The sequence below is a fragment of the Cyprinus carpio genome, unplaced genomic scaffold (genome assembly GCF_018340385.1).
Source record: "Cyprinus carpio isolate SPL01 unplaced genomic scaffold, ASM1834038v1 S000006759, whole genome shotgun sequence".
In the NCBI taxonomy this organism is placed as follows: Eukaryota; Metazoa; Chordata; class Actinopteri; order Cypriniformes; family Cyprinidae; genus Cyprinus; species Cyprinus carpio.
The window spans coordinates 1,533,468-1,605,556 of record NW_024879356.1 but is presented as its reverse complement, the minus strand read 5'-3'; the positions used below and the strand labels follow the sequence as shown (position 1 = coordinate 1,605,556).

General features: G+C 36.1%; 2 protein-coding genes, 1 non-coding gene and 3 pseudogenes across 3 annotated transcripts; 3 read left to right on the top strand and 3 right to left on the bottom strand.

Moving 5' to 3' along the window:
• The first annotated feature begins 11,050 nt into the window (after positions 1 to 11,050).
• Positions 11,051 to 12,031, top strand: LOC122144789 (annotated as a pseudogene).
• A 2,981-nt stretch (positions 12,032 to 15,012) lies between these two features.
• Positions 15,013 to 22,357, top strand: LOC122144770 (annotated as a pseudogene).
• Positions 22,358 to 23,743: 1,386 nt separating this feature from the next.
• LOC109113652 (solute carrier family 22 member 2-like) lies at positions 23,744 to 30,121 on the bottom strand. The gene is made up of 11 exons (XM_019126469.2): positions 29,599 to 30,121; positions 29,395 to 29,498; positions 28,620 to 28,774; positions 28,299 to 28,467; positions 27,265 to 27,379; positions 27,086 to 27,189; positions 26,800 to 27,014; positions 26,604 to 26,712; positions 26,393 to 26,505; positions 24,092 to 24,191; positions 23,744 to 24,006 (listed from the first exon to the last, which is right to left on the bottom strand). The coding sequence occupies exons 1-11, from the start codon at positions 30,013 to 30,015 to the stop codon at positions 23,919 to 23,921; spliced, it is 1,689 nt and encodes a 562-aa protein (XP_018982014.1). The 5' UTR covers positions 30,016 to 30,121; the 3' UTR covers positions 23,744 to 23,918.
• Positions 30,122 to 33,874: 3,753 nt separating this feature from the next.
• Positions 33,875 to 64,396, bottom strand: LOC109082287 (annotated as a pseudogene).
• Positions 64,397 to 66,824: 2,428 nt separating this feature from the next.
• trnal-cag lies at positions 66,825 to 66,909 on the top strand. Its single transcript has one exon. It is a non-coding gene; the product is annotated as a tRNA-Leu (tRNA).
• Positions 66,910 to 69,168: 2,259 nt separating this feature from the next.
• On the bottom strand, positions 69,169 to 70,131 carry LOC122144788 (tudor domain-containing protein 15-like). The gene has a single exon (XM_042755944.1). It carries the CDS (start codon positions 70,060 to 70,062, stop codon positions 69,169 to 69,171), a length of 894 nt encoding a protein of 297 aa, XP_042611878.1. The 5' UTR covers positions 70,063 to 70,131.
• Positions 70,132 to 72,089: the final 1,958 nt, after the last annotated feature.

Genomic DNA, 72,089 nt, shown 5'->3' with positions numbered 1-72,089 from the left:
GGCTGCTCTGCATTTAACCCATCCAATTGCAAGCAGTGAGAAGTGAACACACCGTGAACACACCACCCGGAGCAACTGGGCGTTCAGTGCCTTGCTCAAGGGAACTTCAGCCATGGGTATTGAGAGTGGAAGAGTGCGCTGTTCATTCACTCCCCACCCACCCACAACTCCTGTCAGCACCGAGACTCGAACATGCGACCTTGGGGTTACAAGTCCAAATCTCCAACCATTAGGCCACAGCTGCCCCCAAAATAAACTTATGGTATACATAACATATAAGTTATATCCTGGGCACTCATAATATTACCTCTTTATTGCTTTGCGTTGTGACCAGTAGATGGCAGCATCCTCACTAAATAGCAAACTGGTCCCTGCCAGTCTTACCTTTTTTGTTGTGTATGTATGTTTTGTAGTGTTTGTTGTGTATTTTGATATCCGTAGGTGGCAGTGTTTTCAGCTTGTTCTCTATATTCGAGTCTGAACGTGCGCGATCCTGTGTGGGACAGAGTACAAAAATAATAACATTTCCAGAGAAAATCATTTGATATAAATTGGAATGCAGTTAGGCCTATATGTGACATGAGGTCTACATGATACAATATATATATATATATATATATTATATATATATATATATATATATATATATATATATATATATATACATACACACATATATGTATATATTATATTATATATATATATTTCAATATTTTGTGTGATTGGCAAACCGTTTTGGTTTTGATTAACGTTAAACACTAATTCACACTTAGTTACGTCTCCTGCTCCGACCTTGCAAGGTAACACTTGTAACAAAGACTATAGGACTACTCTGGAAGATCCTGTAACATGCGGAAATGCCCCTTTTAGACATTGCTGGTAAAGGCTATAAAGATTATAATCTGTGCAGAATCTTTTTTTTATTACTTCTATTATTTTCATCTTGTAACAAATATTTTGTAAAAACATTCTGTCTGGAATGATTATTAAATATTATTACAGAAAGATTAGGACTTTGACTGTAGTCAGCAGCTCACATGGCACACTTTTATTCAAACGTTTCCTAGCAAGGAAAGATGACCAGAGTACGGTGTACATTTTAGGACATCCTCAGACCTCAGTCATTAAATGAAAAGGCGACATGCCTCAGACTAAAAGGCTTTCAATCATTGGACAAAACGGCATCACGCCTCAGACTGAAAAGCTTCAGGTCTCAGACAAAAGGCATCAGACGAAACGGACTCAGACAAAAAGGCATCAGATGAAACGTACTCAGACAAAAAGACATCAGACAAAACGGACTCAGGAAAAAAGGGACATCAGATGAAACGGACTCGCAGGAAAAAAGGCATCAGACGAAAAACGGACTCAGACAAAAAGGCATCAGACGAAACGGACTCAGGAAACTCAGGAAAAAAGGCATCAGACGAAACGGACTCAGGAAAAACAGGCATCAGACGAAACGGACTCAGACAAAAAGGCATCAGACGATCGGACTCAGACAAAAAGGCATCAGACGAAACGGACCAGGAAAAAAAGGCATCAGATGAAAAGGGACTCAGACAAAAAGGCATCAGACGAAACGGACTCAGGAAAAAAGGCATCAGACGGAAAACGGACTCAGACAAAAAGGCATCAGACAAAACAGACTCAGGAAAAAAGGCATCAGACGAAACGGACTCAGACAAAAAGGCATCAGACGATCGGACTCAGACAAAAAGGCATCAGACGAAACGGACTCAGACAAAAAGGCATCAGACGAAACGGACTAAGGAACAAAGGCATCAGACGAAACGGACTCAGACAAAAAGGCATCAGACGAAACGGACTCAGACAAAAAAGCATCAGACGAAACGGGACTCAGACAAAAAGGCATCAGACGAAAAAGCGGACTCAGACAAAAAGGCATCAGACGATCGGACTCAGACAAAAAGGCATCAGACTAAACGGACTCAGAAAAAAAGGCCAGGATCAGACGAAACGGACTCAGGAAAAAAAGGCATCAGACGGAACGGACTCAGGAAAAAAGTCATCAGACGAAACGGACTTCAGAAAAAAAGGCATCAGACAAAACGGGACTCAGGTGGAGTATCGCGTTGCCCCGCCCCAGGGGACTCACACGCATGCGGTTCAGAGGAATTGGTATATAACGGTTGATTGATGGCAAAAGGAGGTAAGCAGAAACGTCTGATATATTATATTTTAAAACAGTTTTATTCAAATGTTACACTAATTAAGTTATATACGGAAGAGAACATGCATTTCGAGAGTCTTGTGTGCACGTTTAAAATGTTAGTTAGCCATATTGTGCAACTAGCGAGCTTTTATTTTGGCAAAGTGCAGTAAAATTAACCCTTACGAAAAATAACCATGGTTTTACTACCAAAAAAAAAACAAAAAAAAAACATGGTTGCTATAGTTAAATCATGGTATCCACAGATTAACCATGGTTTTGCTATACTAACCATAGTTTAAACCATAGTGTTTTGTAGTAAAACTGTGGTTATACAAATGGTAATCATTACACTAAACATGTTTTATTACACTATGTTACTACACTTTTAGTGAAAGTGAAAAAAGTGAAAAGTCGTGACATTTGTCAAGTATGGCAACCCATACTCGAAATTGGTGCTCTGCATTTTTAACCCATCCAAGTGCACACACACACCAGTGAGAAGAGAACACACCGTGAACACACACCCGGAGCAGTGGGCATCTATATCCAGCGCCCGGGGAGCAACTGGGGTTCAGTGCCTTGCTCAAGGGCACTTCAGCCCCATGGTGTACTGAGAGTGGAAGAGAGCGCTGTTCATTCACTCCCTCCCACCTACAACTCCTGCCAGCACCGAAACTCGAACCTGCAACCTTCTGGTTACAAGTCCAATTGTCTAACCATTAGGGCCACACAGCTGCCCCCAGTGGGGCAGCTTTTTTACTGTAATAAAAAATCACAAATGCATTATATATATGTATAAACCCGTTATGTAGCATATTTTTGGGGGCAGCTGCAGCGCTCTCTCTCCACCCCATCAATACCCATGGCTGAAGTGCCCTTGAGCAAGGCACTGAACCCCCAAGTTGCTCCCCGGGCGCCTGGATATAGCTGCCCACTGCTCCGGGTGTGTGTTCACGGTGTGTTCACTTCTCACTGCTGTGTGTGTGCACTTGGATGGGTTAAATGCAGAGCACCAATTTCGAGTATGGGTTACCATACTTGACAAATGTCACGACTTTCACTTTCACTTACCCCAAAAAATGTCAGCGATAACTTGATTTACTGAAACAAACAAATAATATATTTAGTTATAAGACAGAACCATTGTTTTTGCAAAATCATTTAATTCAACAACTAGTGTTAGACACATACATGTATATTATAATTAGACTAAGATTTCAATCTAATAGCTCGAAAGAATTCGCGCTTTACCTTGACGTAAAGTAACCATGGCCATTTGTATAACCACAGTTGTAGTAACATGTTTTTTTAGTGTAATGATTACCATTTGTATAACCACAGTTTTACTACACAAACACCATGGGTTAAACTATGGTTAGTATAGCAAAACCATGGTTAATCTGTGGATACCATGATTTAACTATATCAACCATGTTTTTGTTTTTTTTCTGGTAGTAAAACCATGGTTATTTTTCGTAAGGGTAATTTTACTACACTTTGCCAAAATAAAAGCTCGCTAGTTGCAATATGGCTAACTAACATTTTAAACGTGCACACAAGACTCTCGAAATGCATGTTCTCTTCGTATATAACTTTAATTAGTGTAACATTTGGAATAAAACTGTTTTAAAATATAATATATCAGAAGCTGCTTACCTCCTTTTGCCATCAATCAACCGTTATATACCACTTCCTCTGAAACCGCGTGCGTGTGACGTCACCTGGGGCGGGGCAACGCGATACTCCACCTGAGTCCGTTTCGTCTGATGCCTTTTTGTCTGAGTCCCCGTTTCATCTGATGCCTTTTTTTCCTGAGTCCATTTCGTCTGATGCCTTTTGTCTGAGTCCGTTTCGTCTGATGTCTTTTTGGTCTGAGTCCCGTTTCGTCTGATGCCTTTTTTTTCCTGAGTCCCGTTTCGTCTGATGCTTTTTTGTCTGAGTCCCCGTTTCGTCTGATGCCTTTTTTTGTCTGAGTCCGTTTTGTCGTCTGATGCCTTTTTGTTTTTTCCTGAGTCCGTTTCGTCTGATGTCTTTTTTGTCTGAGTCCGTCGTTCGTCTGATGTCTTTTTGTCTGAGTCCGTTTCGTCTGATGCCTTTTTGTCTGAGTCCGTTTGCGTCTGATGTCCACTTTTTGTCTGAGTCCGTTTCGTCTGATGCCTTTTTGTCTGAGTCCGTTTCGTCTGATGCCTTTTTGTCTGAGTCCGTTTCGTCTGATGCCTTTTTGTCTGAGTCCGTTTCGTCTGATGCCTTTTTTTTTTCCTGAGTCCGTTTCGTCTGATGTCTTTTTGTCTGAGTCCGTTTTTCGTCTGATGTCTTTTTGCCTGAGTCCGTTTCGTCTGATGCCTTTTTTCCTGAGTCCGATCGTCTGACGCCTAATTGTATGAGACCTGACACCTGACATCCTTTTTCCTGAGACCTGAAGCTTTTCAGTCTGAGGCGCGATGCCGTTTTGTCCAATGACTGAAGCCTTTTAGTCTGAGGCATGACGCCTTTTTCATTTAATGACTGAGGTCTGAGGATGTCCTAAAATGTACCCCGTACCCAGGAAAAATGTTAAATTATCTTAAAATACACCCTTCAAAAACACAACAGTAAATGATCATCACAGAGTTATTCTCCCTATGTGCCAGTTTCTGTAGAACAGAAGTAACATTGTGACCAAATCAGAAAACAACAAGACTTCTGAGTGCTAACTGATCCAGATTATGTATTTGGAAATAATAATGTATGGCTACATGTAAATAAAGACTAAAAATTTATATTAAGAAAGAACTTTTAAACTGACTTTCCCTGAAATGTTCCCAACAACGTTACCAAGCGCTCTCCCCTTACTATTTCAGGAATGTTGCAAAATGTAGTACAATGTCAGCACTAGGTCCAGAGGGTAACAATTCTTCACCTGCATACTGTATCAGATGTGTTCACGCTGAGAGAAAACTCTTAGTAATATGAGCAAGACGCCTGCTGAGTGTACATGTAAAAATAAACAGGATTAGCTCATCCGATTGTCATAGTTTTTTTTCAATAATAAAAAACCTGCCTGGAAAAACAAAGCAAAACTGTTTTTTTTGTAATTTGTGTGGCTTTGCTATGGTATAACTGCTAACTGAAGAACTGAAAAAATAAAAATTATTTAGTCTGCACTTGAAACCATAATGAAACTAAATATAATAAATAATAAAAATAAAAACTGCAATAACCCTGATTTGAGGTCTTATTTTAAAAACACAAAAGAACGATCGAAAAAGTGTGACACATCTGTAGATCATGAGACAAAAACCAAAAGATTTGGGCCTGTAGAAAAACATGTTAGTGTTCTTCTGGTGGATGACCACAAAATAATTTGTGAATTTTGAATGTTGCAAATACACCAGTAACTGTGTGATACTTTCTTATTCACTCGTGATACACACCACAGTCCCTCAGCCAGTGTGCGTTTAATCATCCATTGAAGAAAGTAACAGTGACTGACTTATCAACACCGATCTCTTTTTTGTTTCCATTGGGGAATGTGATCACATGACATCTGCTCCAAAAAAGACACTCTATTAAAAGTAGAGCACTTTTAAATAATTGCAAGCTTTGTGTAAACTAAAATTTCTAATTGGCAAAACACTGTCATCACCCCATTCCATCCGGATAGCGTGTTTTCCTCTGTTATTGTTTTTTACTGTTTTTTTTTTCTGGCCTGGGATGCCATTTGTGTATCATTGCAGTCAGTATGATGATAAACCAAACTTCCCTGAGGAAGTGTCATTATGATACTAAAAATGACGCATTAAACATTTCATAATAGAAAACTGGGTAAGACTGTTCCATCATAATGAGTGATACATTGGGATAAAACACTGTACAAGTATGTTATTACTTCATTTTGCTCAAAGTCCTGAGTGTACCTGATGTTGGCTGACTGCATCAGGGGAACTATCCCTTTCAAGAGAAATGTAGATACCATTCCGACTTGTGTAATCATGGCATTGTTCTGCGGACTGTCAATGGAAAAATGCAGGATTCTTTCCATTTTAGAAAAACATAACACACAAGAAAATGGCAAGTTGTACACTCAGTACAACTTGTATATTGGTTTATAGGAGATGAAGCACGAGAGAACATGCTTACTCAAAGAGTTATCCATGGGCATTCCTGTATTATGTGTGTCACAGTCACAGTGATTAAATAAATATATTACATAAAAGTGATGCTATAACGACTAAATGTTCCATTTATATTGAATAGCTCTATGTGTTTATATAATTATAAACAGGGCAAACAATTACAATATAAAAATCAGGATTTAACATGTACACTTTATGAAATGGAGATGGGTAGATGCATTACACATGCATGAATTAGTTTTATAAAGAACTGAGTTCAATTATCTGACACTGGGCTTTGAGAGTCATCATGATCATTATTATTTTTCGGAGGAGTTTAAACGGCAATCGAGAACATATTACACACCTCAACGGGTTTTAACAGGAAATGAGTTTAGCTCAACTACTGTAGTTGTGACTAAATCTAGTTCTTATTAAAAATGACTAAAAATAAATAAGGATATATTTTTAGCTTAAAGCCATAAAAATGTTCTACAGATTGAAAAAACTGTTCTTGTTGTGTATCAATGCACATTTATGATGTTAGCATACTAACATTGTCCTGCCTCTGTGTCCCTATGGATGAAGGGTTTGTTAAAGGGCCGGAGCTGGGCTCCTTACATGACGGGGTCCGCTGTGGTTCTTCTCGTCTCTGCTCAAACTGAAGTACAACATATGTGTGTATGTTCCATATAGGTTTAGATATTTTTAGTTGAAAAATAGTGGTTTGAATTTGCTCTGACCATGTTGTATGATCCAGACTGAGGAGCAGAGGAGCCAGCACTCTGGTGTGATCTCTTGTTCACATTAAGCCTGCTGTGAAGCTCCTGTTTTTTATCAAGTGAAGGCTTCAACAGGGCTCTGGAGGAGACTGTGGGCCTGCGACCAGTGAGACTCCCACTCCATCAACTGCTGCTTCAGAGATGAGATCTGCAGTCTCAAATCCTACATGCACAAAGATTTAATCATAACATTTGTAAGGATAAGACACAGTATAAAAACAAATCAATGTCATCAGTGGTTCCATGAAGAAAATTAAACATCTATAAAAAATTTCCACTGCACAAAAAGTTCTTTAAAGTGGAAAAAGGTTCTTAAAATGTTCACATTAGACACTATTTAGTGAAAGGTTCTTTGAGGAACCCAATATGGTTTCGTCTATGGAATCATTGTGAAAACCCCCTTTTGGAAACCTTTATTTTTAGTAGTGTGAGAAATAAAGTGGATTCTTACACATTGAACATGATGTAAACTTGTCTAATATGTCTTGTTGATTCTACCTGAGGTTCATTCAGTTCTTTCTTAAACCTGAGCAAAGGTCTGCAGCCATCCTCACCAATAAAACCATGCTCTCCCATCTCCTCTGTAGTCAAATGCATGAATATGTGAATTCAGAGATAGAAACTTGAGATTGAGGTCCTGAGTAAAAATCATATTATCATTCTACAAAACCTGATTGGAGTATCTGGTTGCTCTTGTCCCATGCCATGAGTGGGTGTCTTCTGAAGTAACTTTGACTTTTGGGAACTCCATTGTTGGGAGCTCTCGAAGCAGAAGGTTGTCTAAAGTCACTGTCGGTCCCCCTCGATTTCTGGTTGTTTTTGGAGCAGGGGGGATGGTAGCCCATAGAGACCCTTCTAAGCTCGTTAATGTTCAGAATCGCTGCTGAAGCTTAAATAGAACTGGACTTATGGACAGTAGAAGTAGAAGTGTGATATTCTTCATTAAACTGAGTCTCACTCGGGGGCATCAGTCTAGCATAGTCCAAAACCATCTGACAAAATCCAGACTCTGATCTTTGTGATCCGTGAGCCTTGAGAGGTAATGAGAGAAACGGCCGGTGAGACTGAGATAATGAAATAATGAGGATATTGCTTAGAACACACTTAAACTGTATATAAGTTACTTTTTGAATACTGTGCTACATTACATACCTTGAATCTGATTGTTGGATAATAGCTGTGGTCTGTTTTGAGATGTTCTGCAAAAAAACTTCAACAAATTCTTCAAATGTTTTTTTTGCTCTTCTCTCAGTCCTGGTCGAAATAGATTAATTAATTTGTATTTATTTATTTTTTTTTACTGTAAAGCCTTTAAATGTGCAAATTTCTGCTCATGAAAGCATGCAACAGTAGCCTAATCTTATAAAATATCAATTTTTTAAAATGGGTCTTTTTTGTATATATTTTAAATGTAATTTATCCTGTGATTGCAATTTTTTTTTTTACCAGCCATTACTGCAGACAAAAATTTCAGTTACATTAAATCATAATAAATTTTTATCCATGTATATTGTTTATTGTATGGTTGAATACTTGATCATTTTGATATATTGGTAATAATGAGACCCAGGTGTTTGTTGTTGCATGACCAGCAATGTAGCTTATCTGTTTGATTAGATTTTAGATTTGTAATGAACTTTTGTTGTTCTTTTATTTATATGTAACCACAGCCTTCCATGGTTGAGGCAAAAAAAAATTGGGATAAAGTAATTAATGGAATTGTGTGCATTCTCATCTGAGATGCCCCACAGTGATTAAAATTTTAGAAAAAAGTTGTGTCTGCTCAATTGTGCTCCTTCTTGCAAAAAAATTAACTCTATGAAGAATTTCAGGCCCCACCATAGCACAGAAAACTGCACTTGTTAAATTTACAAATGACTTGCTTGTTTCTCGCGTCAGACCAAGGCCGCATCTCATTGCTAGTTTTAGTTTTTAACTTGATCTTAGTGCTATGCTGCGTCTACTATAGATCATGACATACTCATAGATTGATTGACAAAGCCAAACTATACATCGGGTATTCAAAGGCAGGCTTTAAGATTGTTTAGATCCTACCTTGTCCAATGGTTCGCTACCGCACTTTGTTTAATTAAACGTGGGAGTCATCTCAATTATCACCAGTAAAGTATGGAGTGCCACACAGGATGCTGTCCTAGGTCCTCTGTTATTTATTCAATATACACGTTACCCCTTTGTCCATATTATTAGAAAATACGGAATTAGTTTCCATTGTTATGCTGATTATATTCAACTATATATCTCAACAAGACCAGATGAAACTTCTTAATTGTCTAAGCTAACAGACTGTAAAAAGATTGGATGCACTCAATAATTTTCTGCTCTATTTGACTTCGGATAAGACAGAGATATTACTTATTGGACCAAAAAGCAGTACACAGAATCTCATTGGATTACAATTTGCAACTAGACAGATGTACTGCTACTAGGTGCTCCTCTACAGTCAAAACTCTGGGTGTTATATTAGATAGCAACTTGTCTTTTGAAAAATCATATTTCCCCATGTTATAAAAACAGCATTCTTTTCCATCTTAGAAACATTGCCAAGCTACGAAAAAAAAAACATTGACATCCCGTGGTAACTAGGAATTACACCAAGCTTCAGTCTGGATCCAACCCTTACACACACTGAGAGACACCTTAGATGACCGAACAGAGATGATGCAGATCCCTCAGAGGACCTCAGATGAATGACAACCCTGAAAACAACATAAATTGCAACATACAGTATAATCATTGCTGTTAATAGTGGTTCATCGTCTGTTTGATTAACTGAATTTTACCATACATTTCTGCCATATTGTACATCAATTTGACAGTCACCACTGACAAACTACTACTACTATATATTGTAGAAAACTTAATGTACAGCTGCTTTGCAACGATTTGTATTGTGTAAAGCAGTATACAAATAAACTTGACTTGGATTGAATTGAATTGAATTAAATTATAACTTTACTCAGCTTCCTTGAAACTTCAAAACAGTCTGTTTTATAAATATATATTTTAGCATCATAAATACCTTTCCTCTGGGTTTGGTGGGAGAGCCTCGATCGGAAAGGGCTAAGAGGACAGTCTCTTCTTGTGCAGGTTCATAAAGAGTAAAGACTATTCTTTAATAGGAGACAAGCGTCCTGAGCTCTGCTGATGATGCAACATCTGCAATGCAAATCGAAATCTTATGTAAAAATATATTACCCAACATAAACGAGGTAACCCGAACTTCAAGGAGCAAATGTAATGCAATTCATTTTTCCAACATTATGCAAGATATAGTCTTAAAAGTGAAGCGTCTGCATTGTTAAGTATACTGAAAGAGGGGATTGTTAAAAAATCAGCTTGTTATGGAAATGGGAGGCATGGCAAATCTTTAAAGAGGTCCTTTTTGCTAAAAAAGGCAATATATTATGCCCCTCAGCTAATTTTGTCTTCACAAAAATCCTTCAGTCTACTCGGGCCTGTCTGGACAAGCCACTAAAAAGTCTTAATATACAAACTAAGGTGTTTAAGACAGAAGATCTATAACCATCACATTTTTTTGTGTACATTTGTTATAACTGCACAGTAAAGTCAACACGCTTATATGCCCACTATTGTACTGCCAGAATATGCTCTGCTCTCATGAGGTATGATCTTTGCGAATTCATATGAATATATGTCTTTAGCTGCGTTTTTAAAGTGTGCATTATAGCTTTGTCCATTGTCCATTATCAGTGACGCTCACTGAGTGCTCTATAAAAGATTTAAACATTAGTTGTCTTTAAAGACACACTTTTTTGTCTTTTTCACAGCAGTTCGTGACATCAGGAATTTAGCTTCTCAACAGGTAGAGACTTGAATGCTCTAGCAGAGGAGGTTCTTTTGTCTTCAGGTCTGAGCAGCTTTAAAAATGCTCTGCTTTGGCAGAACAGACGTTCACAGTTGTGTCGTCTACTTGCATTAGAAATCGCTTTGGACCCGGAATCAAAATTCTGAGAATAATGAACAACTCCACACAGCCAACACCGGACACCATCGACACAAACTGTCAAGGAGAATGTCGACCAAAATCGAGCGCGCTGTATATTTTCTACTCTTCTGTGGTAGTGCTGGAGTTTATATTGGGTCTCCTGCTGAACATTACAGTTATCCATCTCTTCATCTTCAAGCTCAAGTTCTGGAAATCTAAGACCATTGACATTTTCCTGTTCAATCTGGTCCTGGCTGACATTTTGTTGCTGATTGGATTGCCTGTAAAGGCATATAACTTTCAGCAATGCAGTGAAGAGAAAGTAGTGTGCAAGTACAGCTCTTTTTGCCAGTTTATCAACCGAGGAGCCAGCATCGCCTTCCTGACAGTCATCTCCATTTATCGATATTTTAGCGTGGTTCTCCATCCTGGGAAGAGAAAAGTTCTGAGGATTTTGAAACTTTCGCCTCAGATTTCTGTATTCATCTGGGTGCTGCTGGGAATTTTGACCATTCCGGCCATGTTGCAAAGTTTTATCAGATGCAACAGCAGTGAAAAAGATGAACTCACCACCATTGTTTCTACTGAGGGGAAATTGTTTTTTTTACTCAGATTTTCATCCCCTTTTTTGTTCTTGTGTACTGCTCTATACGGATTATCAAAAGACTCAAACAGAAGTCGGTGGGCGACAAGACTAAACTCTGGAGAGCGATGTTCCTCGTCACTTCAGTGGTTCTCGTCTTTGCTGTCTGCTTCTTGCCATATGCCTTTACAAGAGTGGTGCAACTAAAGATCAGTGGGCTTGTGATGAAAGAGGAAAAAGTTACTGTGGTTAAACTGTTCGATGGGGCTTCTTTGTGTCTCTCTTATCTAAACTGTCTGCTGGATCCGATCCTGTACTGCCTGAGCAGCAGTAAATTTAAGAAGTTATACATATCAATGTATCTCCCCTTTCTACTGGAGAAGGTACAACCTGAAAGTCCAGAAGATACTGCAGATGACTGAACTAAGTTGGGCGAATTTCAGGCAGTTTCTTGCAATTGCATTTTTATAAAACATTTTGAATAGTAAATAGGTAGTTGACACATACAGTATCGTGTCTAAGATTGATTTATTTTTTCATTTTTAAAAAAAAATATAAGTCTGGATTTTAGGTTAACATTTTTAGGAATGTATAAATTGCAGAAATGTATGTTTTAAGCACTGTGACCATTTTAAATCACATTTGTTTTCTGCATTCTAGTTCATTTTAAATTGCCCTGCGTTGTGACAGATGTACAAAAAGATGTCAAAACAATTAGCTATATGCTTTTAAAAGTAGTTTTAGATGAAGTAGCATGTCAAACTGCAGCAAGTCCATTAATTTTTTAATTCGCCTCCTGTTTACGTGTCTTGCTTATATTGGACTTTCTGATGTGAGTGATTTAGATTTGTAAATGTGACTCATGATTTGTATTCTGGAAACTGGAAACGTATGATTTAAGAAACTTCTCTGTCAGGCACAGAGGATGAAATGTGTAAAATTTCATTGTTTTCATTTTTTTTTATTTTTTTGCATGTAGCATAATTATGATTTTTAATATTGATAAGTAAAGAACATTTTATCTCAAACTGAATTTTATTTCCACACTATTGCAAAAATAAATTTTTCTAATGAGCATAAAGATAAAGAGGTCTTCTTGATTCTTACCAGTGGTGTCATTTGTTGTTTGCCGGGAATCTCTGACTCATTCTCAGTTGCACCAGAATATGTGGCTTTGGATGGATCTTTAAGGCATCTAAATTCCCAGTAGAGTTGAAGGGACCTTTTTTCTGAAAAGCTCAGATATGTCTAGACTTGCCAGTGCGCTAAGAATGCGGGAGATAAAATATGTCCTGAAAGAGAAAGTTATGTATAATGGAGAAAAAAGAGTGGTGCGTTTTACCATACAGTGTAAAATACACTGCATTTGATGGTGGTGTAAAACTCCAAAAGAGTAATGCACATGCCACAGATTAAAACTGTCATTTGCATATCTTCTTGTAAATATAATTTGAGAACTACAACATTTCAGAATTGAAAAACTGAAATGATGCTTTTCTCAATTACATAACCATCATAACAACTTTACCTTTAATTAACCTTGTTCTGTAAGAGTTTCTCCTATAACGTACCTGGACTGATAAGAGAGAGCAATGCATTTTGTTCCGAACTATAAAACCCTCTGCAACTGCTTCAACTGAAGCTGAAGGATAATTTTGGTCATTTTGGCCTGGATTCTGTTCGGAAAGTGATATGATCAGATGTAAAATCAAAATTTGCATTGAGATTAAAAAAAGAAAACGAAAGGTAACATCTACATCTCTATATTAGCCAATAGCTAGGGCACATGTTTGATTTTGAGATTAGGTGCAGACATAACAGTAGATGACACTTCCTTCCCCCATACAACTACAAAACAAACAGTAAATAAATTGCTCTGGATTAATAGAGGTTGTGTGAGAAAAACAGAAATTTGGCAGATTAGGACGGGATTCAAATTGCAAATATGTCTGTGAAACAAATTTCTCTAATTACCCCCTGGATAACTAGTCACTGTACGATACTACTACCGGCATAGCTCGCTAGTTCTATGACATTAACTGAAATAAGCACAAAAAGTGTGATTTTTACAAATATCCATATTTCCATTCCGAAGATAACTACTTTCCACCTCAAAACATCCAACAAAAAACCATGAACATATTCAGGTGAGGTAACTTACTGGTAATTAGCGAAACACTCCATTAATATGAGTTGAACCTCAAAATACAAGTTATGGAAATATTGTGAAACAGAAAGGTTCTTCAGATGTTAAAGGTTCTTTATGGAACCACAAAAAAGGTTCTTCTATGGCATCGTAAAGCACCTTTATTTCTAAGAGTGTAACAGCAGACAACACCCCACTTTATAGGTTTTTCTTTTAACTATGTAATATACCAAAACTTATAATGATGTCAGCAAAACAGAAAATGTAGCTGACAATTTAACTACATACTGCAAGCTTAGATTTCAGGGGGTTTTTTTCCGGACAAAATCAGATTAAAGAAATTTCAATTCCAAATTTTTCAGAAGAGTAATTTGTATCTAAATTTGTCCAATAATAATAATAATAATAAATAATATTATAAATTAAATATCAAGGTATAACCAAATAATTAATTGAAAGATTTATACAAAATACAGTACCATTACCAAAACGCTAATAAACAACTAACAAACTAATAACAACACCATCTAAAGGTGGTATTGAGACAAGTGATTACTTGAAAACCTGTGATTGCTTTCTACTGTTTTCCTCAATGGGGGGTAGAGTGAGGGAAAAAAAAGCTTAACTAGTGTGTTGTCCTATTGCACTATTTGCTTATGTTGGTGTCAATTGCTCCATTTTCCCTTCAGCTCAAATCTTGATTGCACTAGTTTTTCTTTATAGTTGCTTGGCTCAGTGTTCACAATTGCAAAATTAGGCTGTTCTGTTTGTGTATTGAGTTAGCATAGGACGGCTCCTGTTTTCTCAGTTGATAATTAACTTGTTGATTTGTGACATTGAAGAGAATATACTTTTTAAAAGGATTAAATTGATACATAATTAATTGGATTATTTTAAATGCTGTACTGAGTTTTTGTCTGGGTCTCAAGAACGAGCCGTTTGTTTGTTTAATCAGTGGCCTAATAATTAAAGACTTTATCTGCCTGTCCTTTTTTCTCTATATCTAAATAAGAAAAACTAATTCAAAGCAACAGACTGTAATGTAGTTGCTAATGGGGATCCAAATAAACAAATATCTCATTGTTTTTTAATGCATTTTTAATCTTTTAAAATCTTAATGCCAAGTACAACCAATGATGTCGATCAAATAAAAAGTCCAGCTCTGATAAATCATGTGATCAGAAAGAGTAATGGTGGGTTCAAACAACACACTGAAAGACAAACACATCTTGACCTGGTCCATGTCCTTGTTAGGACAATGATTGACTGATGAGTGACGGCACTATGATGTTTGTTGTACTGACATGCTTAAAAGATTGAAAACCTCTCAAAGTCCCTGCGTGTCAATTCTCCGACATGGAGGTTCACAAAGCAGTTCTTTTAGTTTGTCTCTTCCTTTTTACAGGTAAGCCAGCAGATATTTATTCATAGTGCTTAATTATAAGACTATTTCTTCTATGCTATAGATAATAAAATGAACCAATTTAAACCTATAATTAATAGCATTTATTTGTGTATGACGGATATGATCATGTTTCCCTTCAGATTTCCTCAGGTGCCACAGCCAAAGCACAGGTAAGAAGATCTGCTCATCTGCAAATGTGTTCACGGTTTATGCTTTCATACATAGAGTTCTGTCGATCTAGTCTGAAATCTTTACCTTTGAGAAATATTGTGTAATACAGTTTGGTAGGGGCTCACATGGGCTCTAGTTTAAGAGGTTTTGGCCTTGTTGGTTTAGGAACATATAGTAGCACTAGTTCATCAATACTAATAAATCATGTGTTTGTGACTTGAAGCTCAGTTTATCCTTTTCCCCATCTTTTCTCATTCTGCAGATGTTTTGGAAGCATATATAAAAACAGATGGGGCCTGGATAGTGAAATTACCTAAAAGTCAATACACTGCAAAAACAGTGGAAGATTGTGCCGTCAAGTGTAACAAAGAGACTTCTTTTACATGCAGGTACATGTCAGACCATTACAAACTCTCAAAACATATTCTGCGGTACTAGACTGATCTAATATCAACAAGCGAGGTGTAAATTCCATTCTATAATGATAATGCATTTGTATATATGTGCTTTGCAGGTCTTTTTTATACATCGAAAAAGATCAGGATTGTGTAACATTACCTGCCAACTCGAAAACTGATCAAATACTGCGAAGAATGAGTGCTGCCCTCTATGAGAAAAGGGGTAAGATTTCATAGCCCAGTCTATTTTATTACTTTACAGATTTGAAGTTTTAATAACCAATGATGTTATGAAGGACCCCTTAAAATCATTTCGGCATACATTACTACTTACTTTTAAATCAGCTTTAAGTACATTACGAATTTTAAGAAACTTGCAATGCTTTTTCAAAAGTCAACCTGAGTTAATATATAATCCAGATTTATCAAAGTGTAGTTTTGGTCCATGTAAGTAAACAAAGTGAAGAGGATTATCTAAAAATCTATCGTCCAGTGGGGGGTTGCTTTTTTTTTAAAGTGCAAATTAATCAAGTACTGTCTAGGTTAAACAATGAAATGTTTCGATTTTGGGTTTCTTGAAATATGCCTGTTGGATATTGTCTTAAACATTCTGTAGATCAGTGGTTTTCAGCTGGTGCTACAGGACTCAGATTTTACATTTAAAATCCTTTAGTGATCCAACACACTACCAAAATTATGCTTAAAAACAGATTTATTGATATTGTCAAACTGCATAAGACCATCTAACTAGACTAACACAACAAAAATAAAAAATAGATAGAATTATAGTGGGATTTTATATGGAAGATGAAACATTGGGCCAAAATAGTGTGTTTCACATTTTTTTCACTCTGATATTGACATAAATAGATACAGGAAGATACAGGAGATCTGTTTTTGTGTCACAGACAATAAACCTTTTGAGAACCATTGCCCTAGCAGGCCATAAGAATGTAAAGAAGCTACCAATAAGAAAACTGCTACACTATCATACAAACATATATCTATAATGGCTAGCTTAAAACACAATGAAGTGTTTTTAATATGTTGTAATGAATGCATTGAATTCCTTCTTACAGAGTACTTACTGGAATGCGTGAATGGTATTGGCATGGACTACAGAGGTACAAAATCCAAGACAAAATCAGGAAAAGCATGTCAGCGATGGGAGGGAACTTTCCCCCCATGTGCCAAAGTATATCTCACAATTTGACTTTTTCATTCATAACGCAATAAAAGAGAAAACAGCTATACGAAATACAAAAACTACAGTGGTCAGCTAATTAATGTAACTTTCCATAGCATAACACCAAAGACACATCCAAAAGCTGACTTGGAGTCAAACTTTTGCCGAAACCCGGATGCAGATCAAGGGGGTCCCTGGTGCTATACAACAGATGCAGGGAAACGATGGGAGAACTGCGATATCCAAGATTGCGCAGGTAAATTTACCGAACAAACTGCTAAATAGTGGTGGGATATCATACTGATGGGAAAATCTCATGCAAAAGTTATTCTAACTAGCCTGCTCACTCTGAAGAGCATTGAAATTGAGCACTCTGAAGGAAGCACTCCCACTTTCTCTTTTCTCCTTTATGCAGTGCTTGGTTAAAAAACAACAACAACAAAAAAACAACAACAACAAACAAAAAAAACACTGAATTTAATTCCCTGGTAATCACAACCATAATAATCATCTCAGGTATTAAAATGAATCAAGAAGATGTGCTACCCAGAATAATGCAATCATAAACAAGAAAAAAATTATTTGAAATGTCCTTTCACTAACGACTTGGTGGATAAGGGATTTAGTTGTTCACTTTCATTCAGAGAAACACTTTTAAGGGAAGTACAAGTGTGCAAAAGCACAATTTGGGATTGACCCTTGAATCTGCTCTTAAATATTTGCAGAGGAATGCATGCAATGCAGTGGAGAAAACTACAGAGGCAAGATCTCCACCACTGCTAGTGGATTTACCTGCCAGCGCTGGGACTCTCAGAAACCCCAGAACCATGGTTACATCCCTTCAGCGTGAGACATTATCCTTTATAGCACAATTGGGAAGTGGTCTATTTTGTGCATACTTTGACTGTGGTCTGTCTTTTGTAGCCTTCCTGATAAGTACTTGGAAGAGAACTATTGCAGGAACCCCGATGGAGAGCCCAAGCCCTGGGTTTTTACCACTAGTCCGTCTAAACGCTGGGAATCTTGCAACATTCCTCGATGCAGTAAGCAATGTTCTTGTCAACCTGAAACACAAGTGATTAGTTCATCATTAACTGTGCATTGTTTTCTTGTAGCAACTGAACCACCCACAATTGTACCGGAGCTTACCTGTGCAAGTGGAGAAGGTAGCTCTTACAGGGGCACCATTGCGGTGACAGTCTCAGGAAAAACTTGCCAGGAATGGTCATCCCAAATTCCCCACAAGCATGCTAGAACTTCAGAGAACTACCCATGCAAGTAAGCATAAACATGATGGCCTTGATGTACACTGAGGTTTTGTTTAAGGTTTCAAACCCTACACGTGGAGGACCACCTTTGTGCCAAGTAACTAATCAAGGTGTTACTGGATTACAGGCAGGTGTTGGAGCAGGTTCAGAACTAAACTCTGCAGGACAAGGCCCACTTTAACTCGAACAGGAGTGTCCATTTCTGCTCCTGAAAGGCCACTGTCCTGCAGAGTTTAGCTCCCACCCCATTTTAGCCTGAACCAATTTATCAGTCTCAAGGATTACTAGAAACATCCAGGCAAGTGTCTTGGAGCTGAACTCTGGCAGGACAGGACACTTTAGGAGCAGGGTTTGACACAGCTGAAGAACCAAAGATACAGGCTCCTTCAGGGTAAAACGATTACATTGTCTTGCCCCCGAATGCAACTAAAATTTTTTTCCATCCTAGAGGCCTTGATAAGAACTACTGCAGAAACCCTGATAATGAAAGAAGTCCATGGTGTTACACCACAGATCCCGAGACCCGCTGGGAGTACTGCAATGTACCTAGTTGTGGAGATCAGCCTAGACCTGGTCTGTGTTGAAGGAGCCATTACAAAACCATATCTCATTAAATGTAGATTTTGGTGTTTTTTCTTAATTATTTTCCTAAGAACTGGAAAAAGAGCCATGTACTATAACCTAAATATGTGATTTGCAGAGGAGCCGGTGATCCCTGTGGGTGAGGAATGTTATGAAGGTGATGGAAGCTCCTACCGTGGTGCCATGTCAGAGACTGTCAGTGGAAAGAAATGCCAGTTCTGGACATCCATGGAACCTCATCGACATTCCAAATCACCTCAGAGTTTCCCGAAAGCGTAAGACACTATACTGAATTCCATCATCTTGAACAGTTGCAACCTTTAGCTCCACTCATTTCTCCTCTGGCTGCTGTCATGATTTCGCCCATCATGCAGAGATCTGAGGAGGAACCTGTGCAGAAACCCAGATGGTGACCGAGCCCCTTGGTGTTACACCACAGATCCCTCAGTTCGGTGGGAGTACTGCAACATTGAGCGGTGTGACAACAAGCACAGCACACAGGAACCCCCTATCAAGCCAACAAAAGTAGTCCCAACAGACACTTCTCAGGAAACAGGTTTATCCATCACAAGCTAACAGATTATATCAAAGGTCAACTGTGCCCTAGTACTGTCTAAGGGAGGGTGTGACTAACAATGTACTTTGATTCTTTTTTTGCAAGATTGCAAGGTTGGAAATGGAGCAAGTTACCGGGGTCCCACATCCACTACTTTAACGGGAGTGACCTGCCAAGCATGGAGTTCTATGACCCCCCATCAGCATGCCAGTTTTACCCCTGAAAGCCATCCAGACAAGGGTCTAGAGTCGAATGTAAGAGTATGCAGAATTTTAGACATTTTTGAGGGCGATGACTAAAATTTTAACACAGTTTTTACTTGGCTACTCTGTTAGCAATGCAGAAACCCAGACAGTGATGTGAATGGCCTGGGTGCCTATACAACAGATCGAAATAAGAAGTGGGATTACTGTCAGATCCCAGACTGCGGTAACCAATTCTTGATATTCCTTTTGGAAATGTTTGACTCCAAAGGCAAAGGAAATTCCTGGATGCAAATTGCTGATACCGGCGCTTAAATACAAAAATTCAGATACATGACATGCATATTACTTTTTAACCAGATGGCCTGAAATGCGGACAACCAGCAGTAAAACCCAAGCGGTGCTTTGGGAGGATTGTTGGGGGATGTATTTCCAAAGCACACTCGTGGCCTTGGCAGATCAGTCTTAGGACCAGGTACCAGATAACCTACCTCTTTCTACCCTTGTACTAGGCAGAAATTATATTGTAGTTATTAACAATCATTTTCTGTCATACCAGAAGCAGAATTCATTTCTGTGGTGGAACACTAATTGATGCCCAGTGGGTCCTAACTGCAGCTCACTGCCTAGAGAGGTAAATGACTTTTTTTTTTTTTGAAGGCACAAAAAGGCAAATAAAGGGTTAATATCAAGCAAAAAGTGAAGTACAAAGTGAAGTACAAAAAGTGCAGTGGTTCTTGCTCTGCTTCTGGGAATCCACAACCCTGTACATTTCATTTGTCTGTGGACTTCTAAACAGGAGTTGACAACCATGTACTGCACTAAAGTTAAATGTGGTCATACGATTATGCAGGTCTGAGAGTCCATCTGCCTACAAGATCGTGCTTGGAATCCACACAGAGCGTGCAACTGAAGCATCAAAACAGGATCGAGACGTTTTCTAAGATTATTAAGGGACAGCTGGAACTGACATCGCTCTTCTCAAGTTGGACAGGTTAGCTTCCTGTTGCATTGCCATTGCAAATCAAATAACACACTGTGAATCTAGTGAAGGCTGTAATATTTTAGAAGATTCCCCAGTACTAACTTTTGAAACTAGTCTAGTCTAATTTAGCAACCTAATTTGACTTATAATGACATTAAGACAGCAAACTCATGATTATATTTGATTTTAGGCCTGCATGCATTATTAAACGATAAGGTATTGCCTGCTTGCCTACCAGAAAGGGACTACATTGTGCCAAGCAATACTGAATGTTATGTAACAGGCTGGGGCGAGACACAGGGTAGGTTACTTTAAGTACATACAGCTAAATGGATTATTTATTATACTAAAATATTTCATATCTTCAAGCCTTTCTATTTCCTAGGAACTGGTGGAGAAGGTTTCCTGAAAGAAACCGGCTTCCCTGTAATTGAGAACAAAGTCTGCAACCGTGCATCATTTTTGAACGGCCGTGTGAAGGAGCATGAGATGTGTGCAGGAAACATAGAAGGTGGAACGGACAGTTGTCAGGTAAGGGACCTATTTAGGTTCTTCTAGATTCAGTGACTTAATTTGCTCAATTCCAAATCCTAGTGAGCTGCCTACCTGGACAGTGTTTTTAGGCATAATCATGAATACAAACATAAGTAGCCTTATAAAGTGCCTCACTTGGCCAAATTACTAGAAGGAATTGTATAAATGTGTCACTGATAAAGCAATCTTTGATACAACCAAATGCTTGCATATGCTATGAATTTTGTGTACTTGTTAGTGTAGAACTGTTAGCTGGATATACTAATATCCAGTGTTGGGGAAATAACGTGAGTTATTACAAAAAAGTAATGCAAAAGTACCGTAACACTACTTTACATAAAAAGTAACTAAGTAATGTAATTAGTTACTTTTTTATAGAGTAACACAATACTGTAATCATGCATTACTTTTAAAAATAACTTTCCCCAACACTGCTAATATCGGACTATTGCAATATTAGGGTTTTGAGTCTCAGGTACTTTATGTGAGGAGCAGTGTTTTCACAGGTTGTTTTTCATGTCTGCGGGTTTAAGCGACCCCAATAACGTGCTATTTAACCCCTAAAAGTAGAATTTTACCAGGGGAACCCCATTAAAAACATGTATTTTACCTCACCGGAATGTGATTTTTACCGGGGGATCCTCCTCGAAACATGATTGGGCTAGTTTTGAGTAGCAATTGGGCGGATTTTGTTGTGAAAACCTGGCAACCCTGGTGAGGAACGCTATTTGTGTGGGATGCTTCAGGTTTGGAATACAGCCATTGATCTAAAGTAATGATTTACTCCCAAAAAACAATATTACACTACAATCATTTACTCAACCTGTGGAGTTTTTCACATATGAGATTTGACAACCTAAATTATGACCTTTTCCTCACACTCATTTAGGGTGACAGCGGTGGGCCTCTCGTCTGCTACTCACAGAACACCTTCGTCCTTCAGGGAGTGACGTCATGGGGTCTTGGCTGTGCTAATGCCATGAAACCTGGAGTATACACCCGCGTCTCCAAGTTTGTCAGCTGGATAGAACGCAGCATCAAAGAAAACTGAGAATGGAATAGTCGAAACATAAGCAAATGATGTGTGGAATTTAAGTGTATAACTAAGAATGTAATAATGAATATGTTATTGATTCATAAGCTGTTTTGAGGTTAAGTAATACACCCTGTTCAGAAGTTATATGCACAATCCGGATGTGTTCCGATCTGAGCCGATTCCAAGTGATCATGTTTTATTACAGAACTCTTCAAAGACCTTAAAATGTAATCAGATCTAATATAAAAATGTTTTCCTACATTAAAGGGGCGGTAAACATCTTTAGAGAAAGTCTCTTTATTTTGCTGTTACAGTGACAATGCAATGTTCAAACCAAGTGACAGAACAAATAAGTACAATAACATTTACTATTAGCATGAATAATTTAAGCCAACATTTTAAAACATACATACTGTAGATATGTTACGGAGTTATTTTACATTTTTTAAATAAACATTTTGGTCAAAAAATTTATTTTAAAAATGTAAAATTATAAAAAAAAAATACAGTAACTAGTAATGAGAACAATAATTACTACGGAAGAGGATTAGGGCCAAGCAATAATAAAAAAATAAAACCATCTCGAGATTAAAGTCATTATATTGCGAGATTAAACTCATTAAATTTTGAGAAAAAAAGTTGAATTACAATCTTGAGAATAAACTCATTAAATATCGAGAAAAAAGTCGTTGTGTTTCGAGATTAAACTCGTTAAATTTCGAGAAAAAAAAAGTCGTAATACAATCTTGAGAATAAACTCATTAAATTTCGAGAATAAAGTCGTTGTGTTTCGAGAAAAAAACTTGTTAAATTTCGAGAAAAATAATCGAAATAATCGTGAGAATAAACTCATTTAATTTCGAGAATAAAGTCGCTGTGTTTCGAGAAAAAAAGTCTAAATGAAATGTAGAGAATAACGCATTCGATCAGTGTTCATTGCACAGCCTATATCTTTCAGTAACAAAGGAAATACTATAAACTTTAGCTAATTATGACACAATAATAATTAGCACACGAACTTTAAAGTGAATTTGCAAGCGGCTAGGGCTTTTTAGAAGAAAAAATCAGTCCAATTTGCGCGCGATTTGCAGGCTACTCGCTTTTGTCCAACATGAAATGACAACCAGAGGACAAATGCAAGGTTATATCGCTTGCTTCACCCAAATGCACTCTGGCACTTTGACAGCTATGATAAATTAAAACTGTACGGCATTGCCATTAATGGCGTGTAATGTAATGAGTTTATTCTCAAGATTGTATTTTGACTTTTTTTCTCGAAATTTAACGAGTTTAATCTCGAAACACAATGACTTTATACTCGATATTTCATGAGTTTATTCTCAAGATTGTATTTCCACTTTTTTTCTCGAAATTTAACGAGTTTAATCTCGAAACAAAACGACTTTATACTCGATATTTCATGAGTTTATTCTCAATATTGTATTTCAACTTTTTTCTCGAAATTTAATGAGTTTAATCTCGAAACACAACGACTTTATTCTCGATATTTCATGAGTTTATTCTCAATATTGTATTTCAACTTTTTTTTTTTCCCTCTCGAAATTTAACGAGTTTTAATCTCGCAATATAATGACTTTAATCTCAAGATGGTTTTATTTTTTTATTATTGCTTGGCCCTAATCCTCTTCCGTAAATTACAGCTCTGAATAATTAATGGTCCTTTGAACATTTATTTTTAGCTTGATTACCTATCAAACAAAACTTGTTGATCATTGAGAAACTGATTTCAGTTTGTATATTTTGATTAAATCCTCTAAAGAGAAGGGATAAGTAGCATCACTTAATAATAAAGTTAAGGAGGTTGATGTTTTCTGTCTCAGCTCAATCAGACGGCTGTAACTTCTTTGTTCGATGTCACATCAGAGGGCAGCAAATTCTCTAGCTGTTGACTCTTCAGCTGGTTTTCTTTGTTTCTGCGTGTACAATTCACATTTGTGAAGAAACGTTTAAGATGACAAAGGTTATCATGGCGTACATGTGCAGGGAGTCAAACCTCACCTGTTTGGACATTCGATGTCATCAATGGTTTCTGGAAGAGGCACACCTTTGGTTTCAGGTAACAGCAGAACTAGTCCACCGGCCACGAACGCAAGAGCACCTGTGAGAGAGAGCGTTCACTTCAACAGCCTCACACTGCAACTAGAACATACTCAACGTCACAATATCATGGCCAAGGGTGATATCTGTTTGTTTATTTTTGAGGGGCACCAGTGAAAGTCAAGCTTGGACATGACCAAAGGAAAACCTTTTTAGTACTAGTTTCTGTGTAGTGTGCAGAGGGGAGCAGGTTTCAGATGCTGCAATAATAAACAGTGTACTTTGGAATAAACAAAGCAAAACTTCAATTGAATTTGACTGGAATCCACATAGAAATGTTTATCCGATGGGTCAAGGTTTGTTTGGATAGCATTACCATGCTAGCCCCTGGTTTTAGATGCTATAACTACACCATTTAAGAAGCAAAAACATTTAAATAAATAAATAAGTAAATAGTGTATATCTATTAATAATATATCCATACATTAATACATACTTCGCTTTGTTAGTGGCCATTTTTGCTGACAATTTTTTTAACAAGTAACTTTTTAAACAAGTAACAAATTACAGATTTAATATAAAATATATATTGTAAATGAAATCATTTTGTAATATTATAGTGCATTTTACCATAGGCTATAAATAATTATAAATACATGCTTTTAAAAAAAGCATGTATTTTTTTTAAGTAACATAAATCACAGATTATTATATAATATATAATACTATATATATATATATATATATATATATATATATATATATATATATATATATATATATATATATATATATAATTGTAATATTACACAAAGATAACCTGAGTAAATACAAAATGCAGTTTTGAAATTATGATTTCATTTAAAAAGTGAAAAAAGCTGCCCATACCTGCCCGGCCCTATGTGAAAAAGTAATTGCCCCCTAAATCTAATAACTGGTTGTGCCACTCTTTTCAGCAACAATTGCGATAACTGGCAATGAGTCTTTCACATTGCTGTGGATGAATTTTGTCCCACTCTTCTTTGCAGAATTGTTTTAATTCAGCCACATTGGAGGGTTTTCGAGCATGAACGGATTGTTTAAGGTCATGCCACGGCATCTCAATCGGATTTAAGTCTGGACTTTGATTTGGCCACTTCTAAACCTTCATTTTGTTTTTCTTGAGTCATTCAGAGGTGGACTTGCTGGTGTGTTTGGGATCATTGTCCTGCTGCATAACCCAAGTGTGCTTGAGCTTCAGGTCACAAACTGACGGCCGGACATTCTCCTTCAAGATTTTCTGATAGAGTGCAGAATTCATGCTTCCATCAATTATGGCATGTCATCAGACCATCACACTACCTCCACCATGTTTGACTGTTGGTATGATGTTCTTTTTATGAAATGCTGTGTTGGTTTGACATCAGATGTAACAGGACACACACTTTCCAAAACTTTTGTCACATCAGTCCACAGAATATGTGTCCAAAAGTCTTGGGGATAATCAAGATATTTTTTTCGCGAATGTGAGATGCGCCTTTGTGTTCTTTTGCCTTGGAACTCTCCCATGGATGCCGTTTTTGCCCAATCTCTTTCTTATCATTGAACATGAAATCCTCATTTAAAAATGGCATTTTGTATTTATTTGCATAATCTTTGTGTAATATTAAAATTTGTTTGATGATCTGAATCTTTTAAGTTTGACAAATATGCAAAAGAAAAATAAAAACCGTGAGCGGGGCAAAACCCTGTTCACAACACTGTATATATATATATATATATGTTTGTGTGTGACCCTGGACCACAAAATCAGTCTTAAGTGTCAATTTTTCAAAATTGAGATTTATACATCATCTGAATAAAGCTGAATAAATAAGATTTCCATTGATGTATGGTTCTATTTGAAAATCTGAGAGTGCAAAAAAATGTAAATACTGAGAAATTCGCCTTTGAAGTTGTCCAAATGAATTCTTAACAATGCATATTACTAATCGAAAATTACGTAGGTTTTGATATATTTGCGGTAGGAAATTTACAAAATATCTTCATGGAACATGATCTTTACTTAATATCCTAATTATTTTTAGCATAAAACAAAAATCGATAATTTTGACCCATACAATGTTTTTTTGGCTATTGCTAAAAATATTCCCCCACGACTTAAGACTGGTTTTGTGGTTCAGGGTCACATATACATATACATATGGTAAAGTTGATTATTTATGTTTGGTGGTCTACCTAACAACACAAACAACTCAGTTCGACTGTACGCAAAATTAATACCGAAAATAATGAGAGGTAGCTCTAGCCAAATGACAGCAAGCCTGTAGAGCAGGAACGGTGCTACAATCCCACCAATGTCACACAGTGTGGAACAGGCCGAAACACCCAGATTTCTGAGCCAAAAAAAACATCAGATAGTAGCATTACTGACCAACATGTCCAAAAACAATCATTTACATATAGTACGATGTCTCTTTGCATTATAACTTACCTGATAACAGTGGGATATAGTTCAGTATTCACAAACACTACCATTTCAAAAGCCATAGTGATGCCCAGCCGTCCAACACAAGCAACAGCACTTTTTAACCAGAACATACCTGTGGAAGATACAAAATTTAAAGTAAATATACATATAACCACCTGTTTTCGGTCAAATTGAATTATAACTCCAAATGGTAACCCACTGTTGGGAATGAACGCTGTGATTAAGCAGGCCGCTCCTGCCACGAAATTCGCAGCTGCAAAAGGAAGCCGGCGTCCGATCCGTTCAATAGTGATGAGAATGAGGAAAGCTGCTGGCAATTCCACGATTCCAGATATGAGGAAGTCCACATACACGTTTCCTCCGAGGATTCCCAGCCTCATGATGAGCCCCTGGTAAACCACAGCACTGGTGAACCTGGCGACACAATGGACAGATTACAGATGGATGTTCACTGCACTTAACACAGTGTTTTGAATCTCACATACCAGTTGAAGCTCAGGATGAATGTGAATTTTCTCAGTTTGGAAGTCCTGAACAGGTCCATGAAAGATGCAGTCGAGGTGGAGTCTGGGTTTTCATCAGTTATTGTCTGATAGATGAAATTGGACATTTAAGAGACATTTGGCCATATTTTATGCTCATCTTCACTGTGTAAACTCTGTACCTCAATAATCTTGGACAGTGTCTTTTTGTTCTCTTTGGCTATTGCTTTTGTGATCTCCATTGCTTCGTTTCTCTTGTTTTGGCTGAGGAGCCATCTTGGTGATTCAGGGATAAACCTGAAATTCAGAGTGTATTTAAATAATGCAACATGGCTACATTTACCCAACACTGTGTACCTCAAAAAGTAAAAAAACAAAACAAAACAAAAAAAACATTTATTTACATGTAAATATCTTAAATGCATTTAGGAATTTTCTTTGTGTTCATACTGAAAAAAAAATCTAAAAATATTATAATGTTCAAGAGTGCATCATCTGGAAATATTCATTTGAATTATGTTAACAAATGAACTAAAAGTGTTTTTTTTAATGTAAATGCACATCAAATGTGCAACAGATATAAAAAAAAAATTCTTATTCTTAACCAAAGCTGCATTTTTTTGACAAAAAATATAGTAAAATCTGTAATACTGTGAAAAATTATTAACATTTTTCTATTTTAATATATTTTAAAATGTAATTTATTTGTGGGACGGCGAAGCTGATTCATCATCATCACTACACCATTCATTATCACATGATCATCCATAAAAAATCATTCTAATATGACGATTTTGGTCCTCAAGAAACCTTTCTCATTATGAACGTTGTTGAAAACATTGCTTAATGCTTTATATTATGGTGAAATATATAATAATATTTTGTGGAAACCCTGATAGATTTTTTTCTAGGATTCGTAGATGAACAGAAGAAATATTTTGTAACATTACTGTAACAATACGGTCACTTTTGATTAGTTTAGCGCATCATTGCTGAATAAAAGTATTAATTTCTTTCAAAAAATTTATCCTTATTTATATTTAATCTGGAATATTCATTTTAAGTTCATAAGAAATTAATAGAAAACTAATTTTATGAAAGTGGGGATTATAAAAGGACGCACTGTTCCAACACAAATTTGCACACACACAATTTGCAAATATATCTGGGAAATACAATCTTCCATCTGTATTACACATAATGCACAGGCTCTTACCAATAGTATGTCAGGAAGCAGATGTAAGGAATGGTGAAGAGCACCTGTAGCCAGCGCCAGTTTGGTATAAAGTAAGCTAAGAGAGGAAGAATGAGAATGCCCAGACTGAAGAACATCTGATAGATCACTCCCACCATTCTCCTGTATTCAACACCAACCAGCTCTGTGACTGCAGCCAGAAAACAAGACATAATGGAACATGAGGATATCTGAAATATCAAGGATCAAAGTAAACTTTTAATGCAGCCACCTCTGCATCTGAACTGAATATACTTATATTATACTTAAGCATAATTAAAGAATTTGAAAATGTTTTGTTACTCAGGACATATCCAGCCATCCAGCCGCCCTTCACTCCAAAGCCAAAGAGAACTCTGAACACCAGCAGGGCGATGTAATTGGGCGACGTGGCCACCAGAATCCCTGTTACTCCAATGAAGAAGTTTGTCATTAGGAAACTCTTCATTCTGCCGTATCTGAAAAGAACAAATATGAATCAATTAGATCATTACTGAAACATTTGTTCTGTGCATGCCAATAAAAACAATTTCTTGGTGTTTTTAAAAGAAATCTGTTCTGCTCACCAAGGCTGCATTTAACTGATCAAAATACAGAAAAAAACAATAATATTGTGGAATTACAATTTATAATAACTGTTTTCTATTTCAATATGTTTTAATTTCATGTTTAAATTTAATGCATCCTTGCTGAATAAAAAAATCTTTAAAAAACTGTATTATATTAATCTTCATTGCACTGAATCAGAAAAATTTAATTTAGATAATAAATTACTTTATTTTAGTGCAAAAATACCTGAACAAACATACATTTTCTTGAAAAGTAACACTGCATAATATATTAAGACTTGTTTTCAGAGAATATCTTCAATATGAGGGCACATTTTTTTGGCATATTTTTAAATATAAACAAGCTAAAAACAGTTGTTGCTTATCAATCTTACAAGGAATTAAATAAGAAAAGTAAATTAGAAACTCAAAATGCATCTATGTAACATTGTAAATTAGAGAGAGAGAAAAAAGGAGGATTGGGAAACCAGTAAGTATACTAAGTGACACGTAGTAAGTGTCAGTCATACTTGTCTGCCAGGTATCCAATAGCAATGCTGCCCACTAAGAAACCAACACCGAGTGCTGCCTGGAACATGTCAACATACCAGGCGTCTTCGCACACTAGATCAAACTGCAACACACAGGTCTCACTTCAGACATTTAGTTCTCTCATTGCACTTCACACAATTATTACCAAAAGACAGAGCTTGTTTTGTGGTCCCACCACTCACCTCAGTGACGAATGACTGTCTCCCTTCATAGTCGTACTCCCAGCCATCTGAACAGACCGTCATCGGTAGAGTAGAAAGCTGGGCCTGGGTGAGCTCACTTTCTGGATTGTCACAGGTTAGACCGGTGGCGTTCCAGTCCATGTTCAGCTTCTGACACTGACTGTACGTCACCCCTGTAGAGCTGTTCATCAAGGGTACAGTCGCCTTGCGTGCATCTTGAAGACTCCAGCCGCATCTTTCGCGAATCTCACTGACACCCGGGTCATGGCACCAATGTTCGGGGGTGAAACCCTGGAATACAATCCCGACGTATACAAAAGAAAACGGTACAGAGACCAAGCAAAATATGGAAACAATTCGCATCTGGCACCGACCGAACTTGCCGGCCTCCTCTAAGATGTCTTCAAAAGTAGTCATGGTCACTGTACAGCAACTAGTGGAGGCCTTGAAGGGGTCTGCAGCTGTAAAAAGATGTCTGTTAAGTTGAGGCACAGTATTTACCCACAGCTGGCTGAGCAAAAGTCCAGAGGATGTTGAAATTTGATATTTTCGTGCTGCGATTGACCAATTACGTGCTGGGATGGGACACAGGGGACAAGAAGTTACATTTTAACCCCAGTGACATCTGAAGCCTGTTACGTAATTTGTCACTTTAAAATTTTTTGTTCATCAAGTGTTGTATGAAAATGGTTCAGTAAGTGGTTTAGTAGGCAGACTACAGACTAAATCACGACTTACTCATCTAAACCCTGAAACTCTCTGAGTAGACTTGTTCCGTTTAGACTGTAAAAAAAAAGCAGATAATAACGTTAAAAAAGTGAAAACCGAAAATAAAAATTATTTCAAGCTGAAATAAAATATGAACATTAGATTTAAAAAAACTTGTGAACATTAAAAATGTTTCCTTGACAACTGAAATAATTTAAAGCATTAAAATTACTAATTGGAAAAACAGCAAAAACACCTACAAAATTACTAAATATTAAACAAATTGTTAATGAAAATATTAAAAAATTAATAAATAAAAAAACTGAAATATAACTATTCAACTAAATTGAAGCATTAAAATTACTAACTGGAAATAAATAAAAAAAATAAAATGAACTAGCACTAAAACTAAGGCTGAAGAAAAAATAAAGAAAAAACCTACTTAACATGGCATAAACACAAAATTACTAGAACTTAAAAAAATTGACTGAAAATATAATAAATATAATATAATATAATATAATATAATATAATATAATATAATATAATATAATATAATAAAGTAAAACAAAAATATTAAATGAAAAATAAACTATATATTTAACATATTTCAGATGCCAAGGATTCTAATATTTATTTTCTTAAAATTACCATCTATATAGAAATGTCTACTATAAAAATTAAAGCTGAAACTTAATATTAGATGAAAAACTTATTTCAGTTAGATTTCAAGGCAACATTTCTAAAGTTCATTTAGTTTCTAACTGGAAACAAATTACAACTACAACTAAACTAAAGCTAAAACTGAAATAAAAATAAACTAAATGTAAATAGTAACATAAAAAACTAATAAAAATACCAAAACCACATAGGAATCTCTTTTAAATCATAAAATTATTTAAAAAAAATATTAATAAAAAAAAAAAAAACACTTTTTATATAAAATTTTTAGAGAAAAACAAAAAAACCCAAAAAAAATACACACCCAGAAGATCATATATTTATTAAAAAAATAACACAATAATATCTCAGCATAAACTATTTAAATCCCAAAACAAGATCATAAAAAGCATGACAAATACAGTCTGAGAAGAGCTAAAGCCTCTTTCAGGAAAAAAAAAAACACTATCTCAGGACCTTCTCTTGAAGTATTTCAGAGAATTGTACCGTACAATAACCCATAAAGCAGGCGCAGACATTTTTTCAGTAAGGAGGGGGGAGCACGTGATGACCAAAAGCTATCGAGTGCACCGTCCACCTTCTGCCCTAAAGGACAGAAAAAAAAAAAAAAAAAAAAAAAAACTTTCCACCAATGTGCAAAGTACTAAAAGAGACACATAAGCATGCTTTAACGCATCTTGTCGTACCGTCTCAGTAGCAGTGAGTTATGACAGATATACAGAACTGGTGTGATTTTATTTGGCAACCATATATGTGAGGAATACACTGATGAATGGTAATACAAACCTATGAGACAAACTAGAAGAGTCGGAGTGAAAAACACTGTACACATGCTGCCAAACAGGACCAGTGTCCTGTTGTACCTTCACTGCCATGTGAGAAGAACATTTTGGTAAATCATTTCTGGAGAGCTGAAAGCAAATCTGTGACACAACTTATGTAAATATATGTATCTTTTGTAAAGTCAGCAAAACAACGGGAGCTGAAACTGATTCAGCAAATAAAACATAATTTTTGCAGGTGTTCAGGTTCAGGGCATTGTATTCGGTTAATAGGACTGGCAACAAAACTCTCTGGGAAAACGGGAAAAGTGCTTTGTAAAAGGGTTTCTGTCACCTGTTGTACTTGTGGCTTCTTTCATAGGCACCAGTGTCTTCTTTGTAAAACTAATTAAAAAAAAAAGAAACGATTAAACAATAGGTAACACCTACAGTAAAATTCAGTTTGTTAATGTTAATTAGTGCTTTAGATGTCACCAACTAACCATGAACAATACTTTTACAGAATTTATTAATCTAAGTTCATGTTATTTCTACATATTCTAATACATTTGCAACATTTCAAGATGTATAAATAAACATTAATGTATAATGCATAAACTTAAGTAATAGAATTTTTATAAAATTAACAGATTAATAAATTCTGCAAACAACAAACAAACAAAAAAACAAGTTTATTGTTATTTCATATATGGAGCCAAAGGGAAATGGTGATTTGAGGAAAAATTTCAGTGCTTTTGCATTCTCTCACAAAGCCTTTTGTTTCCCCCAAAAAAACTTTGCGCAAAATTATAATGTTCCCCTGAGACACTATGTGCTTGCTTAGTCGCAAAAGAACTGAAATATAATTTTTCCACCAAAAAAATTTTATTACCAAAACAAAAATTTTTAAACCCAAAAACAAACACAAAAAAACAGAAATTTCACAAGTGAAGTTTCTCAGAAGAATACAAATGTTTTGTGAGCAAATGCTACAGTTTTGCATTCAAACACAAAGTTTATATGGGAAACAAAAACATTTTGTGAGCGAATAACATTTCTCAGGAGAACAGAAAATTTCTGATCAATCGCAACAGTTTTGTGAGCAAATGCAAAAGTTTTATGAATGAACACAAAGTTTCTCAGAGAACTGAAAAAGTTTAACGATCAAACGCAATAGTTTAGCGAGCAAAGTTTCTCAGAGAACCGCAAAAAAACTGAAATACAATTTTTCCTACCATCTCATTTTTTTTTACCATCATGTCCCATTATTGAATTGAATCTTATTGTAAAGTGTTACTAAACAATAATGCAAATAAACACCACAAAGATGCAATAATATTTCTTCTGATTGTGATGAAATATTCAGATTTTAAAGGAAGCCTGCTGCAATCATACATGCAATGTCATTCCTTCATGGCACAAAATCTCTGTATGCGCTCGGGGTTCTATTACGGCAATTAAAACATGCTTTTTATCAGAACAAGGGGAAAAAAAGCATCGCACCAAAACACCCACTTACAGATGGGTGTTATGGTTTTTGATGAACACTGCTAAAGGTGAACGTCAATGCAGAATGCAAATGTGAAGCATGATATTCAAAGGGTTCTGATTTAAATATGAACTTGGCAAAGCGGATCAATTTCCTCTCGGTTGCTACATGGCTCGAGATATCTGAAATACTGCTTCAGATTTTAGTTTAGAAAAAGATCTTTGACTGTTTTCTGCCACAATCATCCATAATGTATTTTTCCAGTGACTTGGTGAATTAACAAAAAACAGAATCCCCAAATCTTTAAATAACAATAAAAAAAATTTATATAGTCCATTTCTGTAAGTTTGTGGGAGACTGAATTTACATATGATGCTGTACACAATTCATCTTAATCAATGGAAAACCGCACACACAACAAATAAACGATCAAATGACAAAAAACGTATTTTGTCAGAAAGGCATTGAGTCTATTTTGATGGACGAATTGACCAACTTGCTCTTGAAAGCTGTTTCGTAAACAGCTCACAGAGAGATTTCCCTTTATAAAACCTGAAATAGAAAAAAAAAAACAATAGCATCGTGGTCACAGACACACAAAAAATCACATTGTTGCCGCCCCCCGCCCCCATAATACTCACAGTAGGTCCTCATCACTGTCATCAGGGTCTGGCTGAGGTTTCCTCTGGTTTCTGTCGCTGTATCGGGTCTTATTTCTGCTCCGTGTGTCCACCAGGAGCCCCACCAGATCCTCATCGCTCTCTGCTTTCAGCAAAGCTGACTGCAGCCGCGAGGAGGTAGGGACGATGAAGGGGCAGTTCGGACCCCTGGGACTGTGAGCACCTCGTCCCTCGCTGTCCTGCTCGTCCAGGTGAGAAGGAGCGCAGGGCATCAGCGCTGACCGGCTTGGTGGTGATGTGACCGTTCCTCTTGAGGCTCCCGCGTGGACGTCCCGGTCTCTTCCATTAACCATTCCATCTCATCTTCACATCCGTCCTCATCTGTGTTCACCTATCAAGAGAGACAAACAGAAAGACAAAAAAAAAAAGAGTTATGTTCATAGAAATTCTGATGAATTTTTACTTATTGTAAAACTTGCAAAAAAAGATAAAACGTTACCCTGGAGTATTTGTAGGATACTGGATTTCCTTTCCTGCAGCAGCTTGACACTTTCTGTATTACAAGTTGCCTAAAAATATCAAAATGCATATTAAACACACTGACTATAAAACTGGTGTAGAAACAATTTTCACTCAAAAAATTAATGGTAAATTTTTACAAATAATTAAAGAAATGAATTAACAAATGAATACTAAACCTTAAATTTTAAAGTGAAAGTATTAAAGTTTAGATTTTTTTTTTTTTACAGTGCAACTCAAAGCAGCTTGAGTAGAATTCCTATACATATTTTTTATAATAAATTGGTTTTAGTTCATAACAAATACATTTAAACTACCATTCAAAAGTTTTGGGGTCTGTAAGATAAAAAAAATACTATTATTAAAAAAATAAACAATATTATTATATATATTTCTTATGTTCACCAATGCTGAATTTATTTAATTAAAAATACAGTAAAAATAATATTGCTAAATATTATTACATTTAAAAACAACTGTTTTCTATTTCAATTTAAAATGTAATTTATTCCTGTGATGCAAAGCTACATTTTCAGCACCATTACTCCAATCTTCAATGTCACAAGATACTTCAGAAATCATTCCAATATGCTGATTTGGTGATTAAGAATTATTATTATTATTATTATTATTAATGTTGAATATAGTTATCATGCTTTATATATATATATATACATACATATATACACATATATATATACATATATACACATATATATATACATATATACACATATATATACATATATAGATATATATATACATATACATATGTACACATATACATATATACATACATACATATATATATATAATTTTTTTTACCATAATTTTTTTTTGGGATTCTTTGATTCTTTCAAAAGAACAGCTTTTATTTGAAAAATAAATCCTTTCTCATATTGTAAATGTCTTTACTGTCACCTTCGAACATCTGGATGCATCTAAAGTAATAATTTCATTTAAAAAAGTACTGCCTACAAACATCTGTATTAGTTTAACTCGTTAAAATTATCACACAAATGTAATCAGCATTTTACCTCCTGTCTCGTTTGTGCAGCAGAAGAACAAGCAAACAGATCGTGAGCACAACCAACAGCAGGCTAAGCATCGCCCCTAAGGCCTGACTCCGCCCAGATAATCCGGCATGCTCCTCCCCTCCATCAGTGCTGTGCGGGTCCATGGAGGTGGATGAACTATGAAAAAAAAACAATGTATTATACTCAAACGTACTTGGCTAACAAATCTAGGTTGTAGAATTATTGAATTAAGCTTAAAGTATGATCAGGACTTTAGTAATACTCACAAAAATTCACAAACGGTGGCAGTGTGCCATACGAACAGATACTGGCAGCCATCTGTCTCCAGCAGGAATTCTGGGATACCCTCTCCTGCCGTAGGGCTGCAGTGGAACAGGATGGTTGAGGACACAGTTTTGGTTTTGTCTCGTCCACATACAGATTCAGATGGTACCGAGACATCAAGATTCCCACCTGGCAAAATACAACAACAGGTCATTTTTAATAAAGTGGTTACATCACAGAAATACAAAATAAATTGTGTTCATAGGAAAAATTTCTACTTTTAAAGTAAACAACCTAAACAATAATATATTAGGAGTTCATAGAACAAAATAAATTGAAGAATTTTGAATATGAAATTGTGAATAAAAAACCACAGTGACAATGGTGTTCAAACACAGCAGACTAATTCTGAAAAAAAACAAAACCTAAATGTTTTTGCCAAATGTTTGCTTCTCTATTTAAGAAGTATACAGAAACTAAGTAATAATACAAAATAGTTGTTGGCAAACTAAATATTTTTGTGTTGTTACAAAAAGAATGTGTAAATTAAATAATGACCAAACAAACAAAAAAAAAATCCTCTTTTCAAACAAAACAAATTAAACAGAATATTTTGGCATTTTTGTTGTGTTACAAAAATAAGTTATAAAATATTTTAATAAAAAAAAGTGTGTGTGTTGCTATAAATAGGATTTAAAAAAATGAATTATCAATTTAATGTAACTAAATAAGTACACAAACTAAGGAAAATTATTTATAAACAAAACAAACAAGAAAAATTTTTTTAAAATATTTTTAACATTTGCATGCTGTTACAAACCAAATTTCTAAATAAATAAATAATAAACGGGAAAAATAAACCCAAACTTTGCCTTTCAATCTGTCCCAATATGCATAGTAAAATATTTGAGCACATCACACACCGTAACTCCTAATATGGTCACTTACTGATTTTATCTCACCTTTGATATAATACTTGGCTTTGCTGGAGGAACCAATTTTTTTCTGCGGTAACTGTCATTAATCTTGACCTGACAGATATTGGGCACCTAGGCAATTGGAAATGGAGCTGTCGGTGATGCCTGACAGCTGGATGTGGGTAGATATAGCGATCTCCATTGGGACGGATGTCTCCTGTGGCGTTGTGGAAACTGAGGACAGATAAAACACCGTTTATCTCATGCACATTACTACATGTGGTGTGGTGTAGTTGTAGCAGGGCTCTAGAGTGTGACCAATTTAGTCGCACATGCATCCTAATTTCTCAATGGCGCGACTATAAAAAATCAGAGGGTGAACCGGTGCGACCAGCCATTCGAGAAAAAAAAAAAAAAGTCTCTGCGACTCTGAAAGTCTCCCTGTGGTTCAACAACAGACACTACAGCTCTACATTTCAGCCCGAGCCAGACGGACCCCGACTTTTCTACGCCCCTCGAGCCGAGCTTCAGGCCAATTTTCACATCATAGTTCAGACGCGGGCCGGGCCTCCCGCCTGTTTTAGACTTCTCCTTACTTTTATAATTTTAGACATCCATCAATTAGTGATGAAACAAAATTGCCGAACTGGTGGAAACAACACGAGACCGTGCTACCGCGACTGTCAAGAGCGGCTAACGGTGTTTAGGTGTTTATCTGGGTCTAACGTTTAAACATTGCTATATGCTTGAACTGTTTTATATCTAAAGATTTTATTTTAGGCAAGTTGTGATGAATTGAGAAGGCTAAATTGATCAAACATAGGCTCACTGTCTGCCGCTGGCCACTTAGTCGTTCCTTAAAAAAAAAAAAAAAAACTAAAACTTATATTTAACAAACAAAAAATTCTTCCTAACGTTTTTCTAAATTAACTTAATAAAAAAAAAAAAAAAAAATATAATCACTTTGCTATTACATACAAAACTGAACTATTTTAATAGCTGAGACAGTAGTATAAGCTGTTTAGGGAGTGTTTAGCTGTTCAGATCAGACACTAGAGCATCCCTTCATTCAGACAGTGGAAGATCTGATCAGAATCAGTGTACAGGGGCCAAGTCTGGTAGATTTTGCTGCTAGAGAGAGTGTGGGCAGCTGGTTTAGCCAAGGCCAAAGATCAAGAAGGCCAAACTACAGGAGCTGGCTATCCGAGGGGCATGTGACTGCAATGGAGGATAGTCCATAAGACATTGAGCCATAAGATGTTCAGTTTGAAGCCCTTAAAACACTTAATTTAGATTTTCTTTTTATTTCATTTATCTTAAGATGTTTTAAGTTTAAATTTCAGCTCAGTGAAGCACTTTAAGCACCAACACTTTTTCAGTAAGTTACCTTTCTTGTAGAATTGTGCTTCAAATAAAGAACTTTATGTTGGCCAGACTGTTAGTTAATCATTTACAAGTCAATATTGCCTATATGGACAGCCATAAAAAAAAAGTGAACTTGTAAAAATGCGGTGTTAAATGCGATGCGGTCAAAAATTTGAGTGCACCTAACTTTTGTGCTGTTGCACTCATGAGAGGGTGAGATGCTCACCGGTAATAAAGTTCTCCCAGGCTGAAAATGGCTCCTGTTTCGGGCACTTTGATGGTTCCATTGATCATCTCCACTTCCTCCTGCTTCACAGCACATGCAGATCGAGTCTCCCACTCCACCCAGAACTCACATGCTGTTTTATCCTCCCTAAAACACACAGACAAAAATATGAAACTTATAGATAACAGATGCTAAGCCATTACTACAAGTTAAGAATACTCATGCAAAGTCAACTTACTTGAATAATTTCGGACGGCCCACTGTGCTGCCACACTTTAGCTGCAAGATTGTTCTGGCTGGTTTCTTGTTTCCACACACCTCGTCGCCCATGGAATAATTGACGAGGATCTTTCCATCTGGTGAGGATACACACTGATGAGAAACCAACAAAAAAACTGTAATCATGTCAGAGGAGGTTTAAAAAGACTTACCGATGAACTCCATGGTCTGCGTGTGAACACGGCCCAGAGTCTCAGTCTTCCCACTAGCACGTCTGCGACACACGGCCAGCTTCTGCTGCACAGCCTGGCTGGCCTCCATGAATGGCCTGACAGAGATTGAAGTAGTACCTTAGAGAAAAAATAATACAGTTGTGAATTTCATTAACATTAAGCAGGTGCAGTATTACACCAGTGTTTCATTACTCATTAAATGCAATGTGTCCATACTGACTTGAGTACAAATATAACTTTAAAAATTTACATAGATACAGAAATGATGTCTGATACAAATAGTCAATAATTATTGCTCTGTTATGGCCTACAAATGTTTTTTTTTTTTTTAAGATTAAAGATCCAGGAATTTTGTCCATCTTATGAATAAAATGGATTTTATAATATATATGTGACCCTGGAGCATAAAACCTAATTTACATTAACATAATTGAACATAAAAAAAATAAATAAATTAAAAATAAATTGAAATGAATGAAAGAATAATAAATGTATACATTTATGCTAAATTTTACTTCTGCATTCTTTTTATTTAATTACTCATTTAATTTATTTTATTAGATTATTATTTATTTGTTTTTAAGTAATCTATATTGGCAGAACGTGATAACGAGAAGGGGAAAATTTAAATTTAATGCTTTGAAAGAGATTCAATAAAATTAAAAACAATTTTGTAAAATAAAAAAATTATAATAACAATTGGTTAGAAACAATTGATTACTTTGACATAAAAAATAATCAATTGTAAAAGAGTAATCAATACTTTAAAAAAAAAAAAAGTAGGGCATATTATGTTTTTCTAATATCAGTCTAATCAAACCAATGTTACTAAATAAAAATGTGCTGATACTGGCCATTACTGTTTTGTCAATGATATATTGTTCATTCACACCCCTTGACAGGGGCAAATAAAAATTGAACAGAACAACAGGTGTGAACTCACGAATCGTCCCTGTTGCTAAATTTCCACGGCTCTGTTAAAGACGAGAGCGTGCGCAGATCGTAGGTCTGGTGTGTCCTGCAAGCTTGCACTCCATCTTTTTGGGTGGGCAGACCACATTCGTTCGCCACTGGAAGGTGACAGAACATCCTTGGGTTTCCCTCATCAGCTGAGGATTTCCACGGCCTGCCGCTCTGTCACACGAGAACAAAATAGATGACTGCCGTTTCCCTCGTGGTGCTGTGAAATAGACCAAAAAAATCAAATAATGGTAAAAAGACACCTAAAAACAGCCTTAAAATCAGGTTTCAAATAATTAAAATCAACACTCAATTAGACAGAAACACATTTGTTATTTAAATCTTAAAAAACATAGACAATTTAAGTAATGTTCATGTTATGTGCTGCTAAATTGCTGAACTGAACTGAAAAAATGGCATTATCTATTTTTTAAAAAAATTACATTTTGTAAATGTAGTTATTCACATTTTACTTAAATAATTTAAATTGTATTAATCATTTTATTGTCATGTTAAACAAGTCTGTTTAGTTTAGTTTTCTTAATAAGGAGCTGAAACCATTAAAAAACAGACTGATGAAATAAAAATGGAATTAAATAAATATAGCTATCCTTAAAAAGTACATTCGTACCGCCAGAGCAAAAGCCCCATTTCTGATCTTTGTCATAGTCGCTTGTAGTGGCACACCACTTCCTGCCGTTCAGTCTTGCCCTGAGTTGTGCACTCAGAATAAAACTCGCCCAGGTACTTAAAGGGGAAAAATGCACACTTCATTTTTATCTGTAACTGAAAGACAATAAACACAAATTTTAATCATTTAGGGGGAAAGTTTAACAAGAGTCTTGTTAAGATCTTGACTTTGGTTGACTGCACTTCACTATAACACATGCATGCAGTGTTGCCATACAAGTACCACTGAGGCCAAAATGAGGTATATTACAATTATCATCTTCTAGAAGAAGACCATCTGTGAAAAATGTGCCTCAAAATGCTAAGTTGGCTGCTTAATAGGTTTTTAGCGTGATTCAGAGTGTTTGTCTGACCTTGAGGACAGGTGTCTCCTCCACTGTACTGCATGATCACAGCCTGCTCTTCTCTCTTGTAGTCTAGGTTTAGAATTTTGCTGTTTCCGTATGAAGCCGCAGAGCCCGTTGAGATCAGACATACCTCACTGTTTTTACATGCTGTGCCTGTCACAGTCCCACACACGTTGATATTAAAGGAGCTGGAGTTTCTAGGAACCTGAAAAACAAATAAATTAAGCTCTAGAATCATCCCTTTGTTAATATGCTTGAATAAACATACACCCAAGGTTTGGGGGTTTTACATACACACAATACTGTTTAAAAGTTTGGGGTCTTGATTTATTAAACACTTTTAAAATACTTTTATTCAGGGAGGATGATGACGCGACAGTCAAGACATTTATAATGATACAAAATATTCATATCAAATAAATGTGGTTCCTTTGAACTATTCAAAATTCTGAAATAGAATGTGTCACAACTTCCACAAAAACATTAATCAGCAAAACTGATCCTCAACATTTGATAATAACAGGCAAATGACTCTTTAGCAAATCAGCATATTTAGAATGATTTCTGAAGAATCGTGTGACACTGAAGACTGGAGTAATGATGCTGAAAATTCAGCTTTCACTCACAGGAATAAAATACATTTCAAAATGTATTAAAATACAAAATGTGTAACAATATTTCACACCATTACGGCACTCTTGCTTGATCAAATAAATGGAACCTTGGTGACTTCTTTCAGAATCATTAAATAATTTTATAGACCCCAAAGCATTGATGGCACAAATTTGAATTCTTCAGTCTTGGAAAAGTCTCTCTCTCTTCAATACCTGAACGGTCCCTGACAGCGCTGAGAGGTCAAACGTGTAGCGCAGCTGGGAGACGGTCAGATTGCAGCCCTGCGCCGTGATGGTCTCCGGGCAAACCACAGGAGTTGCCCACTCGAACACATACATTACAGTCCTGAGCTCGGATCATCTGGGGGAGAACCCTGTTTGAGCAAAACCAACACTTACACTCAGGTACAACAGAGACCAACAACCACTCAGGTTACTCTAAACCCCATTTCTGAAGATTTCGGGTTGCTCTCTTACCAGCTCTGCTCCTTTCTGGCAGGTGAAAAAACGATTCTTTGGAGGAGTAGTTGGAGGTGGGGTTTAGAAGGGCAGACGGTGTTGTGCTGCTGAAGGTGATCTCCACCTCGTTGGTGTTGCTGTTATAGCGAGGAGGGGAGGTGATTCGTCCGATGTCCTGCACAGAAAGGAAAAAACCCACAAAAATCAGATTCAAACATGTCATTCAATATCATCCTCTGGTGCCATGGTATGATTAGTAAAAATATTTTGCTCAAATAGACTCAAAATAGTATTAAGAATATCTCATACTCAAAACTGACAATATGTACTTTCTTCATCGGTAATGTGGCAAGGTGTGCATGTAGTATAAGACAGCCTCCAATATTGGTTGTTATTAATATAATAATGATAACATTAAATTCATAATCAATGCTTTGGCTGCACAATTTGCTGAGAAATTAAAATTAAAATGTGATAATTTACAAAACTGCACGATTTGGCCAAAAAAAAGAAAAGAAAAGAAATGATTACATATATATCAATATGACGATATGACGATATGACAATATAACAACAACAACAGCAACAATAAAAATAATAAAATAAGAAATATGATACTATATTATATATCCTAAATATGTACTAATATACTAAATACTTCACTGTATAAATAGCAAAATAAATATTATTATTATTACAACTAAACAAAATAAGACATATACTATAACATCTCTAAAAAATGAGTATCAGAAAAATAAAATACTTCTGCTACTACAAATTATATTTATTATTAGGAAATAAAATAAGAAAATAAAAAATTACTAAATTTCACTATAAAATAAAAAGTATTTCGGAAAATTATAATAATAAGAAATTATAATATGTTGAAATATTATAATTACTACTACAAGTACTAAATAAATATTATTTTATAGTACAATACAATAAAATTACAAAACTAAATAATGGCTGTTTTAGTTTCTTCATTTTCAAATGTTTAATGTTGTTCTGTAGATCAAAGAAAGTGGAATTCATTGACTGTTGCTTTTACTTACAACTGGATCTCCATCAACAGCATCCATGCACACAGCGGCCCCTGGAGGACAGTTGACCCCTGGGATGGGGTTGAGGAGCTGGCAGATGTTGATGTAGAAATCAGGAGACTTGTCCCTGTCTACATCCTCGTTGATAGCCGTGTAGTAACCGGTGAGATGGATCAGAGGACTGAGGTCAATCAGATTGGTACCGTTCCAAACAGAGCACTTCACCTGCAGAGAAGAGACACTACATTTGTTGCAGGTTCACCTGAAGCGAGGTGTAGAGAATCGAAAGATTATAGACCTCCTCTTACCTGTTGTTCACAGACCAGAGGCGTGTGCCAAGAGAAAAAGTGAGTACAAGTGGTGTCTTCTGAGTACACCAGCACGGGTTCATCTGTGCCTCCTCCCTCAGACTTGCAGACGAAGCTGAAGATGCTCTTGTGTTTGAGGGAAGGGTTGGAGGCACACACGTCTCCATCCTCATAAGTGAGCTCCACCACCTGATCCTTGTACACCAGCTTCCTTGTGGTTTTCCCACCACTTATGGCCTTCTGAGTGTCTTTGATGCAAACGGCTGCAGCACATCTTAAAAAACATCTTAACATTACCATATAAAGTCTTTTTTGCTTAGGGCCTAAATGTTTTTAAAACAAGACAAGTCGTTTTTACATCCTCACTGAAACAAAAAGGCTTAACAAACCAAAGCACAAATCATATTATACATATTATATAAAAAAAAAAAAAAAAAAAATTATATATATATATATATATATATATATATATATATATATATATATATATATATATATATATACATATACATTAAATACATACATATACACACACAGACACACACATTACTGTATTCACACTGTTTTTCACTAAATGAAAGGTACAAAGGAAATATACCTGTTCCAGAGGCACAACCAGCATTGGCTATGTCTCCACACACATTTAGTCTGAACATCTTCTATGGGGCCATGGGATCATAGACCGTATAGCCACCTGTCCGACTGAGGGCATTAAGGTCAAAGAGATGACCTGTGGAGACCCAGCACAACACGTCTCAGATCGATTTAGGGACAAACATAAATGCTAGAACTTTCAAAAGATCAGTGTGCAAAAACACACCCTTGCTGTTATTCAGGCATTTCGTGCATCAGACACATGCACCTACATGACACTGTTATGAGCAGACAGGAAGTGTCTGGATAAGATGATTCAGTTGTTCTGAATAACTGTGTATTCAGTGTGACGAGGCTCATGTGGGTGACTCACCTGTGGCTGGATTTGTGACTTTACAGTCCCCGTGTTCAGTGCTGTTGAGAGGACAGGCTGCAGCAGTGAACCATACAAAGCTATAGACACAGTCCTCCAGTGCCGTGATCAGAGTAGGTTTAGAATCCTGCAGAAAAACAGACAGAAAGTCAGAGATACAGACAAGGAGAGTATGTTGTTATGCTCACTGTATGCTGTACAGTGTGTTATATATTACTATAAATATTAGCATACTTCGAGAATATCGGATAGTTATATTCTTATTTTATTATATTATATATATATATATATATATATTATATATAATATTTAAATATATATATCTATATATATATATATATATATAATCTACATTTTTATTTTTATTTTTTGGTGAATAGAACTGTCAAAATAACAGCATTTATGTATTTATTTGTTTGTTTATTTATTTACTTTGATGCATTTTTTTCAGGATCATTTGATGAATAGAAAGTTTAAAAGAACAGCATTTATTTTAAATAGAAATTTTTTCTAAATTTCTTCACTGTCACTTTTGATCAGTTTAATGTATGACTGCTGAATAAATGTATTTCTTAAAAAAAAAAAAAAAATCTAACTGACTAACTGCGTGTGTTTATTTTAAAAAACATGAATAAAAATATTAGACCGTTACAAAAAATAAACAGTAGTTAGTCTATAGTAATTATATTTACTTTAGAACATGCATCTGTGAATGTATAGAGAAAAGCATAAATAACTACAGACCACTTTGTCTGGGTCGCATTTGAAGTTAATAATGGTGGTCCGGTTTCTCTTGCCATCCTGACAGGCTTGTCCATTGGTGTACTTCAGAATCAGGATGTTTTTATCCCACTGTGGACCCGCCTCCGCCTCCCCCAGATTCACATACTCATCTCCGTCCTTCAGACAAGCCGCAGCGCTAGACGGGCAGCTCCACAAACCTAAGACAAAACACCAGTTATAACATCTATGCAGACCGGTCAAAACCACTGCCAGCTGTACTGCTACAAACTCACCGGTCTGAGGCACCAGAGACTTGCACACATTGATATAGTAACGCTGCTTCTGATTGTTCGCTTGTGGCATGACCACCCAATTAGATTTGTGCCGGGCCAGTGAGGATAGATCGTAGGAGTGGCCATGGCCATCACTGCCAGACGGAGAGGGGGTTATAGGTCATTTAGGGACTATTGGAAGCAGGTATTGGAAGCAAAATATATATTACTAAGAAGGTTGCTCTTACTTGTAGGAGCAGGTTGTTGGTTTTGAAGGAAGGGCAGGCCAAAGCTGTGTGCCAATCAAACAGGTATGTGCAGTCTGCGGTCTCCTTTATGAACTCTGGCTTACCCTAAAGAACAAAGAAAGGAAAAAAAACATTTAGGAAATTAATTTAACTTCTTAACTCATTTGTTGGCTGAGAGAAAACTCACTGGATTCTTGCTGTGGTCGCAGGAGAAAGAGAATAGCTGTGGATCGCTCATAGATCTTGTGGCACTTTTCCCCATTTGTGTAGTTGATCATAATAATCCCATCATCAAATGTGAGGTTTTTGATTGGCTAAGCCTGCAGAGGAGCATAGGAAAGGTTAAATGAATAGTTCACCCAATAATGAGTATTTGCTAAACATTGCTAAGATGTAGATGAGTTTGTTTCTTCATCAGAACAGATTTGGAGAAATTTAGCCTTACATCACTTGCTCACCAATGGATCCTCTGCAGTGAATGGGTGCCGTCAGAATGAGAGTCCAAACGGCTGAGAAAAACATCACAATAATCCACAAGTAATCCACAAACCTCCAGTCCAACATCTTGTAAACAAAAATCTACGTGTTTGTAATAAACCCTTTATTAAAGCATTTCCACAATTCATAATAATACTTCCTTCCAGTGCAAAAGTCCATTCCTTGTTGTCCTGGTTTTTGACTGTTTTCGCTTGTAAACTGTGCATATTTCTCCCCTGACTCAGACAAGACGATTTTGTCACTGGAAAAAGCAGTATTTTATGGATAGAGGATTTGTATTTTAGTCAAAAACTAAACGGATTTGTTTATAATAAACCATGCAGCTTTTCACTTCACAAGATGTTAACTGGTTGACTGGAGTCATGTGTATTACTTGAGGATTATTGTGATGTTTTTATCAGCTGTTTAGACTCTGACGGCACCCATTCACTGCAGAAGATCCAATTGTGAACAAGTTATGTTAAATTTCTCTGTTCTCCATCTGTTCAGATGAAGAAACAAACCAACCAAAAACTTCTATTTCCTAAACATCAATACATTTTAGAGTTAACTATTCTATAAAAAGTTCCCTAATAGATCAGTTTTGATACTTGAAAATAAATATAAACTCACCTGCTATTCTGTGTGTACTGCCCTTGACCTGGACACGAGGAAACAGAGTTGCTGGGACCATGAGGGCAGACCGGGATGGTAACTGGGCCACACACTGAAAAGTTATACTCATAACTCAAATCCTTCACATCATAGTCCTTTCCGGCCAGTGGTGTAAGATTGTACTCATAACCGCTCTTGGGGTCCTTGACTTTACAGTTTTCACCTATAAGTGACAAGAACTAAATGAAGTCAAAGCCCAAGTAAGAGTATTTCTTCAAAGTCCTGAGACCTAATTGTCTGATGATCCTACCCTGGACTCTTTTGATTGGGCAAGCTTCTGAGGTCCTCCAGATGAAGACATATTCACAGTCATCTTTGCGATCAAACATGGGTGCACCCTTTAAATAGAGAAAAGAAAAATGGGTTTCAACAGCTTCACCATAAAAAAAAAAGAAAGATTTTTTTTTTAGCATCTTAAATACAGTACAAAATAGGGCTTGAAACTGATTTTAAATCATTTTGTCATGTTATTTTATTACCATTCAGAAGTTTGGGGGCGGTAAGATTTTTAAATGTTTTTAAAGAAGTCTCTTATGCTCAACAAGGCAGCATTTATCTGATCAAAAGTATAGTAAAAACTGTATTATTGTGAAATATTGCATTGCAAAAAAACTGTTTTCTATCTGTTTCTATAAATGCAATTTATTCCTGTGATGCAAAGCTGAATTTTCAGCAGCCATTACTCCAGTCTTCAGTGTTACATGATCCATCAAAAATCATTCTAATATGCTGATTTGCTACTTAAGAAACTTATTTCCCCTAAATATTGGTTCCTAGTTACATTACATTTTTTACCTGCAAGATCCTGTGCCACTAAATAATGATTAATTTTTGGTTCTGAAAATAATTTAACTATAAACACAGTCATACCATCACACTATGTAAATTTCAGAATTATACCTATTCAATAATTTTCATTGAAAAGAAATTTAGTTTACTTCAAAAAAATTTATGAGACACCAATTTATAGTGGAAGGTGCCACGGGTAAAAATCTATTTGCACTTAAGAGAGAAACCATGCTCTTGCTTACAGGACTGTCATCACATTGGAAGACGATTCGGGTGGAGTAACGTCCTGAATTGCACTTGTCCCCATTCAGATAAACAATACTGATGGAGCCATCTGCCGCTGCCTGCAGGCTGGACTGCACATATCCCAGATTCACACCTCTGCCTTTCAGCTGGCCACATGCTCCAATCGCTCCAGCCTGCCAACAACAGAAGTCTATTAGTTTACTGCGCGGTCATTCAGACCAGCACTACTCCTCCAGCCCTTGGTGGGTGTTACAAAGAGAAAATCAATCTCAAAGTACTAGGCTAAAAATAGGAAGACATTTTAAAAGAGTCTGTCAATATCTGTTTGTAGACACTCACCAGGGCAGCCCTGGACATGAGGCAGCGGTCTGCACACGTTGATGTAAAACTTTTGAAAGCGGGCCTGATCTGAGGTGTCCAGAGGAACATAATACTTGTCATCCAGACTGAGGTCACCCAAGTCGTACTGTCTACCTTGCAAATCTGGAAATGCAAGACAGAGGGATCAGCTTGAGATTGGTATCAAAATAGTGACAGCAATGGCAGAGAAATGACACACTTCAGCATTAAAAGCATGTTTTTGTGCATGGGAAAGCTTACCGGTGACTTGGCAATCCACAGGAGCAGGTTCACAGGCTAGTGCAGTGGAAAGCTCAAAAAACACATTGTGGGTTTCGTGTGCACTTGTGCCCAGCTCTTCCGGTATAAGGCTCAGAGAGGCTGGGTTGGCCTTTTGGTCACACACAAAATTAATGATGAAGGTGTCTTCGGTACCTATAGTAAGGATAGGAAACAAGGTAAAGTGGGTTCAGTCTGGTTCAGAACAATATAACCTTAATACAAGTCTCTCTAGAATACTTCATTCTGATTGGTCATTCAAAGACTTGTGTATAATGATCCAAAATTGTATATTGGACCATTTTCAATAAAGCTGTCCCAATTACCCTAACAGGAACATGTAAGGTACAATGAAATACAATACTACCAATTATACATTTCCATTTAAAATTTGGGGCCCTTTCAGTTACCCCACCTGACGATTTGTCCAGAGGCCCCTTTGTATGTGAGAGTGAGAGTGCCATCAGTGGAGAACTGCAGAGACCCGTTCCACACCTACTTGACTCACAGGTTTCTTATCTTTCAGCTCACAGCCAGCCACAGGTTTATCTCTGACAGTTCCGCATGCTTTCACTGAATCACAAATGTTCACCTACAGAAGACAAGGGGTGCTGTTACTTTTGTTTTAAAATTGGTATAATTGCACTAAACGTGATAAATGAAAGAGGTCAAAGAGAAACTGAACACACAGTCAAACTGTGGAGAAGATTGCACAGAATACAGCAGGGGGTCTCCAACCCTGCTCCTGGAGAGCTACCGTCCTGCAGATTTCAGCTCCAACCCCAATCAAACACACCTAATCAAGGTGTTCAGGGCTACTTGATAATTACAGACAGGTGTGTTGGAGCAGGGTTGGAACTGAAGTCTGCAGGACAGTAGCTCTCCAGGAGCAGGATTTTTTTTGTTGTTGTAAATTTAGTACATGGCCCAGACAACAAAGTGCTGCTATTCAGCACATTTATTCCACATGGTTTATTACAAGAACAAATGAATGCTAAATGTAACTGAATGTGTATGCACATAAACTGCTCAATTCAAATTCTCTTTGGGGGAAAAAGGTTTCTTAAAAAAAACTAAAAAAAAAAAAACTCTGCATTTATTAATTTGATCAAAAATACAGTAAAAACAGTAATATGTTAAATATTATTACATTTTAACATACATTTGTAACTTTTTAAACTTTAGATTTTAAAGTTTTAAAATGTAATTTATTACTTTGATGCAAAGCTGAATTTTCAGCATCATTACTCCAGTCCTTCAGTGTTACATGATCCTTCAGGAATCATTCTGATAAGCTGATTTTGATGCTAAAGAAACATTATTTATTATAATTAATATGTTGAATATAGTTGTGCTGCTTACTTTTTGTGGAAACCGTGAAACATTTTTTAATGATTCTTTGATGGATAGAAAGCTAAGAACAACAACTGTTTATTTGAAATAAAAATCTTTAGTAACATTATAAATGTTCTGTCATTTAAATCAATCAATTTAATGCATCCTTGGCGAAGAAACAAAAAAGATTAATTTCTTAAAAAAAAAAGAAAAAAAAAAAAAGTACTGACCCCCAAACATTTGAAAAGCAATGTCAGTATAAAAAGACAGACAGACAGATAGAGACACTGAGTTACTGAATCTACTGAGAATCTCAGTTTCATTTCATTAGTCATCTAAGGCTGTTTTTATGTTTTTACTTAAGTACCAGAAGCTAGTATCATACTAAAACTGACTTCTGTATCGATCCATACACTACTCAAGAGAATTTGAAAGATGTTTAAAGTGCTTCTTACGACAAATTCTCTCCCATGGGCATTGACGTGGTATCCGCTTTCAGAAGCCAGTGGTTGCAGGTTGAACTCAAAGCCAGTGTTGGGATCTTTCACTGAGCAGGTCTGTAGACAAATAACAAGAGAAATAAGAAAATAAATCTTCACGATTCCATCAAAGTCAGTGAATTTGTGCAAAAATGAAAGTGGACCTGGTTGGTGGCCTCAACGGTTGAGATGGCGCAGGCTGCTTCTGTGTCCCAAACAAAGTCAACGGTGCAATTCTGGTTCTCCAAAAAGTGGATGGCTAGATGGCCTAAAGAAAAAAAAAAACATTGTTCTCATTGTTCAAGCCACTGATTTATAATGAGTACTAAATGAGTAAAAGGACAGTATTGACTCACTGCGGTCCCAGATGAGCAGACAAAGTGGATACGAGTTGTGTAAGTGGTCATCACTCCTTCTGCTTGACACACTGAGCCGTTAGTGTACTCCAACATTAGCTGGTTCTCTTCCACAATCACTGGACCCTTCTTAGCAATGCCTAAGTTACTGACTTCTACCTTCTCAGACCGGCCTTCCTGTTTGAGTAACATGTACACACACATTTGTTGTCAGTGGTGCGGTTTGTTTTTTGTTATATTTTATATCACCAAGTCATTCCAATGTTTACAGAGAGTGAACTAACCTTGTCAGTCTCGAATTTCACCTCACAGACAGAAGCTCTCCCGTCACAGCCAGGCACGGCTTTAAGTGGCCGGCATATATTGATGTAGTACTTCCTCAGGCCGCTGGGGTCAGAGTTCTGCATGGCCTGCCAGTTCCTACCACCATTAGATACTGCCCAAACTGTCAGAGGGGAAGGAAACGAGAGATTTACTGTAGAGCCATTGTTGTTAACACTGTCTAGCTCTTTGATACAAGCATTGTTTGGATATTGTCAAACATGTATAATGGAGTGATAACACTACCTAAAAAATTATCAGGATTAACAGTGCGTTTATATCTAGTATCCAAATGTGTAGCATCAGATGTCTCCACTATGACATAGAAGGCTACATCCAAAAAGTGAAATTGGGTTAAAATAAATGAAAACTAAATAAATAAATAACAAAATTAAATAAAAAATTGGTTAAGGTAAGCAACGCTGATCTTTTTTATACCATTTTTAATGCAAAAAATAAGTAACCTAAACTTAATAAATAAATCAAAATTTGAAAATAATAAATTCACAGTACAAAATAAATCCACAGTACAATATAAATTAAGTTTACAAAAACACATGCTTGCCTAACATAATACTACACTAAAAGCATTATTTTTGCTGTATATGTGAAATATAGAAAAATTAGACAAAATATATTTTAAGCAAAGTATTACTTTGAACAAAGTATTATTTGGCCATTTTGTCGTTACATCCAACTAAATAAAAACATAAATATAACATATAAACATATATATATACAGTATAACATGTAAATACATAATTTTATTTAGTAAATAAAAGGATTATGGTAATCATTTAAATATAAAAAAGTACATTTAATCATTTTTTTTTTAGATTATTTTTAATATTTTTTTGATTGCAATTTACATTTATTAGCACATATGTATATAAAAAGTTTTTTGTTTTTTTTTATTAATTTGCCCATCTTAAAAAAGTGACTCCTATTTCAGTTTAATATACAGAGACATATACGAGCCATCCAAAGGATGATTCAACCACAAAGAATGGCACTATCAAAACATGGCACATGATTGTTTAACCATCCCGAACAGCAACATTGGCTCAGCCAATGACATGAGTTCAGGATGGGACCATCTGTTTGTTCAATCAATGGCAGACGGAGGAAGTATTTAGCAAACTAAAGGATAAGTGTGTCATTTATGCAGCTCTAGCGGCACCAAACATGCTTTAAAAATGAAACTAAAATATTTAGTAATATAGTATACTCATTTCTCTAGGACATACGAGTCTAACCTGGACAGGTCGTATTGCTGCGAGTTTTGGGTCTGTCACAACACACTCATGTGGTCTTTCAGGACAGGCGTAGGAAGTGTACCATTTGAAGTTATACGTGTTCTCATCTTCTTTCTGCAGAAAAGTGCTCATAAATTAAGGACATTTTTGGTTTGCAGACAAGACAAGACTTATAAATAATATGAAGGTGTGTCCATTGCAAAGCCTGAGACAAGAAAATGCTTAAAAAAACACAAGCCCTTTATGCTGAAATAGCATTACTTGACTAGAGGCTAAAATAGGTAACCTCAAGGGGCTAAAAAGATATTTGAGTGTTAACAGTCAGCACGAACAGAACAAAGAAGCAAATACCTGAAACTCTGGTTTTCCTGGACCAGCCTCTCTGTCACAGAGGAAGGAAATGTGTGTGGAGCGCTGCGTGTGCTGCATGTTGTTGTACTGAGAGCCGTTTCTGTAGGTCAACTGGATCATGCCATCATAATAAGAAAGCTTGGAGTTAAATTTGCCGAGATTCCAAGAGCTTGTGCCACTGCAGAGATGGAAACAAATAAGGTTAGCTCCGCCCACAGCGAAATCTTATTGGTTCAAAAATCAATGCACTCCATAGCTCCAAATATGTTGTGATTGGCTGAGATTCTAGTGCTTCATATCATACTTCCAGTGAAGACAAAATAAACTTGTTGCATCACACCTTGTTAAACGAAAATGACCAAAGTAAACTTACCTCTGGTCAACTTGACAGGCCCCGGCTGTTTCTGGACACTGTGCGGCCTTCACGTTGCCACACACATTGATGAAGTAGTCATACTTGTCAAACGGACATGTTATAATAACCTCCGTTAGGTTTCCGAAGCGGGAAAGGGTCAAATAAAATTCCTGCAAAAGAAAGAGAAGAACATTTAAAAGCAGCTCAATAGAAGGCAAATAAAAACCATAACCAGCCTAAATCTTTAGCCACTAGGCTACACATCCTCGCAGTAATGAGGCAGAACATTTAAGAAATAATAAATATTAATGTACAGTAAAATGGTTTAAAAAAAAACACTACAAACCATTTTTGTTAAATAAAATGAAATCAAATAAAAATGACCATTTTAGTTTAATGTAGTTTAATTAAATAAAAAAAATAAAATGTCCAAAAGAAAATAAGCACAATATATAAGTGTTTTTGAATAGAAACATTCACATAGAGGAATAATCTGGGACGATACAGAGAAGATACAGATTATAAAAAATTACAACACAACATATACAGTAATTTTATTTTGTACCTTACTAAAAAGTATTAAAAATTATTTTCAATAACTGAAATAAAGCTGAAATTAAAAGAAATTCAAACAAACTTCATGAAATGTTAAAAATAAAGTTTGGTGAAGCCCGAAAATGACTAAAAAACTGAGTTAAAAAACAAATCACATTAAATAATTAAAATAAACTACAATTTAAATGAATTTAAACAAAAACTGGAAATCCAAAAACTCAATATATTCACATACTATAAAATATGAAAATATAAAATTTGAATATATTAAAAAATACATAATAGTCAGGGGCATACCTGTCAAAACTCCCGTTTTTACCGGGAGTCTCCCGTATTTCACGCCCATCTCCCCCGCCCACCTCCCGTTTTGTTATTTCTCCCGGGAAACTCCCGTAATTTGAATGGCCCTACCTCGTTATATGAATAATCACATCAATACATTATTTCAAGGTTGTTCAGTTGCCAGATCTTGTATGAAACGCATCCTTCTCACAAAATAGATACATCATACAATTTTGAACCCATTTGTGACCTCAACCTGGCAACCTACAGCTCTGTTGCGCAGTTGATATCTGCGCAGGTACGGACGGGGGAATTTGAATCAAGCGTCACTAAAAATGGCATTAGAACGCTCAGGTGGTGCTACGGCGAAAAAAAAACTTAATTATCTGCAAATATAACAACAGCTTGTCGGAGGAATTTAATTTCTTATCACGAAGCAGCATCGACATTCCCACGCTTTTTGCAAAGTATGTCGCACTGATTTCAGTATCGGACACGGTGGGGAAAAACGACGTAACGCAGCACAATAAATCCCAACGGCACAATCGCGCGTGGAGGCACAAAGGGGCACACCCCGATTTTTCAAACTTTATCAAAGTCTGCTACTTACAATTATAATTCTGGATGTAAAAAACACTAGGAAACACCTTCATGTTAAATACATGAAGTACTGTTTAACATGAAGGTGTTTCAATGTACTTCAAGTACATGAAATTTTTTGTTACATGTTCCACATGCACCAGAGTGTTTCCTTTTATGTAATATAAAATTTGTTATAATAAAGATAAAGAAAAAAGAAACATGAATAAGTCTCATTATTATCACAATAATTTTTATAAATAATTATGTATTATGTATTTACCTATGTGTATTTAACTTACCTCTGACCCCGCCCCCCAACCCCCCACTGTTGAGTCCCGCCCCCGCAAACCCCCACATGGGCAGCGCTTGAAAAGCGTAAGTTTTATATTTTGCTGTAAAAACCAGCTAGCACACATAGCCAAGATTTATGCTTTCTTTAGAAATCTTATATTACAATATTACAGTTAGTCGATCTGAAACGTTGATTGTGCATTTACAGCTGTCAAGACATTTTTTATTTTGGTTGTGCATGTGCACCACTAATAATAGTGCATAAATAAAAACTACAACACCACTGTCCTGTACCCTGCTTGTGGGTCTTCCACCTTGCAGTCGTCACCTTCTGTTTTCGAGAGGGACGCAGGCTGAAGCGGTGAACCACTCAAACTCATAGATGCATCCATCACTGGACACGCTCCTCAGGACTGGAGCGCTCTCAATATCTCCAGGCTTACACTTCAGAATGATGATGGATTTCACTTTTCATGTTTTCCCCGCATTTGTCTCCATCAGTGTAAAATGAGTCTGATGTCCTCACCCTCTGCTGCCTTTTGCGGAGAAAATCAGAATTTGCCCCAAGTTCATAGTTTTCCCCATTTCCTAAAAAAAAAGAACATTTGGGTTTGAATGAAATGTCCTGAGTAAGACAGAACTGAAAAAAAGGTTTTATTTATATCTAGGATATAATCTCTAATGGTGCACTGACCTACTGCACATATTTGCTGCATCCTCACGGCAAGATCTGGCCCCTCCCCGTCTTGGATGATTTTATGACAACATTGATTGATAAAAGCGTTTTCTTATCAGACTCTGCTGCCTTGGTGCCCCAGCCTCCCAGTTTTTGAGATCCCTCTGATTCTGAGAGAAAAACATTTACAAATAAGCAAAATAAAGTACTTTTTGAGAAGTTTTAGCCTGTGATCATTTATTTTATGACCCATCAAATACTAATGACTTATCCTTTAATCAAGCCTGCAATTATTTTTTAATAGTCAAATGAGCTTCCCCACCTACAATTTTTTTTTGATTTAGCCTTTAATGTTACTAATTTTTGTCTGTTCCTCATACAAAGTGGTAAGCATTTTTATAGTGCTTTTTTTTCCCGCTATATGCTGAATTAATATATTTGGAAGGCTCCACAGAAATTTTTCTTTTTCATTTGGTAATGCTTTGGCAGTTTTGTTTGTTTTTTTTAATTTGGCAATGCTTTGGCATGGTGAAGTAAAAATAAATAAATGAATGAATGAATAAATAAATAGACATATAGATTAGTCAGTAAGATTATTTTTTAAATTAAAGCATGTTTATTCAGCTAGGATGATTTAAATTGATCAAAGGTGACTAAAGATATAATGGCAAAACTATTTATATTTCAAAGAAATATTGTTCTTTGAACTCTTCATTAAAGAATTCTGGGGGGGGGGGCTTTCACAAAAATATTAAGTAAACAACTGCTTTTCAAATTACATTTTAAAAAACATTCCAATAGACAAGTTTTTAAATTGTAATTTCACAATATTCCAGCTTTTTTGATCAAATAAATGCAGCCTTGATGAGCATAAGACATTTCTTTCAAAAAACATTAAAAAATCTTAAGGATCCTGAACTTTTATAGTGTATTTATTTACTTGTCATTAAAGAACTAAAAATAAATCATGAAAGTAACTTTAAAAATCGAATCAAGCCACAAGTTTGACTTCACTTCCCAGAACACAATCATTTTGCTCATCTCTACCTGGGTAACGCGTAAGAGGCGACAAAATCATAACGCTTCTTGTGGTCTGTGACTCGACACATCAGGTCTTCCTTCTCCTTCACACATGCGTACGCTGTTTGCCAGTCAAAGTAATACGTGCAGTCAGACTCTCCCGTGAAAACCGGCTGGCCATACTCTGCAAACCACAAATCAGCTGTGAGCGAAACATATTGAAAACCAAATTTCCGATATGAACCATCATCAAGGTCACATTGTTGCATTTCCTTTTCTTTTTGGTTCTCATCCAATGAAACTTCCTCAATCAGGGCAGGGTTAAAAGAGAAGCGCTGTGATCTAATTCGTACGTAACTTCACGAGTAGATATGAGATGAGTCATTGTGAGACTCACCAGCAGTTGCATTGCACTCAAAAGTTAATGATGGTCATGCGCTGGAATCCAGTGCTGCATCTGCTGCCGTCTGGGTAGATTTAGTGTGAGATCACCATCAGAATATCTTAAGATAAAAAAGAAAAGGGTTACGATTGCTCTTCAGTTTAAATTTTCACTGTAAATCAGTAACACAAGCTAAGGCGAACCTCAGGGTTTGGTTCTGGAATCTCCCAGCGATCTTCTTCACATCCCCCGTGTCTTTGACTTGGCAGGCAGACACGTAACCTTTGTTGTCAACACACTGTCCAGCTGTGGTCTCCCCACACACGTTCAGATAGAAGATATAGGTGTCCTGACCGTTTTTGGCCTCAGTCATATAAGGTTTGCCAGTAGCTAAGGATAAAGAAATATGACGAATGGTAAAGCATTATATTTGGGAATAAGTATTCGATCACATTCAAGGATGAACCACAACTGTTTGGACTTGTTATCGGAGAAGGGATTTGTGTTTTTGCTAAACTCTTGGTAAACACCTTAATACGTGTTTTTTTATTATGTTTACAGTGAATTTTTCACTAATACTTGTTCTCAAAGGTTCCTGTTCTTAGTTTGCCTTCAGTGGGAAAAACAAACTCTGTTTCCAACAAACTGCCCTCTGATTTATCTTAGTATAAAAAAGTACCAAAATGTACCATACCAAAAAGAGTACCGTGCAATTACAACCTAGTACCATGCCAATGTTGTGCCTTTTTTTATTTTTTTTACACTGAGAACCATGGAAATACCATGTTTTTTTTTTGGACATGGTACTGTACCAATATCATGTTTTAGACATTTTTCATCTCTGAAGCACAATGAGTAACATGTAAATACCACAGTAAATAAATATGCTTTGATGCTACAGTCTCAGTGTTATTTTAATACTATTTATAAACTATTACAGTATTTATTTAATATTTTAAATTAGCTTTAATGTTAAATTAAAGTTTTTAGTAATTTTGTCCTTTTTTTTAATTTTGGATTTTTTTTTTACTTTCAGTTTTCGTCATTTTAGTACTTCAAGTTAAACTCATTTTTATTTCAGTTAGTCACCAAGGCAAAATGCATAATGCATTTCCAAATATTTTTAAGCTTTCATTTAAGATTTATCCAATATTTTACTTCAATTAACGCACCTATGACTTTTAATATTACCACTGTGCAATGACACTGGGATATGCATGGTTTATCCAGTTAATTACTTACTCCTTAAAACACCATATCAAATCCATCACGCCTTCATTCTTTCCGCAGAAACAATAATAACATCGTCGCCTCTTTATGAAACTAATAGCGTTACTCACGGTTGTGCATCAGGGGCAGTAAGGTCAATGGAGATGTCCGTGCTGTTCGCTGGTCAGTGTGCAGTTTTGACTCTCCAGGTAATTCTCTGTGGCAGGCGGTACTCAGTCACCCACCTCGATCTCATACTGACAGTTCAAGTTGCTGACCATCTTAGGGTTACTTCCCTGATAAACCATTAAGAAAACTGTGAGATGACTGAGTATAGCAGACTAGTGTGAGATGAAACACTAGCATCTTCTTACCGCCTGTCTTGCGGATGGGACAAATAAATGTAATCGTCACTGCTGGGACCTGTGGTCATTACAGAAGGCTGGGCCTTTTTTGATTCCATCATATCGCAGCTTTAGTCTATTTAAAAAAAAAAAAAAAGAGAGAGAGAGAGAGAGAAAAAATCAGTTGCGGCTCCAGTTTTCTACAACTGGTAATAAGAAATGTTTCTTGAGCACCAAATCTGCATATTACAATTATTCTGAAATAGGCAAACATCAAAAAACTCAAAAATAAATAATTAATTCAAACAAACCCATCCTTGAGCAATAAATACATCCTTCAAAAAAAACAAAAAAAAATATTTGATATTATAAAAATGTTTCACAATTATTACTGTTTTTCTGTTTTGTGAGCAGTAAATGCACAAATCGCAAACTTTTGGAATGGTACGGTTAAAGCATCAGCCTATTAACTAATTAGCACATACTTGTCATTGGAGAGCAGCTCGAGTTGATGAACAGGCTGACCCATCAAAAAACGAAGGAGTCTTTGCCAGAGGTGAGACAGGCGGCAGATTCCTCGGGACAGGAGCTTCCAGCACGGTCTGGATGAACAGACATCATGTTATGTTATTTGCATTGAAATTCCAAATGCTTTAGTTTGTTTACATAAGAACTCCTGCTCAGATGCTTTGCAGATGTTTTGTGTGATTTTAAGGCAGCTATATAATCAAAATGTCTGTTGACTGGGCAGCAAATTGTTGAAAAGCCCCTATATATATAGAGAGAGAGAGAGAGAGAGGTCAGAGGAGAGAGAGAGAGACGAGAGATGAGAGAGAGGAGAGTTTGCAGTAACTCACTTAGACTTCTGCATATATTGATGTAGAAATCAATTTCATCATCTGGGTCATCAACCAGGTAGCCGTCTGAGAGTTTTATCAGTGGGTTGAGGTCATGCTTCTTTCCATCCGAGTCAAAGACATAGCAAGGGACCTTCTAAAAAGAAGATATGCAATAATGTTTTGAGTGGTGTTAAAAAATACTCCCAGAAGCTTGAGACATTTTCCTCTGTTTGTGGTAGCAAACCAAAATAAAAGTTTTTGTTAACATAATATGTGTGTGTACTGTGTATGTTTTTCATTTATAAATAAACAAATAGACACATATACAGTATATATTTAGAAAATATTTATCATTTACACGTTACATAAATTAGTGCTGTCAAACGATTAATCTAAATTAATCACATTCAAAATAAAAGTTTTTGTTTATAAAATGTGTGTATACAGTGGATATTTATTATGTATATATAAATGACAAACACATGCATGTAATATATTTAGATATACCACAAAAATATGTTATTGTTTATATATTATATATAATATAAAATATAAGAATATGAATATATAAATGTTTAAACACGTGAATACTTTTAATATATACTGTATGCTTTGTGTATTTATATATATGTAATAAATATACACAGTACACATACATATATAATGTAAAAAAAAAATTGGAACCGATTAATCGCGATTAATCATTTGACATCACTAATATAAATATATTTAATATATGAACACAACACATTTTTCTCAAATATATACATGCATGTGTGTATTTACATATACATAATAAATATACACAGTAGACACACATATATTATGTAAACAAAAACTTTATGCATTAGTTTTGAGTTTCATTCTACGTTACCTAAAACATACATTTCATGAAAAGTGACTAGTACTTAGATTAGCATACTGATAGAAAAATAGGAAAAAAGTGTTCCCTCAAATGTAGAAACTGAACAAACTAATTTTTATTCCAAAATAAGTAATAAATAAACACGATGCTAGACCATCAAAGGTGATTTTCAATATAGTTAAAAATGTTATTGTTAATCATTCTTTATGTAGATTAGGCATTATTCAGGTCCTATTTTAGACATTCAAACATGTTAAAATGATTTGTTCAAGACTGATGAGTTTAATTCTTACTCAGACTGAGAACAACTGAAACAGCCAAACACCACACTTAAGAAATCACAAACTTCCCCCATGATAACACTCTAACAGAACTCTCATCAAGTCTCATCACCTTTTACTCACCTCCTTATGTGGTTTAAATTTATCACGTCCTGCAGGCGGCATACGTCCTCCATTCAAAAGTAATGCACACACTCAGCAGACGTAACAAACTCAGGTGTGCCCTTTATAGGAAAATAATCAAACAAAACAAAACTCAGATGTCATCCATGGTGTGAAAAGTACTGAAAAATAATGAAATGTAAATGTGAACATAAATGTTTGCTTATCAATATAGATTTTTTTTGAAATGAAATTATTAAATTATAAATGTAAACAATAATTTTGCATCAGAACGGCCTTAATTTTTTGTCCTTCACAGAGGAACTCTGCAGTAGGCTAAATTAAATATGCATTTAGGAAAAGATAATCTAGACGTATTTAGGGTGTAAATTTCATGCACATTTAGATACCTAGATAGATACACTCACACACTTCTTTCACTTTGCCTCAATATTATAATTTTTTTTCCTTTGTGTCATTTCTTCGTGCTCAGCAAGAAGGTGGTGGAAGGAAACAAACAGCATTGCAAATGTCACGCTGACAGTCACTGACAGTGCATGCTGGGGAGAGTACTCACCATAGTTTTGGCGCATTGAAAGGTGATGCTGCTCTGAATGTTGCGGCTCTTGTCGTCGCCGCATTTTTCCTCGAGCTGTTGAAAATCAAGCACAGCAGGCGAGACTTCTGCAAGGAGAGCTCACCTATGGGGAAAAAAAGACCTGGTTTTGAACACAGCGGTGTGTCTGAGATGAATAAGACATACGCTTTGTGATAATGAAAATGTTTTCAGCACGCTGGTAACACAATACAGTCACTAAATACTGCTAGGAAATTATTATAATAAATGACCACACTGGGATCCTTAGTAAAAGAAATAAAGTCATATGTCTTTTACATTTCACATTTTAGCAGAGGCTTTTATCCAAAGTGGACTTACAAATGAGGAAGGAATCAAAACCACTTTTGTCAATGCCCCACAGTTGAGTCCCAGCACAAGCAAAAAAAAAAAAAAACACACAGTATGTATTACAAAACTGCTTATCAAAACCCAGTCAAACTAAAGTTTACCAGCACATACAATTCCCGGTAATGTCTGTGAGCTACCCCAAACAAAGTAAAAATATGTACAGTTTGTGGATCCTGAAGAGTTAGAAGTTCCAACAGGCCAAAAGTCTAGCAGGCCCAACCCCATGGGAACAAACTGCATGAGAAATTACCTAATAAAAACTCACTCACATGATAAACAGTTCCCTAAAACATCCAACTAAGCGCAGAGAAACTACATCTGAAGTTAGGCCACTGGAAAACATTTACCCATGCCTTGTGGGAGAAAGAGACTATTAGTTGTACTAATATATACTTGCATACTATTTAAAAAAAAATACTTCACTGTTTAAACAGTATTAACATACATTGTAATGACTTGACATCCGTTTATTTTTATATTTAATTCAGTGTGTGGTCACTCAATTACTTAAAGTAATATTAATATTACGAAAGAATTCATTATTTGTGTACATATATGTAAAATTGTCTTATTGCATTCATATCATGAATCATAAAGAGCCAAAATTGCAGCTGATGTTATTTCTGGTTCAAATGCATACCGCACACAGTTTTCACACTGCCTTACTGAAATAAAGTACTAGTACAAAACATGGTACCTAGTAAATCTCGATTCTGTTTGTCATGACACTGCTAGTTTTTGAGAATAAAGGCACGACTTAATCAACCTGATATGTAACCCCAAGTAAGTAACATAATGCTTCAGACTGTTATTAAGACAGCCAAATACCGTAAATGTGACAGGACTTACACCTTATGATTCCACTGTTTCGTGGTTGTAGCTTTAAATTTTTGAATCACTGATCTTTTACTACACTGTCACTTACGTACCACACCAGGCATTTTCTAACTGTCCATTTGTCCTTCTGCACATGCTGCTAGATAACTTTGAACCCTACCTTACGGTACACACAAAGATATGCCTGCAGGAACACACGATAAAGAATACCCGGCTATTTTAGCGAGTGTATACACGCTAACATAAATGCAACACATTCAGACTCCAATGCCAGTTTTTTTACACTATTGTTTAATGCACCCCTACCTGTGCCTAACGCCCTCATGACACGACCTACCCACTACACCACAAACTGTGACACTGAGAAACAGTACGACTATAATCACCACAGTCAACCCAGCATCAAACACTATATAACTAGACATTACACACTGGTGTTTGGATGTTTTTCTTACTAAGGTACAAAATTACTTCTGTAGTCTATGTAACAGTGCTGAAAGTCACTCATTATGAATATAAGCAGGCAGATTTAATCATCAACATATTTCCAGTGTTTGTTCTGACAAGTGAAATGGATCCCTTTATTTAAATCTAGGGCTAACAGTTAACTCCGAGACGCTTTTGGTCAGGGGTGTTCAGTTGATAGGTTTGTGTCATATAGAGGTCAAGTGACTAGTTGGAAGGACCAAAAAAACAAAGCGCTCTGTCTGGTGCTCTGTCATGCAGCTCTACTCGCTTATGAGAGCCATGACCATGTCTATAACAACCCTGGGTTATATGGTTTTTATCTGCTCTGAAGACAAAAACATAGAGAAATATTTAGTACACAGTACTTCCTTTAAAGAGCTTTGATGTTTAACTTGGAATATCCAGACTCAAGCAAAAACATTTCTTTCTTTTGTGCAAACAAGTGTTTGGGGGTGACTTGAATCAATAGAAAATGGTATTTATCACATGACCTAAAAGATTAAAGAGTGAATCTTACCCAAGAAACATGTTAAGATCATATGTGCACTTTAAGCTTAAAATAAAAAACAGGAAAAAATAAAACATATACATTACTGTTTTAAATTTTTTTTTTATTCAGTATTGTTTAAAAGGATTCAGTACTTTTATCCAGCAAAAAAATGCATTGAACAGAACAAGTATAGTGCAAAGGCGTGCAATTTTAGAATTTTTTCAGCCAAGCGCTTGCTTATTTTAAACGGTCTATTCATCATACAGAACCCTGAGGAAAAAAAAAAATCACTGTTTCAGTAAAAATGTTAAACAGCACAAATGTTTTTCAACATTGACCACAACAAGAAAAAAGTTTCCTCAAGCACCTAATCAGCATATTCAAATGATTTCGCAGGATCTGTGACAATGAAGACTGGAGTAAAGTTACTAAAAATTCAGATTCAAAGTTTAAAATAAACTAAAATAGAGAAACATTATTCCTATATTTTCTATTTGGGCAGCCTAGTGAGATGATCTTAAAATATACAAAAAAATCTTCCAGATATCTTTTCTGAATGGAGTTTAGAGAAATTATTATTTGCATGAAGAAAATAAAAAATCTTAGGACATTAAGCAAGACCACACTGTCTCATTCTTTCATAATGCCACGTTGATTACGATAAACACTAGGTTAATATAAATAATGTTTTCTTAAATCCAATCGTCAAAAAAACAAAAAAAAAAAAAACACATTACAACCATACCATACATACCCCACAAATTAAGAGAATTAAGAGACTTGTGTTTCTTATTAACAGTCCTACTCTCACAGATACTGACAATGTCTCTCCCCAATTAATGCAAATAGTCATACAACCAATCAATTTTAAATTCCATAATCACTATCCCATGATGAAAGCTGAACAATATTAGAAAACCGAAAAAACATTGCGGAATTGACCCAAATGGGCATTTAAATGTAAATGCATGTTATGGTTATAACCAAGGAGCAGTGTACATGTTTATTGCTTTTGTTGTTTCTTGACCCACTGGCACCATGGGTGCACTGCGACGCACTCCGGCCACGTGAGACTGGTGCTGTGTTGACCTATTAAAGTTGCTGGGCACACGTACACCGCACTTCCTTTCCACATTCTGTGTCCGAGAAATCAGCACAGAGCGGTCAAACGTGTATCTCACCGCTGTCCTTGGTCAATGGCCGTCCCTTTGGTAACTTCACACACCAACAAAGAGGGGAGACACTACAATTTCAGTTGTCATTGCCTTAGATGACATCATCACAGTAGTAAAACCAGCCTCGGGCCTTAACGAATGGCCTGCATGGGCTCGGTGAAACTCTACGTACATCAGTTATGATTTCTATTAGGTCCCGGCGGTAACGTTTCTCGTAGTTGCAGCCACATGCTAAAAGGGCCACAGCTTATCATATCACAGGAATATAAAAGCAAAGCTAGACCATATTTAAACACACACATTTTTTTTTTCTTGACAGTTGTTTTTTATGATATCCATAAGGTTTGCCAGCAATGATCAGCATTAGGTTTGTTTTATTTATTAAGATGCTCACCTGCACAGATCCTGGTACCCACTGGCTGTCAAGCCGACTCCGCACACACTGAAGCAGTATGAAAGTAGAAACAACAGTAGCAGCGACTCCGCAAAACCGCACACGACCCATATCTTAAACTAGGAAATAAATTAGTGCGCACAGTCCGACATGATACAGCAGTCCTTTCTGATTTCAGATCATAACCGTGCAGCAGGACCCACTCACTGTCACGTGACATGACACGGTGGTGCGCTCCACTCGAATAACTAGAATGACAGCAGCATGTAAAAGGACAGTCCTAAATGGGCGTGGCTTAGCATATTTTCTTAACGCTTCACTGTTTTAATTTATTTATTGAATCTTTTTTCTCTGTCCTTACAATAAGATATTATTTACAGTCACAGGATCATTATCGAAAAATAAACCCCTGACACACATCTTCACACACACACACACACACACACACACACACACACACAAACACACACAAAAAAAAACGGTAGTATTCTGTGATAGTGTTAACAACCAAATCAACAAATATATTGTTTTGAGTTAATGAAATGTTTCTCTTAGAGCATCTTAAAGATTAAACTTAAGAAAAAAACTACTGCAACGTAGAAAACAAAAGAGTTTAAAAACATTACTTTATTATTGTAATTATTAATCTTCAATTTAAAAAAAAGTCATTTACTGTTGATCTAATCTATTTAACGATATTTTTATTTTCATTTATTTGTACCATTGGACATTTTTTTACAGATGTGTTTCTACTCAATGTGACGATTTCTACCAATCAAATCAAATATTCGAGATCATTTTATTTATTTTGCCCCAGCGGACACGCGCGAGCAGTGCCTGTGCAATTTCTACATTCAGATTTTTAAGCATATTTAAAACACACTAAACAATCATTAAAATTTAGAAACTAAACCGAAAAAATAGAATGTCTCTCTTCATAAGAAAAAAAAAATCCAGAGAGCGTCCTTACAAATTCTGACAAGTTAGTAATATATGTAAGTATATATATATATACACACACACACACTACCGGTCAAGAGAGTTTGGGATCAGTAAGAAAATGTTTTTAAAAAAGTATCTTATGCTCATCAAGGCTGCATTTATTTGATCAAAAATACAGAAAGAAAGAAAAACAGTAATCTTGCAAAATATTACAATATAAAATAATGTTTTTTATTTTAATATCCTTTAAAATATAATTTATGTGATCAAAGCTACAATTTCCCTCAGCCATTACTCCAGTCTAAAGTGTCAAATGATCCTTCGAAATCATTCCAATATGCTGATTTATTATTAAAATCATCAATGGTGGCAAACAGTTGTTCTGTCAAATACTTGTGCTTTTTTTGGGGGGGGAAACTGCAATACTTTTTCCTGGGATTCTTTGATGGAACAGCATTTATTCTAAATATAATTTTTTTCTAACAAAATAAATCTTTGCTATCACTTCTTAACAATTCAACACATCCTTGCTGAATAAAGAAAGAATAAAAATTCTACTCACCCCAAACTTTTGAACTTTACTGTATATTGTTAGAAAATATTTCTATTTTTAAATAAATGCTCTCTTATTTTAACTTTTTATTTATCAAAGAATCTTGAAAAAAAGTATCACAGGTTCCCAAAAAAAATATTTGGTCAGCACAACAGTTTCCAGCACTGTGAAAAAATCAGCATATTAGAATGATTTCTGAAGGATCATGTGATACTGAAGACTGGAGTAATGATGCGGAAAAATTCAGCTTTGCATCACAGGAATAAATTAGATTTGAATGCATATTAAAATCAATAAACGTATTTTTACATCGTAATAATATTTCACAATATTATTTTTTTTTCCCCTGTATTTTTGATCAAATAAATGCAGCCTTGATGAGCATAAGAAACTCCTGTACAAAAAACATTCAAAATCGTTTCTGATCCCAAACTTTTGATTTATGTGTGTGTGTGTGTATGTATATATATATATATATAAGCCTGACACCATAGAGACCCCCCACCCCACATAACAAATCCCGCAATTTAAAATCCCTGTATACACATACAATATATATAGCACATATCATAAACATACAACATTTTTTTCTTTTTCTTTGGAAGACAGGTTATAACTTATTTCAGTTAGATAAAAACACAATTCATTATAAGTTGAATCGGAAAAATAAGACTGTTTAACCCTTTGGCTATTTGGTAGTTGGTCAGACTACCAGAAAGGGTTAATTAAAGCAACTGGCCCCAGGATTAGTGTGTAGTTGCTCAGAGTATTGGCCGCCATGCGCCCCCCTTGTGGACGATTTTTTTTGTATACTCTATCTGAAACATTTAAAACCTAGTGATATGTGCCATACCATAACTCACCAGATGAGTCATCCTTACTAAAAAATGCTTTGGGCCAAGAATGCTGTATTCCAGGATAGGTCAATATAGCTTTTATTAATGAAGGCAGTGATGTGTAGATGTAGTTAAATCATCAGTAAAATGTATGTTTGTAACAACTGTGCATAGCTATAAGCATGTGTAATAAACCATAAATGTTACAGCCAGGATGGCTGGAGCGGTCTAAGGCGCTGCGTTCAGGGTCGCAGTCTCCCCTGGAGGCGTGGGTTCGAATCCCACTTCTGACAACAACCTTTTTCCACAGCAATTCCACAACATCTGTAGATTATCTTTTTATTGCGTGTTTTTAACAGAACTAGAAATATTAACATTTTCACACACAAAAAATACAAAACTGTGTTAAACTGCACAATCAAACAGAGGTCAAATGTCCAGTTCTTACAATTACTAAATAAACTCTTAAGCTGTTCAAACTTAGTGGCACTCATAGCCAACACAGCCATCAGTAAACTCACTGTATATTTCATCAGTCACACTCCCCATTTATAGATACATAAGACCTGCCAAAAGCTGGAAATCCAGTCTTTAGTTCTAAAAACTACATTTTTTCATCAAAAAATTATATAGGTGTCATGTTTGAAATCTTACGATTTTAAGATCTTACACTGCGACTAATAGACTGAACAATACAGTCTGTACTCCCAGGAAAACAAAAATAAGCCTATCTACCTACCACTCATCTAGAACATCACTATTTAAACAACAAATAATAGTCAACTAAAATCTAGCTGGTTCCAAAGCTGAGACTGCTCTTTTTTTTTTAAAAAAATTGCCTGAAATGTGAACTTGCCAGCATCTCTCTGTTCCTGAAATAAACCAATTTGAAAAGTGAAGCTTACCTATATAATCTGTATACAGGGAAATGAAATGCGTAATTTTCATGCTTACCTTTAATAAACCCATCTCACATCAGCCCACCTAGAGATAAAAAATCAAAGAAAACAAAAACTGTAAGCCATAAGTTAAGCACTTTAAATATAAAAATAATAAAATGTAACGAAAACAAAAAAAAGCTAGTAATTAGCCCAAAAGGTGAAAAGTCTACAATCTCCTGGTTAGCTGCACTTGCTGATGCACATTGTGAGACTCGCTTTTAAATACCTGAATACTGTAAGACTTCATCTCCAGGGTCTATTCCCAGGGAACGACTAGCTGAAATAGTAAGGGTCTGTGGAAAATGATTCCCATGCATGGGCTCAGGACCACCTCTAAATATTTTTAGAAGAAACTGATGATTGATTGTATGAATCAAAGTCTGCATTAAACACTACGATTACAAAAGTCAAAGTGGACACACTTGATTTTTGCTTATGTTAGAGAAAGAAATTAATTATTTCTTGAATCATTTTAATCCATATAACCAAATATATATATTTAATATGATCTATGACCAGTAGGTGCTTTTATCACCAAACTTTAAATTCGGCTCAACAAAGACACCCTACTATGCTGTTTTTAATATGACAAAGCACTACAAAAAATGCAACTTGGTTTTTCTTAGTATTGTTCCATTTACTAGTCCAATTTCACTTGGCTGACGGCAGCTGTTTAGGTTGTGAGATATCTTTGTTAAATAACCCTTTTGACTTATTGGTCTTAAAATCATGATGATCCGAACTTTAGAATTAAAAATGTTTTGGCATTCCTTTAACATGCGCAACTACAGTCCCGAGTTTTATCAGCATGTGCGCAATTTTGAGAATTATAAAATAAAGGTACCTGGAGTAATTTACACTACTCAATTGAGTTGTTTCTAGACCAAAGAGTTTATAAGCTAAAAGCAATTACTCTTGACATGGAATATTTGTGCTTGTTATCCTGTTTTATTTATTTTGAAGCTTATTCCCTTGCAGCCTTTTCCATTAACATAGATGGAGAGCGCCGGTGATTGCGGCACTTGGACAATCTTTGTAATGCTCAAATGAATGTTATTTTTTAATGTATTTCTCAAACATCACATTACCTTCACAAAATATGCATAAATCCAAAATATTTACATATTTACTTAATCCGAGTTAAAATAATTTGTGTAATTGTATTTGTACGTAATACCACTTTATCAAAAAGTATGAACCTTAATCAATAAAGAAAAGCTATATCTGAGCAATAAAAAAAAAAAATGATCCTGAGTTCTATGATCCTGCTTAAACTATTTCAAACCTAAGAAATTGTGGTTAAAAACACAAACTGTAATCATCTAAAAAGAATCTTCCTTCCCTTATTATTAACCTCCCTAATTAAGACTTGTGCGAGTAGGTGTGGGTCCAATTACATTGACTGGCAGTGCTAGGTCGGTACACCATATAAGACAGAAAAGAAAGTTAAATTAACACAACAGATCATAGTAGGTTGATCATCTATTTCTTTCACTCCATTTGTTTGATACCTGAATGCAACCAAAGCGTTGTCTCCTCGTCTTTCAGGTCCGAGATCTTCTACCTCTGCTGTTTCAGATGGGTATGTGTTTTTGCTCCACAACAAATCCTTTATATGACTTTGTTTGATCCTTTGAAAAAGTGTCTTTTGAGACATTCGGCTTTGCTTGTGTGCTCAGTTGTCGTGGATAAAACATCCACACTACTGGAGATGTCTTGCTCATGCTGAAACCTGATTCCAAGCATATTATCAATATACATGGCATGATCAGCATCTACTAACTCTTTTGCGAGATTTTGTTTTCCAGTGACAACGTCGACCTCCCACTGTGTCTCAGAAACATGCTGTCTGAAACATATCTGAAGGTTGCTATGACACATACAGTTCTGGAAGAAAACGATGGCATCATCAGACCAGTCCTGGCCTTTGGGCTTAACTCCCCTCAGTAAACAATGGTAGGTGACTTTAGGTAATCTACTGAGCTCGTCTGGAAGTTTTTTTAGCTGGTCGACATCCTGTTGAGACTGAACGACATACTGGCCATAGTCAACCAAGTTCATGAGCATGGTTGTGGAATCGCATTGTACGATCTCTGCCCTGCACCATTTTTTCTTCTCTGCCGATTTCACCAAACAGCTCGCACCCGGAACAAAATGAACCTCTGGTAATGGTGCCAATACTTCGGGAAGGTTCTCAAGAATGGCAGAGACTGTATCTACAATCAAAAGCAGGTCTTCAAGAATGACGTAAAATTCGGATGGGGTTGTGACGGCTGCCGCAAATCCTTTATATCCAAAGTTCATTTGGACAGGGGCCTGGAATAGAGTCTGTGGTCGATCAAAGCTGCTCTTTGAAGACATGTCTTGGAAGCGAGGATGGTCAAGCGACTTATCAGGACTTTTCACTGACTCGTTGTCTTTCACATCTTGCAGAGCAACGCTAACAGTTGACTTAGAGGTTTCAAGGTCATTAGCATTATGGGGAGAAACATTTTTTAACAACATACTTGTGTTTTTAGTCACTGAAATTCTTGTCGCACATGGTAGTTGGAAGTTAACCTTTCTCTTTCTTGTTCTTTTCTTTTCGGTAAGAAAGCAACTGCTTTCTTTATTTGTTTGTTGCAATTGTCTGATTGTTTTCAAATTCACATTTGGTTCTGTTTTGGCTTGGCTTTTGCTGAAGTTTTTATGTTTCACCCTTGTGGTGAAGAATCTTTTTGGGTTGTTGCTCGGGAAGGTTTTGGAAATTTGTCTTGACTTTAAAATCACACTTTGCTTTGTACCCTCATTGATTCCCCATCTACTGGCAATCCTCAAAATCTCGATCCCATTTTTCCCATAATTTCGAGCTTTCTTTTAAACTCAACCATAAAGCTTCCCAACTTTTCCTTGAAAAAAGATTCATTGTTTTTTCAAAAGTAAGGTTTCGCAAGTGTCTGGATGCTCAATCGGGTCCGAGAAAAAAACCTATTGTTAGCATGTCTTTCTTCCTTCGAAGTTCAGTATTGCCGTAATCAAAAAACCAAACTGAAATGCCCGTTTGATGCCGGGAAACCAACACTCTGTACAAACCAAGTCTTCTTCATACCACCACAACGAGTCCCCTATTTTATTTCAGTTTCCACATTTTTATGTTATCCTTGAAGAGGTCTTTTCATTCCTCACCCACAAAGGGATTTTTGTTCATCGTCCTTCCTCTGGAAAAAGAACTTCTAACAAAATTTGCAATGAGAGATGAAGCCCACGCCTTTAGAACCGGGTTCCATTCGACGCAGAAACCCAAAAAATTTTTGGCAAGCTCTGAGAGGCGCACCACTTTAAGGAGCAAGGCTGCCCGCCTTTTTGCTTTTATTGTCCTTTGCATTCTGCTTTAGGAGATTTTGTGGGTTTGGAGCTTCTTATAAACCTTTTGGGGTTTTAAACCACGCCCCCTTGCTTTGGAGGTCACTTTAGTGTTTAAAAAACACAACACCACTTCTTCTTTTGGAAATCTAGCGTTGCTATAGCTGGATCATTTTCCCTTCCCATCCATTGACATGAGTTCCTTTCTTTTTCTTTGCATCACTTTTTCCTCATAGAATCAAAAAAAATGTCCATTTTTTTCCCTTGAAAAAAATTGGAGGGAAAGGGGATTGTTGAGGATTCATCCAAAAGCCCTTGTTCTGGCAAATTTTCCCCCCTGCATTCAAAAAGACTGCATCCAACCCTGCTTTGGGGGCCAGAAATAACTGCCGTGTGGAAGGGCATACATTTTTTTTCTCAGAAATTCTATCACCATAATCGAAAAAGAACACACTCCATCTGATGGGTTTGAACGGGAGCTCAGGCCCGTACCATTTGCCGAAACAGATATTTTGGCCGGGCAAACATTACCACTGCATCCCCAATGTCCCCGTCAAGAGTGCTTTCTTTCAGCAACTCTTCCCACATGTAAAACATCCTGTTTTCCTGTCAAGCGGGAAAATGTTTTCCCCAAGGACTCAAATTGAGTAACATGTACCATTCTTCGTTTTCCAAACTTTTTAAAAAGAGTAACAACGAGCGGGGTGGGCTGATAAATTTACGCTTGGGGTTTGCATTTCCCTGCCGCCTTTCCTACAAGGGTTGTTTGCCTTTTTTAAGGGCGTATAAAATGGTACCCGAATAGAGGAAACCCTTTTCCTTGCTCAAAAAGGTGGATAAATTCTCTTTCTGGCGAACCCTCAAAAAAATCCTAAAACAATTGCATGTTTCTACACTCCAAAAATTTTCCTCCAAAAGGGTTTCATAAAGTTAAAATGCATCGAAATGCTTGTTCATGAGTTCAAAGAACTGTGGGGCAAGATTTTGGATTTTTGCTCTTTTCCTGGATGATTATCCCAAAAGTAAAAACCAACTCAATACATTTTTTTGTATTTTTCTTCAAACATCACCCTTTATCCCATCGGTTGTCCCGGAGATTTTTACACCAGCATACCCGGCATTTAAACCCAAATTGTGGCGTTTGGAAAAATTTGCCTGCATCTCTTCCCATCTTTTGTCCAGACAATTTT

What these genes read in the sequence shown, in the direction of transcription:
- LOC122144788 (XM_042755944.1), bottom strand. Translation starts at nt 70,062, where the DNA reads ATGTTGTTAAAAAATGTTTCTCCCCATAATGCTAATGACCTTGAAACC.
- LOC109113652 (XM_019126469.2), bottom strand. Translation starts at nt 30,015, where the DNA reads ATGACTACTTTTGAAGACATCTTAGAGGAGGCCGGCAAGTTCGGTCGG. An exon ending in TGCTTCCTGACATACTATTG is followed by an intron (nt 27,380 to 28,298) that starts GTAAGAGCCTGT and finishes TCTGAATTTCAG; the next exon opens with GTTTATCCCTGAATCACCAA. An exon ending in GACATCGAATGTCCAAACAG is followed by an intron (nt 24,007 to 24,091) that starts GTGAGGTTTGAC and finishes TTGTACACGCAG; the next exon opens with AAACAAAGAAAACCAGCTGA.